Source organism: Mercenaria mercenaria, chromosome 16, assembly GCF_021730395.1.
Source record: "Mercenaria mercenaria strain notata chromosome 16, MADL_Memer_1, whole genome shotgun sequence".
NCBI classification, from domain to species: domain Eukaryota; kingdom Metazoa; phylum Mollusca; class Bivalvia; order Venerida; family Veneridae; genus Mercenaria; species Mercenaria mercenaria.
Genome location: NC_069376.1, coordinates 63,384,768 through 63,456,856, shown reverse-complemented (window position 1 = coordinate 63,456,856; position 72,089 = coordinate 63,384,768). Strand labels below are relative to the sequence as shown.

At 35.9% G+C, this 72,089-nt stretch overlaps 2 protein-coding genes and 2 long non-coding RNA genes across 4 annotated transcripts; 1 reads left to right on the top strand and 3 right to left on the bottom strand.

Annotated features, from left to right (window-relative positions):
* Nucleotides 1–15,375: 15,375 nt before the first annotated feature.
* Nucleotides 15,376–20,375, top strand: LOC128549760 (uncharacterized). The gene is made up of 5 exons (XM_053527257.1): nt 15,376–16,414; nt 17,137–17,279; nt 18,703–19,002; nt 19,918–20,001; nt 20,262–20,375. Exons 1-3 carry the CDS (start codon nt 15,782–15,784, stop codon nt 18,935–18,937), a joined length of 1,011 nt encoding a protein of 336 aa, XP_053383232.1. The 5' UTR covers nt 15,376–15,781; the 3' UTR covers nt 18,938–19,002; nt 19,918–20,001; nt 20,262–20,375.
* Nucleotides 19,147–20,484, bottom strand: LOC123543535 (uncharacterized). The gene is made up of 4 exons (XM_045329601.2): nt 20,366–20,484; nt 20,016–20,168; nt 19,616–19,715; nt 19,147–19,382 (listed from the first exon to the last, which is right to left on the bottom strand). The coding sequence occupies exons 1-4, from the start codon at nt 20,366–20,368 to the stop codon at nt 19,162–19,164; spliced, it is 477 nt and encodes a 158-aa protein (XP_045185536.2). The 5' UTR covers nt 20,369–20,484; the 3' UTR covers nt 19,147–19,161.
* A 14,580-nt stretch (nt 20,485–35,064) lies between these two features.
* On the bottom strand, nt 35,065–45,873 carry LOC123540615 (uncharacterized). Its single transcript, XR_008367919.1, has 3 exons — nt 45,063–45,873; nt 41,848–42,188; nt 35,065–35,825 (listed from the first exon to the last, which is right to left on the bottom strand). It is a non-coding gene; the product is annotated as an uncharacterized LOC123540615 (long non-coding RNA).
* A 9,734-nt stretch (nt 45,874–55,607) lies between these two features.
* On the bottom strand, nt 55,608–68,181 carry LOC123541265 (uncharacterized). The gene is made up of 4 exons (XR_008367531.1): nt 68,033–68,181; nt 63,278–63,396; nt 62,028–62,144; nt 55,608–57,085 (listed from the first exon to the last, which is right to left on the bottom strand). It is a non-coding gene; the product is annotated as an uncharacterized LOC123541265 (long non-coding RNA).
* Between the last annotated feature and the right edge of the window lie 3,908 nt (nt 68,182–72,089).

Sequence of the window (72,089 nt, the reverse complement as noted above, 5' to 3'; positions counted from 1 at the left end):
CCCTACAGATGGAAATCATGATGATAAACAAGTGTTCAAAGTTTAAAAGCCATATGTCAAATAGTTTTGACAAAACGTGGACTTGTATAAAATCAGAACCAATTTTACAAGTCCAAAAAGGGCAATAATTAAGCCAAAATATATGACAGAGTTATGTACTCTTTCCTACAGATAGAGACTATTATACTGAATAAGTGATAAAAGTTTCAAAGCCATATGTCAAACACTTTCACAAAATATAAACTGGTACGAAAAACTTAACCAAAATTTCTAAGTCAAAAGGGGCCATAATTCAGCCAAAATCCTTGATGAAGTTATGTACTCTTGCCTATAACTGGACATGGTGATGGTAAACAGGTGTTGAAAGTTTCAAAGCTTTATCTTCAAAGACTTTGTCAAAATATGAACTGGTACGAAAAACTTAACCCAGATTTCTAAGTCAAAAAGGGCCATAATTCAGCCAAAATCCTTGATGGAGTAATGTGCTCTTGCCTATAACTGGACATGGCTATGGTAAACAAGTGTTGAAAGTTTCAAAGCTTTATCTCAAAAGACTTTGTCAAAATATGAACTGGTACGAAAATTTCTAAGTCGAAAGGGGCCATAATTCAGCCAAAATCCTTGATTGAGTTATGTACTCTTGCCTATAACTGGACATGGTGATGATAAACAAGTGTTGAAAGTTTCAAAGCATTATCTCAAAAGACTTTGTCAAAATATGAACTGGTACGAAAAACTTAACCATGATTTCCAAGTCAAAAGGGGCCATAATTCAGCCAAAATCCCTGATGGAGTTATGTACTCTTGCCTATAACTGGCCATGGTGATGGTAAACAAGTGTTGAAAGTTTCAAAGCTTTATCTCAAAAGACTTTGTCAAAATGTGGACTGGTACGAAAAACTTAACCAAGGTGTGACGCCGACGCCGACACCGACGCCGACGCCGTGGTGAGTAGGATAGCTCTACTTATTCTTCGAATAGTCGAGCTAAAAAGGATTCATTATTCTAGGCCTTTTACTTTTTGAGCTATGAGCATCACAAACAAAAAATCCACTATTTTGGTTATTTCACGGGCCATAACTCTGTAATAAGAGCTAAAATTTTCAAGAGGAATGCCAAGTGTGCAAGTTCACATCACGATAAAGACTACAGCAAGGTTTCCTGAATTTACATCTGATACTTTTTGAACAGTTATTTTCTCCACACGTAAGAAATTTTCACCGCTAGGTTTGGGTTTAAATGCTGATTGTGTTGCGAATATGAGTACATTCAAATAAAACATACATGTATCTATTTAAAGGTAGTCAAAATAATTGTTGAATATCGTTATATTTTTTTGACTGGTCAATATCCCCTTTAAGTAGACAACGTAAAATATCAAAATGTAAAATCGGTCTACCCGATGTGCGCAGGTATCATACTATATATTAATATAGTATATAGTAATTCCCAATATAATTTATTTTCTGACTGGGAGAAGGAAAGACTTAAATAAACTAGAGCTATCACTAAAGGTGATGAATGTACCCCCCGCATGCACTGACACAGTACATTGCAATTTGACACACACAAGACTGCATAATTATGTGGACTGTATGTATATAGACTGTATGTATACAGTATAGTAACAAAAAACAAAGTCCCATAACTATGCAGAATATTTATCTAAAAGAATGTAACATGCCCTATGCACAACTAGGGTTGGTACTGATCACTTGTGTGAAGTTTTCATTAAAGTGTCCCGCAAGGGTTTTTGGTAGATTCGGCACGCACAAGATTTGCATATGAAGACTGTTGTACATAGTTTGTTAACAAGAACAAAGTCCATAACTCTGCAATTTTTTCGCTGAAAGACCTAACATTGCCCCATGCACAACTACTGTTGTTACTGATCATTGTGTGTAAGTTTCATTAAATTGTGTCAGGGATGAGGGAGATGGTGCGCACAAGATTGTGTCATGTCTAAGTATAGTAACAAAAAAACAAAGTCCCTAACTCTGCAAATTTTTTTTTTTTGAAGAACGTAACATGCCCCATGCACAACTCTGTTGTTATGATAACTTGTGTGAAGTTTCATTAAATTATGTCAAGGGAATGAGGAGATGGTGCGCACAAGACTGTGTCTATGTATATAGTATAGTAACAAAAAAACAAAGTCCATAACTCGCAAATTTTTTTTCTAAGAACCTAACATGCCCCATGCACAACTACTGTTTGGTACTGATCATTGTGTGAAGTGTCTTAAATTGTGTCCGGGAATAGGAGAGATGTGCGCACAAGATTGTGTCTATGTATATAGTATAGTAACAAAAAAACAAAGTCCCATACTCTGCATAAATTTTTTTCTAAAAGAACCTAACATGCTCCATGCACAATTACTGTTGTACTGATCACTTGTGTGAAGTTTCATTAAATTCTGTCAAGGGGATAAGGAGAGATGGTGCGCACAAGATTGCGTCTACGGACAGATGACCAGACGGACAGACAGACAACCTGAAACCAGTATACCCCCCCTTAAAACTTTGTTGTCGGGGGGTACAATAAATGAATAAATAACTAAAAACTAACAAATTAAAATGACGTTGTGTAAGTCAGTTACTTACCTCTTAGATCGGTGTTCATGAAATGAAAATACCCGCGCTCGTGCAGTAACACGAGCGCGGGTATTTTCATTTCATGAACACCTCCTACTCATTTTGTAACCTACACATACAGGTAACTCCGCTTTTCCGATACGAGTAAAATACACTGAATGAACTTGTTTACATGGCTGTATGACCGAGAAATGCTATTTAAATACTGTTGGAACGGGTGTTTAACCGGAATATAACAGACGTACTAGATCTAATCTTCATTTAAAATTTTGCCACAATGCACTCTACATTAAGGTAGCGTGAATGTGAAAAAAAGACACCCTCTTATACATTACAGGCCATTTCTGCCCAAATTTCAGTACCCATTTTGCTGCATACTTTTCTTTTAAATAATGTATCTCCTGTTTAGTTGTTTTCACAATAATTATAAAACGCAACTGACTTGAGTTGCTGGATTCACTCATCATTGATTGAAGGGCATAAGTTAAGATTCCCTGAACCGACCATGTCTCTTTAGTTGAAAAAAAGTCGGCAATTTCTTACGAAATATGTGAGTCTTAGTCTAACTAATTTTACGCGATCCTACAGAACAGTTACGAGTTATTTTCTCCACTCGTAAGAAATTTTCACCGCTAGGTTTGGGTTTAAATGCTGATTTTGTTGCGAATATGAGTACATTCAAATAAAACATACATGTATCTATTTAAAGGTAGTCAAAATAATTGTTGAATATCGTTATATTTTTTGACTGGTCAATATCCCCTTTAAGTAGACAACGTAAAATATCAAAATGTAAAATCGGTCTACCCGATGTCTCATTATTTAGACTAATCAAAAGGGGGATTCAATTTCTCATTAATTTATGTAAAATTTATCATAATTCCCCTTAACACGATTAACGTTATACATATGTGCAAGCTATAAAACAAATAACTTTACATGATGGTGTACTGTGATTTATCCTCAATTATTTTGGTCCTTTAAGAGTGACCGTCAAAAATATAAAACAAACTAAACGTCGAATTATTTTGACTTATGTCAGTCCATAATTGGTTCTTTCAAAAAAAACACGAACACATCCGAAGATAAGGCCTATCAACTGCCTGTATGTAAATAACTGAAACAGTGTTTAAACGACTTCAAATAAATAGTAGAACACGTTATACACGTAAACCCCACCAAAAAAAAACAAACAAAAAAACAGATATATAATGGAGTTAGATTTGTGATAGTTAAGCTACGGAAGACTGCAAAAGTTTGAATATCAAATAAACCAGTTTTTTTTTTTATGGATATGACAATTAGATCTACAAGTGTTGCGCAGCTTGAAGGTTCAATGTTACCTTTCTATAAAACCTTGTATACCTTGTATGGTTGCAAATTTCGTTGATAATAATTATTGTCATAACAAACGAAAAAACGCAGTTTTCATTTGAACATTCAGTTGAAATATTCTATATTCTACTTTTAAAACAACATATCTAATATCACCTTATTGCACTTTACAATGTATGCAAGTACAGCGATAACTTCAAAGACAGAGACAGAGTGCGCGCTTTGTGTGACGTCAAGATAAAGAAAAAAAGTTTCACAACAAGGTGAATGAATAATTTATTGTGGATGAGGCGGGGTTAACCTGTCAGGATTACTCCAAAAATAGCTTCAGCTTCACCGTTTTTGTGACGTAAACGTGCAACTCTATCGATTTCAAAAATAATGAAAAGGCAATTTGATCTGCAAACAGTAGTAAAGGTAAAGATATGTCAAAATACACCGAAAAATTGGAGGTACCATCCATGTTGTACCACAGAAAAGTGGTCTCGGTTTTTCCCTACAGCCAATAATAAAGAAGTTACTAAGATTTGAAAAAAAATTGTAGAGGTCCACTAAGCAATGCTACATATGAAATATCTAAGCTCTAGGCTTTCCAGTTTATTTTTAGAAAATTTTGAAGATTTTTTCTATGTACAATCAAGTAACCCCATGGGATGGGGTCAATTTGACCCCGGGGGTCATAATTTGAACAAATTTTGTAGAAGTCTACTAGGCAATGCTACACGTCAAATATCTTAAGGTCTAGGCCTTCTGGTTTATTTTTAGAAATATTTTAAAGATTTTCCTATGTAAAATCAAGTGACCCCTATGCAGGGTCAATTTTGACCCCGGCGGTCATAATTTGAAAATTTTTGGTAGAGGTCCACTAGGCAATGCTACATGTCAAATATCTAAGATCTAGGCATTCTGGTTTATTTTTAGAAGATTTTCCTATGTAAAATCAAGTGACCCTGGGGCTGGGTCAATTTTGGCCCCGGGGGTCATGATTTGAAGAATTTTGAAGAGGTCCACTACTAAGGAATGAAATAGAAATGTGTATCAGTACCTTTCTGAATTCCGAGTTAGATTGGATGTAGAGGATGAAATATACATATATTCTCTGCACAAATAACATCCAAATATCAAATTAATTGGTAAAATAAGGATAAAATGAAAGCATAAAAAGAGTATTGAATATGTTCAATTTTCTTACAAGTTTCTTAACACAAACACATTTATCATATATTACAATGCCATTCAAGCCAATATTCAAAATTTGATGAACATACCTTGTGTGGTTTTTGAGATTTGATGTGAAGAATTGTTATTATTTTTGGTTCAAACGGCGAGTGTTGGGACAACAATACATCAGTTATTTGCGAAATTAAGTAGAATTCTTGTTTTTTAATGCATTTGCACAATGTCTGTGAGAATAATCTAGTATCTCACTCAATGAAAAAAATTTAAAAATGCAGTATTCTGTTGGATTGCGTATTTAATATGTGCACATTTTATAGTATTTAATCAAATGTACTTAGTGTTAAAATTTACCATTTTTATGAAAGCTGAAAACAAAAGTAGTAAGAAAAATAATTGTATTTGAAACTTTTTACTTTTGACAAAAATATGCAAAAATAGCCCTTGGGTCTGCTGAACAAGTATTCCTTTCTTTACAAAATCATGTTCTTTTGATTTCTCTGAGCATGTTTCAAATAGATATATTGTTTTCCGTTATAAAAATGCTTAGATAATCAAATTTATGCTGATTATTGTACTTTACTGAAATATATTTTAGGATTACAGAAATTTTGAAAAATGTTTAAAACAGCACCATATCTAGGGGCAAATTAAATTGAAACAAAGCTGATGACCTAGTATTATTATTTCATTTTTCAATACATCAAAACATGATTTCTTAATACAAAACATTTCATCAAAATCTATTATTGAGAAAAAAATATGAAACTGTAGCGAGTGTCCAAGGTTTTTCTATGATTTAATCTAGTGATCTAGTTTGCCCTTTCATGGTAACCCTTTTAATTTTGACCCAGATTACACTGGGAGACAAACAGTCTGACAAAGTTTTAGGAGAAACATAAAATGTGGCCTCTAGGGTGTTATTAAACAAGGATTTTACATGATTTTATACAGAGTGTTGCCACAGTTTTTCTATGACTTGAACTAGCGAACTAGTTTTTGACCCCAGGTTATCCAAATTCAGAACTGACCCTAGGGTGTCAACAGTCAGATTGTTGAGAAGCACAGTGACAGACTTCGGGTGATCAAAATAGCTCACCTTGTGCTAAGGTGAGCTAAAGACCAGACAAACAGAAGTTACTAAATGGCAACTCACTACAAACAAGATTGTAACAGACAGACACATGATTGTGTGCAAATCTGTTTGTATCCCGGCTGTTTACCTTTAGACAATCTGACTAAAGTACATATCCTATTACGCTACGCATAGGATCTGAAAACGACCTATTCATTGCCTCGTTCTGACGGCCCTTTCAATAGCCAATCAGAGCCTAGCTTACAACATCTTGCAAATCTACCTGTAGCATTGACTTTTGATATTTACAATTCTTATGTCGTAATGTATCAGATAGCCGGTTAGCTCAGTCGGTAGGCCACTTGCTTTGTAAGCGAGGGGTCCCGGGTTCGAGTCCTGGAATAACTGCATATTTTTCTTACTCTTTCACAATCGAACAAGTCGTCTGATTGGATAACATAAAAATAGCAATAATGGAAATCCGAAATATACAGAAGACGAATGTGAATGGGTCGTTCTCAGATCTTCGTTTAGAAGATCAAGTACTTTAGTCAGATTGACCTTTAGACTGCTGGCGGCAAGTGATTCTGCCTTTGCCACCAGTGCAGACCAAGATCAGCCTGCACATCCGTGCAGTCTGATCATGGTCTGCACTGTTCGCTATTCGGTTAGTAAATTTTCAGTGAACACCCCTTGGAATAATAAATGGTATTGCCCAAACTGAATGATGGAACAGTCCATTTTAGAAATTTAGCAGGCTAAGGGTTAAGAGCTTAGACTTGTGAGACATTTTAGCCTCTTGTGCAGGCTTAATTTTTCTATTTGTCTTTATTACTCACTCTTTAGTACCATGCTTGGTAAAACAAAATAATCCTAATTTTGCTTTTATATAGACATATAACAATTATTCATTGAATAAGCTGTCCACTTGTTTAAGTTTTATCTATATACACATGTATGTATTATGATGACAGATCACTTAATTTGTAAATATCCATTCATGAAATAAAGCTGATTTGTGAATAAAAACTTTTACTAAACAGTACTGGATGCTTTTGTCAGGCTTGAAATAAGTATGTATGGCCTTGAGCAAAATAATGAAGCCAGTGTTTGAAAGCAAGGGTGTTTTTTTTTTCAATTACATTTCTTGTATAATATTTTCATTTCAAGAGGTTTGATCCTTTCTGTATTGAAAATTTCAGAGGAATCTTGCAACCTGTTTCGAAGATATCACACTGGAATGTTGAAGAAGATTGTGAAAAATTGTCATTTTAGAGCAATATGCATTTTTTTAATTCATTAGAAATGTGTGTCCAAAACAAATTTTAGTATATATAGATCTTTGTTAGATCTACATCTTTGTGTCTCTGCAGCTGTCTTGTTTTCAGACTTATTTCAATTTCACACCCAATTTCTGAATTCTTCGCTTTCCGAGGTTTATCCGTTTTATTCTAGAAATTTAATTTTGTTACAACATACAGTTCTAGGTATAAAGTCAGTGTTTTTTTTTTCGGCTGTTTTTATAGCCGTTATTTGGCTATACAGTCAAACTTGTGCTAGTGACCACCCGTGAATAGCGACCACCTGTCGACAACGACCGGTCTCTGGTCCCTCAGTAGAAAAATGCTCATAAAAAGGCCCTGAATAGCGACCACCTGGCGACCGCAACCAGCGACCGGCCTGATTCATTCCCAAGGGTCATATTTTCCCCCCAATAACGACCAAGCTGGTCCGTTCCGGCATGAAAATATTTGAAATATGCCGGATTTTCATAACTTTTGCATTACAGCAAACAATAATTACTGCTTGATTGAAAATTTGCAAGTTTGCACCGGCCGAATTAATACATAGAACATATAGAAAGCAAGAAGGTGTAAAAATACTTTTTATCAGCATGATAACGACTGACTGAGAAGTGACCCTTCCCCCCGAATAAAGACCATCTGTGAACAAAGACCACTTTTGCTTGTTCCGAAGAGTGGTCTTTGTTCACAGGTTTGACTGTATTCCCAATGCCAAAAAGTATGTTTTTTTCCAAAATGAGTGCAAAAATTCCCAATCTAAATTCTGAAAAAAAAATTCATCAAAATTGCACAAAAATTGACCAATTTATTGACAATTTTGTATTTGGAAGTATGTTAAAAATGTTCTAAAATGTGAAACAAGTGTATGAGAAGGTGCTTAAACACATCCTTACTTTATCCTTTGGAACTTGGAGCATTTAAGCGTCAATATTCCCAATTTTGGGGGTATAGGCTAATTGTTCCCAAATCAGCTAGAAAAAACCCTGAGTGTCCCAACAGTCACAGTTTCTACTGCCAGGACAATGAGTTATCCTCAACACTTTAGTAAGTATTTTAAACTTGCAGGTTTCAACAAGTTAATACTACTTCTTGCTGGAAAACATGAAAGTTCTGGAAATCTGTTATCCATGTACAATTTTTTGGAATTTTTAAACTTCTTAAAGTAGTAACAAAAACATTTCTGAGAATTGCTTTAAACATGTTAAAGATATAAATTTTATGTTAGTCTTGTTAGAAAATGTCCATAGATAAGAAATGAACATAAAAATATGCATGATTGTATTTTAATAGAGAAATATTGGAACAGGAATATAATTATGCAGTTAATACAGCTGTGACTGCTGGGACAGAAACTGTGACTGTTGGGACAAGGATTCAATACTGGTATGATGTATGGGTGATCTGTATCAGCACATTTGCTGGCCGGAAATACATATATATACATAAGGGTTAAGGAACATTTTAAGACAGATTTATCTTAGAAATCTTATATTGTTGTAAAACAGTGAGCAAAAGAAGAGGTACACAGTCAAACCGTGACTGTTGGGACAAATTTGGTGCATCTAAGGATACGAGGCACTTGCATACATGCAGTATTATAAAGAAGGTTAAAATATGGTATTAAAGTGGTGTCTATTGACTAATGAAAAAGTCAGGTTACATATATTTAAAGCTTCCTGTATTGTTTATTGAAGACAGCATATAATAAAGGTATAACAAGAGCACCGCCTTGCGGGTGCTGACGCTCATCTGATTTTTTTTGTGTAATAGAAATATTGTCCTACCCATGATTTTCTAAGTCTAAAAAGGGCCATCATTCTTGCAAAAAGCAGGATAGAGTTATGTTTCTTGATGTACAGTGTCCACTTATGATGGTGAAAAACTGTTGCAAGTTTTAAAGCAATAGCTTTGATAGTTTATGAGAAAAGTTGACTTAAACATAAAACTCAACCAAGAAAATGATTATCTAAGTCCAAAAGGGGCAATAATTATTGCAAAAAGCAGGATGGAGTTATGTTGCTTGCTTCACAGGGTCAGCTTATGATGGTGAACAAGTGTTGCAAGTTTCAAAGCAATAGCTTTGATAGTTTAAGAGAAAAAGTTGACCTAAACATAAAACTTAACCAAGAAATCTGATATTTTCTAAGTCCAAAAGGGGCCCTAAATCTTGCAAAAAGCAGGACGGAGTTATGTTTCTTTCTGTACAGGGTCAACTTATGATGGTGAACAAGTGTTGCAAGTTTTAAAGCAATAGCTTTGATAGTTTAGGATAAAAGCTGACCTAAACATAAAACTTAACCAAGAAAACTGATTTTCTAAGTCCAAAAGGGGCAATAAATCTGGCAAAAAGCAAGATGGAGTTATGTTTCTTGATGTACATGGTCTGCTTATGATGGTGAACAAGTATTCCAATTTTCAAAGCAATAGCTTTGATAGTTTAGGAGAAAAGTTGACCTAAACATAAAACTTAACCAAGAAATCTGATATTTTCTAAGTACAAAAGGGGCCATAAATCTTGCAAAAAGCAAGGTGGAGTTATGTGTCTTGCTATACAGGGTCAGCTTATGATGGTGAACAAGTATTCCAAATTTCAAAGCAATAGCTTTGATAGTTTAGGAGAAAAGCTGACCTAAACATAAAACTTAACCAGGCAACGCCGACGCCGACGCCGACGCCGACAACCGCTCAAGTGATGACAATAACTCATCATTTTTTTTCAAAAAATCAGATGAGCTAAAAATGCTATTTTGGCTTCAGTTTGGAGTATATTTTTTGAAAAACTATCAAACCAGGAAATGCTGTTTTTCTTTAAAGTGAACTGTTTCCTGATGAAAGTAGATGGCTGTGCTATAGTATAAACACCCAAAACAGATCCATATAATCTAAAATTTGTTTTAAATAGGTACGCATTTCTAATAAATTAAAAAATGCATGTCATGCTAAAATGGTAATTTTTAACAATCTTCTTCAACTTTAGAGTGTCATATCTTCTGAACCAGTTGCCCAGTTCTTCTGAAATCTTCAACACAGAAAGGGTCAAACTTTTTGAAATGAAAATATTAATACAGAAAATGTAACTGGAGAAAGAAACCTTGCTTTTTAATGCTTTCAAACTTTGGCTTCATATAAAAAAGCTTATTTTGCTGTAGGCCTTAACAACAATTTCCTAATTTAATCCTAAATAATACCATTATTTTAGTCCTGGCTTCCAAAAATCTAAACGCCGCTTTTTCTTATTTTTTGTTTATAGTTGCTGCTCCCGTCCAAATCAAGCATAAACGGGTGTGCTGAATTTTTTATCTTAAGCTACCATTATTTATGAAAATAACATTGCCTTAGAATATCTTCATTTTCACGACAAAACATATTTTTCCACAATTTTTCATATCATATATAAAAAGTGGGAAAGAGGGCATGGCACTCACTGTATACATAGTTAGATAGATAGATACAAATAGAAATTTGACAGTCAAACTACTCCGTACAGTTTGTTTTATATTGTGACAGTCAAACTGCAGCAGCAGCAAAAGTCAGAAATTAAAAAGCAGCCACTAAGCCATGGTAAGCCTGTCTAAAATTTGACATGGATATAGTCACACTGGCCATAGCTTTTACAGAAGTGGTGGTTCCAAAGCCGTAGCAGTGTAGGATTCATCGCAGAAGCGGAGGAGAAATATGGCCCACAAACTATATACATTTATGCTATCATCGGTACATTTTCTAATGGCCTTTTCACATTTGACTGAAAACAATCAGTGAGGCAGGAGCCCACATGTGTACTCTTCCAACCAGAAACACTTGTTCAAGTGCAATTCTTTGTCATTAATGTAAACACTTCTGTTCAGTTTGACAAAGGACTGCCATTTTTCTAGAATTCCCATTAAAAATGGTAAAATATTGTACAAAACGACCCCAGAGCATGTTTGCAGCAAATCACAAGTACGGCCCTGTCAAGCAAAAACTATTTCTTCGTAATAGGTGAATTTTTTCATTACAGCGTACCCACCGCACACTGCGTTGGAATGATTTTTGGTCGATCATTTTGTATGCTTGCAATGAAAAATCATCGATTATGGAGAAAAAGTTTTTGCTCGGCAGCGTCGGACTGCAAATGTGCTCAGGGGTCGTTTTGTAAAAGCTCTTACCATTTTTAATGGGAATTCTACAGAAACCGCAGTCCTTTGTCGAACTGTACAGAAGTGTTTACATTAATGACAAAAAATGCACTGAACAAGAGTTTGTGGCAGCAGAAGAATACACATGTGGGCTCCCGTCTCATTGGTTGTTTTCAGTCAAACGTGAAACGCTTGTTAGAAAAAGTACCGATGAAAGCGTAAATATAGTTCACGGCCATATTTCTCCACTACTTCTGCGATGAATCCTCCACTGCCACAGTGTTGGAACCACCACTTCTGCGAAAGCTATGGCCATCCAGTGTGATAGTTTAGGTATGATTTCACACATTCAAAACTAATACTTTTCAAATCTTCAGTAAAATAAATATACAGTTTAGTACATGTATATAAATCACTGGAGTACAGTATTGCTCACACGAACTGTTGGTAGCCGAATACCCAGTTCGAGTTCAGCAGCACAATTTTCTTAACTTGAGCACATGCATGAACATTCAAATATTTCCAAACTGTCAGTAAACGTATCTTTAAGTCTATAACTGAATTCGTAAAAAGAAAAAGACAGCCAGAAAATTGACTGAAAATGAAATATTGAAAATATACTTACAAGTCCCACCCTCGCCCTGCGACTGGCCAAGCCGCAGGGCAAAAGACCTCACCCTCTGGAACAGGGAAGAACAAAAACGGTGAACAGAAATCCAGCAACTGCTAAGACAAGCCATCTTGATAACTTTGTTAGTCAATGTGTAATACTTGGCAAATGCTATATTTCTGAAGGTCAAAATTTGAATTTCCATATATATAGTAGGTCAAACCAAGCAGACGATTTCATTGGATAATGGACAGTAGTTGCAATAAGGGTTTATTTACAATTGTTTGCAGTTTGCAGGTCATTTTTTCAGTAATTGCATATCACTGTATTGATCGAATCCTAAAAATGTTACATTTCTTCCTTAATATTTCGACTTCTTTTCGATGTTTACGTTTCATTCCAGTTTTTCATTCATATTTCAAATCTGCCATCTACCCTTTCTTTCATAAATGGTATCTTCCAATCGCTCGTGCGGCAGCGGAAAATAACGGTTAGTAACATCGGGTATTTCCGTGCCAAAAAGAGAAAGGGGCTGGATGTCCTTTTCACAATAAAAAATATTAATTTCTACAGAAAAAAATGGTGCGTTTTAAAGCAAAGTCATGAATACAAAAAAAAAATTATGAACCAATAATCGCCGTAACCAATATCGCCTTAAGCTAATTTGAGTCTTTCAAACTTTCGAACAAGTGACAGAATTTAGATTGAACAGGTCTGGTTTCATTGCCCGAAGGAGCTATATAGCTAGAACGAGCTAAAATAGCTCGTTCTAGCTATATATCGAACAAAAGAAGGGTACAAAACCGTCTTTTTTTCATATTTATCCGAATTATCGAAAGTAGACGGAACGTATGTCACTCGCTTTTCACTTGTACTTGGCAATATGAAATGTTTTGTCAACATCAAACCTCCACTTTTTTTAGAAAATTTGGCGTAAAAAACAAGGGCCTTTGAATAACACCTACAATATGCGCCTGTTTTAACATTAATCGATGGTTTTCAACGCTGTTTTCTTCTGTGAACTCCTACTGTGTCAATCGGAGTTGTTCGCCTTGGTCGGTTATGTAAACAAATAAGCAGTTTAAACGAAATCTATTGTTTTAGTTAATTAGTAAGGGGTGTAAGCAAATGTATGTGCTATTGTTGTAATTTTTTTATGTATTGAAAAAAAAAAATGAAAATCATAGAAAATTCTGTAATAAATAATTGCATAATAAATTCCGCTTACTTTTGTTTGTACTATTACATGCACGGGGTGCACTTGTAAACAAAGCAGTGTACAATGTCACATAGAGGTGAAACTTATTCATCATAAATATGCCTTGCTCATGTGCCTGTAGACATCACGACCAGTTTAGTAATGGTAATGCCAGTTATATCCACCAAATTCGTCACAAAAAAATAAAAGTAGATGTCCTTAACTATATGAAAAAAAGTGATCTTATTCCCAGAAATGCCAGTGCTATTTGTCAGATTTGTATAGACTATGTTAATGCTAATTTTCTGAGTCTTTCTACCTCAAAACGGAAAAACAGTTGGAAAAAAGAGGAAATTATTGATGACATATTGCATAATGTTGATTCGAATGAACTGGTTGATATTGCTGAAGCTATAGGTAAAAGAATATCAAGTGATATTGAGAAAGACAGTGTTTTAAGTAGTGTAGATTATAGAGATCCAGGTAATTTGTCAAATTTCAAAATCACTCAGTGGTTAAATGATAGAAATGATGTTTTAGTTAGGTTTGTGAAGTCTGCTGCAGGTAATGGTAACAATCCTAAAAAAGAAGTATGTATTGTTACTGCAGTTGACAGTATATACAAAGCCAGACGCCTAACACACGTAGCCCCCTTGCAATTTTGCAAGAATCTTGTAAATTACTATTTAAGTGGAAGTAAGGTTGTTGCACAATTAAACAATCGACAAACAGCTTGTGGTAGTTATAGCAGCTTACAACGCTGGCTGAAAGCAAATGCCCAACAACCAGTGCAAAATGAGCGTAACAGTGATCAAATAACATTTTTTGATAATAATCAGGTGATTGCTAGAAACTGGAGAGTTACCTTTGGACACAAAACAACTGCATCTGTTATCACTATGCTTCTGCACATTACACCAGCATTATATAGTAATTTACAGGAAAGTCCACATCTTACTCCTAGACAGTGGTTGTTCCAGGAAAATAATAGTACCACAGTTGCCAGTATTAGGCATTATATAAAGGAAGCTGAAAGCAAGTTTGATACTATAAGAAATTGTTTCCTTGCAAGTAGGCTTAAGGCAATCGTTACAGAAAATAAAGGAACAGACAACGTACAGCAAAGGATAGATGGTAAGTTAATGTAACAGTTAACACTAACAAATAATATGAAAGAGGTGTTCTTATGTCCCCATGTAGAGGTACAAACACTTAACCCTTTACTTTCGTCTGTGTATAATTATCTATATTAAATTCTAACTGACAATGCAATTGCAAAATATTAGTATATTACTATAAGCGGTATTAATTTATAGTCCGTAAATCGGAATTACACAGTCGCGTAATACCACACACTATAAGGTGGTAGGACTTCCGGTACATAAGTAACACAAGGAAGAAACAAGAACAATACCAAAAGTTAACGCATGCGCAAGGGTTAAGATGTTTTTTTCCACATGTCAAGGTTTAACACGATTAACTTAAACACCATCGTATATGTAAATTGATAAAAGTTTTATTTTAACACCATGTTTAGAAAATAATAAAAAATTGTTACATTTACATTAAGTGTGTACTATAAATCATCCATACTTTTTAACCGGATGGTTCTTTCAGTACATAATTTATTTAATAATTATAAAACTTAACTATAATTAAGAAGGAACATATTTATTTATCTTAACAACATGTATATATATATACCACGATTAGTTCACTGGAACGCTTCTAAGTTGTTATTTGTTATTTTTTTAAAGGGTTCATTGGTCCAATAAACAAAATAGACTTTGCGGATCCCTATGCATGGGCGACCAGTTGCCACCCGGATGATAAACAACATGTTAAAGTAGGAGAACCTGCGTTGTTTAACCCTTGCTCATATGACTCTGTAAAAAAAGTACTCAAGGTAATGCTGTACTATCTTTGAAAATATACAATGTACAAAGAATATATGTAAATGTTTTGGAGTAATTCTAGTCATTTAAAGTACATCTGTGGCAAAATTTATAATTCTGCTTCATCTAATTCATATTAAAAAATTTATTACCCGTAAATTCAACTTATACCTGTAAATGTGACATTACACATAATTATACATTTTAAAGTTACGTAAAGCACAAAGTATGAAATTTGTTAATTTTTTATTTTAATTTATATGATAACCCCTATATCGCTTTAGGAAATATGAACAATATCGAAACTGTATTTATATTTACATGGACAGCATGTACAAGACCAGTGTCATGTAGGAGATAACAGAACATGGACATGTGTAGGATGTGATGGCCTTCCCTATGTTCTAGGATCACGTTTGATCGAAAAAAATGATGATCTACGTGATATATTGCTTGTTCCCGGGCTAGGACACATAGAAATGACTGCCGTAAAGGCCTGTTTCAAACTTCTTTGGGACGTTTGCCTGCAAGATCTTGCAAAGATGCTTGGTTATCGCACACCACGTGCACTTATGTGCTGTAAGGCATGCACAAACCATCATAAGTCATGGATGATCTTAACAATATTCTTTTACGGTACTATTGATGAAATATTAACTACTTACATTTCACAAGATGAAGCTCCAACTGTAGCTGGTCTATATACATACATAGGCAGCTGTAAGGATAGAAATTTCCGTTTCATGTGCGATGTCGTCTTAAACTACGTGCTGGCAATATTTGCATTTCGTTGTGGTACAAGGCGAAATAATACCGATTACATTATGGCTGGTAAAAGTAAATTTATGAAATTGTTCTATGGCTTAAATAATACAAATTATCAGGAGATCATGTACAGAGATTTTAAAACTCGCGTGTTAGCTCCAACAGCAGTAAAGGATTTCATATGTAAGAATGAGTCGTTTTCTGTTTCTGGCAATATCAGCAAAGGAGAAGGGGGTGATTTTGTCTTAGAGGCATACAATCGTAGGGCAAAGAGATGGCTACCTCCAGGCATTCCAAAGCAACATCACTGGGTCAATGTTTGCAGAAATTTGAATTTGCTAGAAAAGGTTAATTTCTATAATATTTATATTCTGATAAAAGATTATATACAATAATTAAAATCAAAAGTAGTATAGGGTTCGGTTTAACCACAAGTAGTACGCATGCGCGGTGGCCATCTTGTTTCTAAATATGCTATTACATTTGCATAAAATATGTTTCTTATCACATTAGTCTGCCATATTTGGTCATGTTCGGTCTATTTAAATCTAAATATCTCAGAATCGGTTAAAGATAAATTAATTATTTAAACGAAGTGACGACCACAAATATCACTCCTTGCTATTTATTTTAAAAGTACTATATCAAGGACGAATGAATTTCCCGTATATTTTATATAGTAGTTCATTGTACATAAATAGTAAAGTAAGATAAAATTTAAATTAAACATATCATGTCTTAATAAAAATATTTTAAAATGCCCGCCGCAAGTATATAATAATACACATTGTTTTTAGGCAAACGAGACGATTTATTTTTAAATAAGATGGCAGCCTTGAGTATGTTATAATTCGCATTGCCTATATATTAAATTGAAATAACTTATTTGAAAACACCATGACCACCACGCATTCTCAGTCACTGGGGTAAAAGCCAAATTTTAAATTAAAAAAAATATTAAAACATTTTTCTATTTTTTAAATCAACCCTCTTTTTAAAAATATTATAATGTAATAAATGAAATAGTGGTTATTACTTCCTTCAACATGTATTATTTTAATGTATTCAGATAAGAGAAAACACATTTAAAGAGATGTGCATGCCAGAAGAGTTAGATACTCTGTACCATCGAGATTTTTCCACGGAAATCTTTGAATGGAGGGTGAAAATGAGAAGCCTTAGATATTTAAGCAATGCAAGAGAAGAATATAGGTTTGTTCAAAATGTATTGCTAATTGCCTTTTCGTGCTTTACATTTTTCCCATAATTTGTATATATAAAAGAAATATGTTATTTACAATAAACACTTTCACAGCCAGCATGACTATATCGGCCCGATATACGTATAATGTCGGAATGTCGGCAAAATGTGCCGATGTAGGGCCGACATCCGGCAGTTGTAGTGCCGCAAAATATTTAAATCGGTAGATCGACATCAATCAGTGTAACTATTTTGTACGTCAGATTGACACCTGGCATGTATTGGATTCTGTAATATAACTATATTTTTATATATATTATGATAAATCTGAAAAAGTTATATAGTTGTTTATATGTGCTAATTTATTAAGCAAATATGATGAATGCCAGAATTAATAAAACTAGGTTCCAAACAAAATTGTAGACGGTATTTATCAGAATTTTACATATAATAAAGGGAGGTAATAATTAATATGCATTTTTATTTATATGTAAAATGCCGCCATAGAAATATTTGTAATTAAAAATAAATATTGAAAATATAAATAGGTTTAAAATTTTAATTTAACAATTTTAATAGTGTTAAGAATATACATAAAGCTTACGTAACTGTATAAATAGTATATCAATAAAAATTAATAAGAGTCATACAAATGATGCGAGACACATCAGTTCTCAAGAAAATTACTCCGAGATTTTATAAAGTGTTTATTTTAACACAACTTTGATAAAGCAATCATCTGCCAATATCGAGCCGATATCATTTTGATGATGGACAAATATCGTTTGCCATTATCGGACCAATGTCATTATGATGTCGGCCCGATAACGTCTGCCGATGTCGGGCCGACATCATTCTTATTTCCAACCAATATTGAAGCCGATATCGAGCCGTTATAGACAACGACGTCGGTTTGATATTGGGCCGATATAGAATGCTGGATGGATTAATGACAACGTTTTATATGAAATTTGTCTTTAAGATACGTAGGACTATATTTCAAAATTATCTCTAATGATACTTATATTTACTGTTCAAAATAACTTAATAACATATGGTGTCACGTTAGAGTCAGATCAGAATACAATAGAATGAAAACCAAAAATAAGATTTTTTCTCCATAGCCAAATTGTCACCTATGCTACTTTCAATTTGTTATTATCCATCGTCGTTTACACATACTCCATCGCTTGCTGTTTAGACATTTGAAACTTTAGTAGCGTGTTGTTTTTATTCTGTTTATGATATGGCAGTAATGGGACACCATATGTCGTAAACATATTGTGATGACTATATAATAACCGTTTTAAGTTACTGAACCAAATTCCATTTACATAATGTAATAAATGCAAGCTAACGTTTTACATTTTATGCTAAAATGTTTATTGAGATAAAAAGTAAGTCTTTAAAAGGACACATATTTACTTTATTTAGTGACCACACATCAGTTTCTGGCGAAAGACTGGATGTGGGTTTAATCAGATTTGAAAGAACCTGTGAAGAAAATTTAAATGCATACCTGGCATCCATTGAAAGAGGAATGGTGCCTGGTAAGGGGTTGTCTTTAACGCCAGTATTTACAACACCCCTTGATCGTACAAAGTTTCATGCTATTGAAAAAAAAGACCAAACAACAGATAACGAGCATTATAGAGGAAGGCATCAGTGACATTCACAAACATGGCAACACTGACGAGGCGTTTGTTTTAGAGACTCAGTGGCAAAAAATAAGAGGTAAAATGATTAAACCAGTACAAAATTATTTTATTTTATCATAATATTAGAAATTTATTTCATGTACGATTTAATGTGTGTAGGGCAGAAAATTTGATGTCTTCCAAATCACTTTCAGTCTTAGCAACAATACCAACACACAGCGTATGGACCCAAAAATCACATTTCTTCCTGTACTCGCAATTGAGCCACAGGTCTTTTTTTTTTATTAGAAGCGGACATTCTGTGACAAATGTCACATTTTGTTTTTTCCCCTTCGTGAATAGCTTCCTCTTCTGGTACTTCTGGCGGGTCTGGGTATACCAAAGAGGATGAAGGCTGCAACTCCTCAAGTGCCACTGCCGCTGTTTCGACTGGTGTATGCGGTGTACTAGTATTCCCTACAGTTGTTAATATAATAGCTCTATTTGTATGAAATTTTACACGTTGATTTTTCAATGTAAGTTAATAATATTTAAATATTAAAAACTGAAATGCGTATATCTGACGTATATAGAGAACATACAGAAAATACCCAAAGAAATGGAACACATTTTTAAAAACTAACCTTTTTATTACTCTAATTATAAACGTCATTATTATTATTATTATTATTTTCACTGTAAAAACATACCTATTGAACATCCCTTACTTTTCCAATTGCCACAGACACCTGATTCAGTCTTCCAGTCTAGACTAAATTCTTCTTTTGTCATAGTAGACAACTCTTGAATCTATAATATTATCACAACCCTATAAGGTGCAATGTATTCTCGCGCGCATGTGTGTCTCTTTTTTTACTACATATGAATCAAGAATAATACGTCTAGGTTGTTATGTTATTATGAAAATGTATAAAGTATACTTCAGAACTTAAAAGGTGTTGTATGAAAAATTTTTTAATTGAAGCCACGTTATTATATATACATATTGCAGGGAAAACTAAAAATGAAATGCTGATGTTTTATAAGGAAGTGGTAGTTGCTTTAGAGAATGCTACAGCTGTTGAAAGTGACACAGGTAATGAATTTTACCTTTTTAAGAATTGTAGGCTTCCTATTATACGTAGTCTGTGCCCTTTTCTCAGCATCAGTTATGTATTCCACTACCACTGATCCTTTATGGTGGTTTTTTGCTCTTGATTTTTGACCCTTTACATTCTTTCCAGGGTTTTTGCCATTTGTTTTCTAATAGATGATGTCACATTAAATATATTGTAATATACACTATTATTATTATAAAAAATTGAGATGATCTAAGTATCTTTATTAACATTTCAGAGGATGAAGACGAATGTACGGAGGACGAGTAACAGAAATAATTATGTGAATATGTTTATGGTAATTCTTAACTATTACAATTATCATTATTAAAAAAAACTCACCATAGTGCACTGAAAAACGCTTAAGACAGACACTGGAAAATTGATATGAATCGTCTGAAGGTCACAAAACCCGTGTACAGGAAGTCCAAAACCCGTGTACAGGAAGTCATATGATGGAATAAAATAAACATTTTGAGAAAAAAACAAACAATAAAAAAATAAATAAAAAACCAATTTAATTACGGGAACACCCTGTAGTTAATTAATAAAAAACAAAGAATTCGTTTAAATTAGCTGCTGAATCCGTATGATCAACGGTCACCAGGATGCGGAAGTTGAACAGAAATCGTGTAACAGCTTAATTTTCAGTGACATTTATCTATTTATATGTTTTTCACCCCATATTGTAGGTGTTATTCAAAAGCCCTTGTTTTTTACGCCAGATTTCCTAAAAAAAGTGGAGGTTTGATGTTGACAAAACATTTCATATTGCCAAGTACAAGTGAAAAGCGAGTGACATACGTTCCGTCTACTTTCGATAATTCGGATAAATATGAAAAAAGACGGTTTTGTACCCTTCTTTTGTTCGATATATAGCTAGAACGAGCTATTTTAGCTCGTTCTAGCTATATAGCTCCTTCGGGCAATGAAACCAGACCTGTTGAACGAATGCCTTCTTAATCCAAAAGTCTTTGGCCTGTAAAACACAGTCAGCAAGATCTGCTGGCATAGACAGGTCGGAGACTTCCCCTGGATTGAGAGACAGTCTCTAGATCTAAACACTGTCTCTCGTTTGAAAGACAAAATGTCTTTCGATCGAAAGACTGTATTTAGCTTAAGTGTTGAAAAAACATGAAATCATTATTAAAACAATCATTTCATTACAGTCGCATTATTTATTCATTGAAACAACTTGTTATTTCAAGTAAACTTTACACGAAACACATTGTCATAGAAGTTTGCTTAAGCATTACAATGCTTAAACAAAATTCCCAAAATAATTTTGATTTTGAAAATTGATAAAAGAAAGATAAGTTTCTATATTTGAAATACATTTGCGCATTCTAAAAAGAGAGTTTTAATTACTCCTTCAATGATTTTCATTGCTTAAGCTAATTTGAGTCTTTCGATCGAATGACATTTTGTCTTTCGAACGAGAGACAATGTTTAGATCGAGAGAATGTCTCTCAATCCAGGGGATGTCTCCGACCTGATAGATGCAGCTGTGTGTGTGTTTGGCGGGGATTCAGCTAGAATGCTGAAACGGGCATTAGAGACGGCCAGTAAGGATGTTATACTAAACAGCTAAACTCTGTGTAATCACACTGTTTCACTGGAATAACAGAATAACACACTGCACAGACTGCAATACTTTCTTTTTTTTAACAATGGAAGAAAATATTTTTTCAAGCTCAGCATATATCAGTATATAATCTAAATATGAAAGCGTCGAATATTATTATTATATATATGAAATATCTAAGATCCACATAATAATAAAAACATCTTACCTTTACTTTTCATATATTTTCAGAGCACATGTAACAAAAAACAGAGATTTCCCGTGATACTCGTGATACCCGTGCAAAATAGATACACTTGAATACATATTGAACAAGCGGCTGGGAAAGGGGAAATAAGCAAGTTTGCTGCATTTTATTTCAGATTTAATTATCTCCCATCTCACCAGTACAAACCACCACCGCTGCTGCATATTATAAGGGTTCAGTGGGCCTGCAATTACTCACTACAGCTACTGTTTCCTTTCCGTTCTAGCTCGCTGGAAATGTTCTATATGGCTACAATTACCCGCAATGACTCGCTGTAGACATTAGCTGCAACGTATCATTTAGACAGAGTGAACATAACATGTCAGCTGGTAGGCAGGGATAGCAGGCGTGTCAGTTGACATCGGGTATAGAAGGCGTGTCAGTTGCACATCGGGGATAGAAGGCGTGCCAGTTGCACATCGGGGATAGAAGGCGCAGTTGCACATCGGGGATAGAAGGCGTGCCAGTTGCACATCGGGGATAGAAGGCGTGTAATTTGCACATCGGGGATAGAAGGCGTGTCAGCTGGACGGCGGAGATAGTGTGCGTGACAGCTGGACTTCAGGATAGAACTCGTATCATAAAATATGTGACAGCAAGAAGGCGAGGATAGAACGCGTGACAGTTAGAAGGTGGGGCTAGAACGCGTGACAGCTAAAAGGTGGTGATAGAACCGTTACGCGTGACAGCTAGAAGGCGGGGATAGAACGCGTGACAGCTAGTAGGAGGGGCTAGAAAGCGTGACAGCTAGAAGGCGGTGATAGAACCGTTACGCGTGACAGCTAGAAGGCGGGGGTAGAAGGCATGATAACTGAACGGCGGGAATAGAATGTGTGCCGGTTGGATGGCAGGGATAGAATGCATGACAGCTGAACGGCGGGTATCGAACGCATGACATCTGAACGGCAGAATAGAACGTGTGACAGCTGCATAGTGGAGACTGAACGCGTGACAGCTGAACAGCAGGGATAGAACGTGTGACTTTGTTGTTGTTGTTTTTTTGTTTGTTTTGGGTTTAACGCCGTTTTTCAACAGTATTCCAGTCATGTAACGGCGGGCAGTTAACCTAACCAGTGTTCCTGGATTCTGTATCAAAACAAACCTGTTCTCAGCAAGTAACTACCAACTTTTCCACATAAATTTTCAGAGGTGGGGGACGAATTATTTCAGACACAATGTCTTTCATCAAATCGTCAAGGAGAACATACGCCCCGACCGCTGATCGAACTCGTGACCCCGCGATCCGTAGACCAACGTTCTCCCTACTGGAAGGCGGGGATAGGACTCGTGTTTGGTGGAAGTCGGCCGGCAACTGAGATAGAATGTGTGACAACTGGACGGTGGGGATAGAACGCATGTCAACTGGACAAAAGAGATAGAACGCGCGTCAGCTACACGGCGGGGAGAGAACACGTGTCAGGTAGAGTAAAGCAATGATACACGTAGATACACAAAACGCACAATCCAGCATTTTCCAACGGACTATTTTGAAATTTTAATGGTGATGTTATTTCTGACAGATGTTCCTTTTTTTATTCAATTCTCTATTATTCTCCATTTTGCTGTTGTATGTCTTCAAATTTTACCAGTTAAGTCGTATTTTCAACAGAGCGCAAAAGGAAGTACTTAATACATTTTCAGCAACCTTTCATTTATAACTAAAACACAGCAACAAAAAAAAACAAAACAAAAAAAACAACAACAAAAAAACAACAACAACAAAAAAAACAACAAAAAACAACCAAACTCTCCAGGTAAATATAATTTGTCAAGTTTATTTTGACGTCACAAGCGATTTAGCTATGAACTCAAAACGCGTAAAATTGACGCCGACCGAATTTCACCAGAAATTCGCATAAAAGTCCTGTATTTTAGTACATGTATTTTTTTGAACAAATGTTCAAAGTTCTAATCGCTGTCTATGTCTTAACAGAACATTGGCAGTTACCGTTTTAGATTTTCCATTATTTACCGTGGCGCTTCCCCTATCTCCAGGAAAATAACGTCATTTAATATTTTTTTTTCATAAATTTGATTAATTTTGTTTCAAAATCAAATACAATGAATATTTCACACGCGATACATGATCGCTTTTTTTCTTTTTTTTTTCTTTGTAATAAAACGACATACTGCTTCTAACATCAAAGCAAGTTATTATTTCGTTCTTAACTTTTTAAGTCTTTTTTTCTCCATCGTCTGTTTGCCGACATTAAGCGAACATTTTTAATCTACATGTTAGTTGTAATATTGATGCTACAGAAAATATACTGTTGCAAAATGTGTTTGAGGTATTTTCGTAAAAGCGCAATTACTGAAGAAGAATTGTTCGACACCAAAATGTCGAAACAGCAAAAGCTACAGCCAAAAGCACAATGCTTTATATGGGAGATAATTCTTGAGACCTTGTTAGTACTTTTGAAGACCTATAATGTAAGGGAGGCAAATCTTATAACTTGTTCACACTATTTAGATCAACTGCCCCTAATTACTCAGTTCGAAAACAGAAAAGAATGGGAAATTTTGAAAAAAGTACAAGATCAGAAAGAGCATACTACATTATGTAAATAGCAGTGCAGTTGGCGAAGGAAGTTTTGACCTAAAAATAAACAGCAGGGTGGTATAATTACAATAAAGTATTTCTATTTTTAGCTATACTGATCTCTAAAAGGGCCAGGTGAAGTTTGATGAATATCTGACAAGTAGTTAATGAGAAAAGTTGTTTAAACGTACTTCTATTTTTATCTCTACTGGCCCCAAATTAGAGCCCTAACTCCTCCGTATAGTTTAAATAAAATTGGGAAAGGAACGATGCTACAAACTAAATTTTTGAAGATATATCAAACGGTTTTTAACACGCTCTACTCGAGGGCTCAGCGCAAAACTATACTAACTACATTTTGCACTTCTTTTCAGGAGAAGGAAAAACTTTTTCTTTTATTCTTTATTCAATATTTTAAATTTAGTTTTGGAATCAAAATACATAGTGATTCAATATATACATATATGTTGTTGTTTTATATATTCTTATGCTTTAAAGTGATTTATGAGGCAGAATTTGACTTGGAATAGTTTTGCGTTGAAAATAGACTTTACAGAGTATATCACCCCTATTGTTTTTCTTTTCATTTTATCAAAGGTCAAGGTCACAGGGGTCTGAATATGGAAAACCGTATACGATCAATGACTCGAGAACCACTTTACCTAGAACGTTGAAACTTCATAGGATGATTGGACACGCAGAGTAGGTGACCCCTATTGAGTTGAGGTCGCTCCATCAAAGGTCAAGGTCACAAGTGCTTGAAGATGGAAAAATGTTTCCGATCAATTACTTGACAACCATTTGATCAAGAACTTTCATACTTCATAGGATGATAGAAGGGTGAATGTAGAAAATTGTATTAAAATAATTGTCTTTCAAGTCAGTGTAATTCTACAGTAATTTAACTTCTTAAATCGGATGTTTGTTGTTGTTTGTTTTTTTTTGTCTAAAATTGGTGTTTTAGTGTTTTCATCTGTTGCAAGAAATGTAGCTACTAAGTTCAAATGCACCCCACACACTCACCTGGAATGATTTTTTTTGTAATTATTATCAGCGTTCTTGGATTCTGTAACAGTACAAAACATATCTCCGCAAGTAACCGCCAACTTTTCCATATGGAAAAGTGGTGAAAGACAAATGATCAACAATCTCCCTGTAAAGCTGTGCGGGTGGGCTTTGGAGGTAACAGTATATTATGGAATGTGGGGCTCCATACACCTTCACATGATTGTATCATTTGTGTAGTTTTGTCAGAATCATTTTAATTGTTATCATTCATAGCCAAAAGTATGTCACCCTTACGGAGCAGAAACACATTTTTGTTGTGATTGTTGACAGTGTGCTCTGTTTTCTTGTGTAAGAAGTTTTATTTGTTCCTTTTAGAGAAGAAACGCCCAGGTAGCTGAGACTAAAGTCTAGGGCGCTCCGTGGCCGGGTGTTTAAGGTTGCCGACTTCAAATCACATGCCTCTCACCGACGTGCGTTCCAGCCTCACCTGCAGCGTTGAATTCTTCATGTGAGGAAGCTATTCAGCTGGCTAACAGGATGCCAGTGGTTCTACCCAGGTGCCAGCTCGTAATGAAATAATGCACAGAGCGACACCTGGGGTCGTCCTCCACTGTCATCGTTGGAAAGTCGCCATGTGACCTATAATTGTGTCCGTGCGACGTTAAACCCAACAAAAACAAGAGCTCGTTCAACACGAAATGCCACCCTTCCCCACCTCTGATGCATTCAGTAATTGCAACAGGAACAGAAAACACATGGTGACTGTACAAGAAAGTTCTATTGTTCCGGATCAACGTGACCTTGACCTTTTACCTATTGGCCTCAAAATCAATATAAGTCATCTGCCGGATATGACCAACCTCCCTGTCAACTTTCATGATCCTAGGCCCAAGCGTTCTTGAGTTACCATCCGGAAACCATTTTACTGTTCTGGGTCACTGTGACCTTGACCTTTGACCTCAAAATCAAGAGAGGTCATTTGCTAGTCAAGACCAACCTCCCTATCAAGTTTCATGACCCTAGGCCAAAGCATTTTTGAGCTATCATCTGGAAACCGTTTCACTTTCCTGGGTCGCTGGGACCTTAACCTTTGATCTATTGACCTCAAAATCAATAGGAGTCATCTGCTGGTCATGACAAACCTCCCTATCTAGTTTTCTGCTCCTAGGCCCAAGCGTTGAGTTATCTTCCGGAAACGGCTTGGTCTACACACCGAAAGACATCTGCAAAACAATATATAGAAGGGACATAATAGATAAATGAGACTGAAGTCTAGTCTCCCATCAATATGAAGTCTACAACGTCCTCTTGCCAATCTCTGACAAAGAAAACATACCAAAATTCCAGAAGAGAACTGTCCTGTTTTTGCAATTCTTTCAGAAGGTAAACATGCCAAAAGTGGCCATAAAAACAATAAAACAAGGCAACTGTGTTTGAGACATCATTTATTGAAAAACAACAAACTATTGCAGACTGTGAAATGGTCATTCCCAATTTAGACATACATTCAAACAAACACAAAAAATATTAAAGACTAGAGGGCCGAGGTGCCCTAGGTCGCTCACCTGTGTAACATACCATAACAGTGTATACATGTTTTACCTAGTGAATATTCTGACCAATTTTCATAAAGACTGGACCAAACAATGTGGCCTCTTGAGTGTAAACAAGCATTTTCCTTGATTTGACCTAGTTACCTATTTTTTCATCCCACATGACCCAGATTCGAATTTGTCCAACAATGTGGCCTCTTGAGTGTAAACAAGCTTTTCCTATGATTTGACCTAGTGACCTAGTTTTGACCCCATGTGAACCAGATTTATAACCGTTCCAGAAGTCTTGATAACAAACATTTGACCAAATTTTATGTAGATAGAATAAACAATGTGCCCCCAGGGTGTAAACAAGCTTATTCTCTGGTTTGACTTGGTGACCTAATTTTTTACCATACATGACCCAGATAAAAATTCATATGATATTTCATGCAGACAAACATTCTGACCAAGTTTCATGCACATCAAATGGACAAGAGTGTTAACAACCTTTTCTTTTGATTTGACTGGGTGACCTAGCTAATTTCTGACCCCAGCTTCGAAGTTGGCCTAGAAACCATAAAGATAAACATTCTGACCAAGTTTCATGAAGATAAGGTCATAAATGTGGCCTCTAGGTTTTTAACAAGCTTTTCCTATAATTTGACCTGATGACCTAGTTTTTTACCAGACATGACCTAGTTTCGGTCCAGGCCTAGCGATTATCAAGATAATCATTCTGTGCAAGTTTATATCAAATCAAAGCATAAATGAAACCTCTATAATTATGGCTGAAAGGACCAAAATGGAAAATTCTGCCACTTTCAGGGGCAGTAACTCTAGAACCCAAATCTCTCTTAAAAAAAATGCCCTGTTGAGACAAATCTCCCTTATTGACCATCTGAAAATATGGCATGTATGGGAAATTGTGGACTGACTAACAGACAGACGAAGGGCGATCACAAAAGCTCACCCTGTCATGATGTGACAGGTGAGCTAATAAAATCTGTCATGTTTAAAGGTCCATTACTAAGGGAAAGTGAGTTGGCAATTTTTTTCATAGCCAGTGCATAGACTTCTGCAAGACACTAAATAATGAAGATTGGCAGGTCAAAATTTACAGAAGGTCTTTGGAACTCAAAGAAATGTATGTGTATTATGTTGAAATTTCAATGAATCGACAGAATGACCCCCCATGTCTTTTTAACTTTCTTCATACTTCATAGAAAAATAATTGTACATATACTGCGATTTATTTCGAATTTCTACATACCAACTTTCATTTTCCAATAAAATGAAATAGTTTCTGTGCTTTTTAAAAGAAATTAAAATGTTCACTTTCCTTAGTATTGGACCTTTAAACAAATGTCTATAAACATATATTTGATTTACATGAAACTTCATCAAAAAATAAATGTATTAATATTTAAAGAAGACAGGTATGGCGGATCAATAGTTGACATCCTTCACAACAAAGAACAAACAGATTATCGTTTATCAATTGTAAATTATTTCTATTCTATGTACAATGTAATATAAATGTTTATTTCATGTTTGATGTCACGGGAGTGTAATAAAGCCATTACATAAAAATGATAATACACTAGTGAAATAAACCTTTGACGTCAACATGATTTCAAGTATAGAAGATGTTGGTCAAATTAACATGTTTTTATAGCTAAAGAAAGAAGAATTTTCAATGTTTCAGCACCAAAACTAACACGTGGTAAAAAGAATATTACATTTGTGATTTTCCACATTGAATTTATTAAACTCGTTAAATAAAACTGATAATATGCTCAGCAAAGCCTCACATTTTATTATTTTATTCAACTTGTTTATTAAATTAAATATGAATAGACACTCGTGTAATATCCTCTATAAAACATATGAAACTAGAATGTGTCTGTAGAACACAGGGTGTGCTCCCCACTGGTACATTTGTCATAAATAAGGGGCAATAATTCAATGGGATTTACAGAAATAAGTCGTAGCAAGTACGGTTGTTTATTTAGTATTCTAACACGACCAGCAAATAACCTACATACATGTAGAGCAAAATCTATCTCGGGTTATTCTGCAATATACCACTCGCGTGCAATGAGGTCATCCGATCCAGGTGCATAGCGCGGTCATAAAAAGTAGTTACCATTTATTTCTAACACTGCTGATACTAGTACGTATGTCATGTTAGAATCGAAATATTAAGTTCCCAAGTGTGTCTTATGCGAAACAATATATCACTCAGGCCTACAGCCTTCGTGATATATTCTTATGCATGAGAACTCAAAACTCGGGTTATTCTACGATAAACCACGTTTGGGAATTAACTTATTATTTCTTAAATAGCTTAAGGTAATTTCTGCATGTTTGATAAACTGGAAAACATATTATACAGCCTGGATTCAGCTTACAGAAAGGAAAATAATTATATAAATTAATGGCAACCCATAAGTAAATTTACTACTATGGCACTGTTACTACCTTTCTAAAGTAAAAAATGTAATATTAATACATCTAACATGTTGAATAATTTCAAAACAATGTCTTAAAATTAGCTTTTTACTTTTCACTTTAATAATGGTCATATAGAGATGGTATCTTAAATTTCAAATTGCACCTGATATTAATTTCTGTTGAAAACTTTAATACCGGAGTACCTCAATTATATTATGGTTTAACCCTTAGCCTGCTAAATTTCCTAAATGGACTGGTCCATCATTCAATTTGAGCAATACCATTTATTATTTGAAGGGGTGTTCACTGAAAATTTACTGACGTAATAGCAAACAGTACAGGCCATGATCAGACTGCACGGATGTGCAGGCTGATCTTGGTCTGCACTGGTCGCAAAGGCTGAAATATTCGCCGCCAGCAGGCTAAAGGTTAACTTTCATACTTCATATTTCATGCTGAAAGGCAATATTTAATCCGAAAAAAAAAGATTCTACATGGAAAAGTGAAGCCAGTGACAAATAACTCTTCCAGGACTATTTAGCTATGTGAACAAAGTGTGCATAGATTCGGATGTGTTTCCCAAAAATATAGTTTACTTCAAGATCTGTGAATAATCATTCAAACAAACAAGAGGGTCATGATGACCCTGGATCACTCACCTGAGTAATATGAGCTACATGTTTCAAATGTCAAACTGATGATTTTTAGAAATTGTTTGGAAGATTTTCCGATGTACAATCAAGTAACCCCTGCGGCGGGGCCAATTTTACCCCGGGGTTCATGATTTGAACAAAGTTTGTAGAAGCCTACTAGGCAATGTTTCATATCAAATATCTAAGATCTTGGCCTTCTGATTTATTTTTAGCAAATTTATGAAAATTTTCTTATGTACAATCAAGTAACCCCTGGGGCTGGGTCAATTTGACCCTGGGGATCAAGATTTGAACAAATTTTGTAGAGGTCCACTAGGCAATGCTACATGTTAAACATCTAAGATCTAGGCCTTCTGGTTTATTTTTAGAAAATTTTTGAAGATTTTCCTATATAAAATCAAGTGACTCCTGGGGTGGGGTCAATTTTGACCCCGGGGGTCATGATTTGAACAAATTTTGTAGAGGTCCACTAGGCAATGTTACATGTCAAATATCTAAGCTCTAGGCTTCCTGGTTTATTTTTAGAAAATTTTGAAGAGTTTTCTATGTACAATCAAGTAACCCAATGGGGCGACCCCGGGGGGGTCATGATTTGAACAAATTTTGTAGAAGTGTACTAGACAATGTTACTTGTCAAATATCTAAGATCTAGGCCTTCTGGTTTAGTTTTAGAAAATTTTTGAAGATTTTCCTATATAAAATCAAGTGACCCCTGGAGCGAGGTCAATATTGACCCCGGGGTCATGATTTGAAAATTTTTTGTAGAGGTCCACTAGGCAATGCTACATGTCAAATATCTAAGCTCAAGGCCTTCTGGTTTATTTTTTAATTTTTTTTTGAAGATTTTCCTATAGAAATCTATGTAAAATCAAGTGACCCCTACAGCAGGGTCAATTTTGACCCTGGGGTCATGATTTGAACAATTTTAGTAGAGGTCCACTAGGCAATGCTACATGTCAAATATCTAAGCTCTAGGGCAGAAATTACCTTAATCTATTTTAGAAATTGTTTGGAAGATTTTCCGATGTACAATCAAGTAACCCCTGCGGCGGGGCCAATTTTACCCCGGGGTTCATGATTTGAACAAAGTTTGTAGAAGTCTACTAGGCAATGTTTCATATCAAATATCTAAGATCTTGGCCTTCTGATTTATTTTTAGCAAATTTATGAAAATGTCCTTATGTACAATCAAGTAACCCCTGGGGCTGGGTCAATTTGACCTGGGGATCAAGATTTGAACAATTTTTGTAGATGTCCACTAGGCAATGCTACATGTCAAATATCTAAGATCTAGGCCTTCTGGTTTGTTTTTAGAAAATTTTTGAAGATTTTCCTTTATAAAATCAAGTGACCCCTGGGGCGGGGTCAATTTTGACCCCGGGGTCACGATTTGAAAAAACTTAGAGGTCCTCTAGGAAATGCTTCACACCAAATATCTAAGCTCTAGAGCTTCTGGTTTTTGAGAAAATTTTTAAAGTTTTTCCTTTCGGTTGCCATCTGCATGGAATTCAATTCTTTGAACAACTTTTGTAGAGCTTCAACCAAGGAACATTCCTGTGAAGTTTGGATGAAATTAGCCTAGTGGTTTAGGAGATGTTGTTTTAAGGAAAGTGTGGACGGACGGACAGATGGACGCCGGTCGGTGAGCGATCACAATAGCTCACCCAAAGCACTTTGTGCTCAGGTGAGCTAAAAAGTTGAGCATTATCTTTTATTGTTAAACAAAATTATTCAAAAACAATTTTATTCTTTACTGCCGATAATTTATAGGTATTGTATGATCACAGGAAAGAAAACATTTTTCGTGAGAAAAAATATAAATAGACTATAAAATTTTTACGACATCGAATCCCTCAACATTTTACAAAATTCGTTTGCCAAGAATAATCAAGGCCTCAAAATGTACGAGTTAAAAACAGAGCGATATAAAAATGTATATTCTAACTGACAGTCACACCAAACCATACCAAAAACTGTGCAGAAAGAAGTTATTTCACTTTTTATGACACGCACCTTGTGTTTACAAATGTACCTAATTTGCATATTGAGCGAGGCGTGCGGAATCGCATTTATCTTGTGGAATCTAACATTACAATAACTTTTGTTAATATAAAGCAGATGTTCTTTAGTATAAATAAAATGGTTGTGTTAGTTAAAAAGAAATTACAATCATTTTTCTTTAGCTAATCCATCAAAATAACAAAGGCGGTTTCGCTGTAAAAAGTTCCAGTGTTTACTGTACGGTGATATGTTAAAATATTGTTAGCGCGAGATAAGAGATATGTGCTTCAGTTTTGCACCTGATTTGTTGTTGTCGTCGTTGAATATGTAGCCTTAGGTACCATCTCTAGGTCATATATCGCAAAAATAAGCACACAGACCTATACATTTAATTTCACCACATTAAAAACTGTATGTTCATTAATGATTCTGAGAAGTGTCATTAAAATCTACATTGAAAAATAAAGACCTATTTGCAAAAATGTTATGAAAGTTATGATTTTCCCATAGACTCCCTTTATGAAAAATTGTGTAAGGTCCAATTTTTTCGAAGCAGTCTAGCAAAAAAAAAACAACAAAAAAAAACAAGAAATAAATAAATAAAAAAAATAATAATAACAACACACACCTATTTTTTATTTGCTGAATTTTCCAAGTATATTTTCAAGATTTGAGGAATTGGGGTTTAATCAAATTCTACATTGTAGAAATATTTTGATTCAAACATGTAGAACTACCTTCATGGAGTAAAGTTCAGCAATGAAAACCACTGAATAATATCACAATCTATGGGAAGGGAAAAAGAAAGATAGAATGTGTGTTTGTGTAAGTAGAGAGTTAGGTTTCTTCTATGTTAGCCTATATTATGTACATGTCACACACACTAATGAACCTAGAGCAAATAATTTTAACAATTATGGTAAATATTACAAATCTGATATCACCAGCCAAATATCAAGGCTCTAGGCTATTACTGATTCAGAGATTCAGAGAAGAAAATGACCACGCAAGCTTTTTGATGAATAGAATATGAATAGAATGATGAATAGGAATATGTGTAATTTGAACAATCTTAGTAGAGGGTCACACGAGGCCCATTTGTGTAAAATTACTTTAAAATCGGGCTTGCAGTTTTAAACAAGAAGATATTTTAAATTTCCACTATATACATAATTATAGGGAAAAGTGGCTATGTTTTTGATGAATCTAAATAATTTGAACAATCTTGGAAGAGGGTCACACAAGGATCATTTTTAGAACACGAAGTTTGACTGTAACTGTAAGCTGCAAGAAACCTGTAGAACACAAAGTTTGACTGTAACTGTAAGCTGCAAGAAACCTGTAGAACACAAAGTTTGACTGTAACTGTAAGTTGTAAGACACTTGCAGAACACAAGGTTTGACTGTAACTATAAGTTGCAGGACACTTGTAGAACACAAGGTTTGACTGTAACTGTAAGATACTTGTAGAACACAAAGTAACTGTAAGTTGTAAGACACTTGTAGAACACAAGGTTTGACTGTAACTATAAGTTGCAGGACACTTGTAGAACACAAGGTTTGACTGTAACTGTAAGATACTTGTAGAACACAAAGTAACTGTAAGTTGTAAGACACTTGTAGAACACAAGGTTTGACTGTAACTGTAAGTTGCAGGACACTTGTAGAACACAAAGTTTGACTGTAACTGTAAGACACTTGTAGAACACAAAGTAACTGTAAGTTGTAAGACAATTGTAAAACACAAAGTATAACTGTAAGTTGCAGGACACTTGTAGAACACAACGTTTGACTGTAACTGTAAGACACTTGTAGAACACAAAGTAACTGTAAGTTGTCCATTATTGAAAGACTGCTAACATTTAACAAAATATGAGCCGTGCCATGAGAAAACCAACACAGTGGCTTTGCAACCAGCATGGATCAAGACCAGCCTGCGCATCCACACAGTCTGGTCAGGATCCATGCTGTTCGCTTTCAAAGCCTATTGCAATGAGAGAAGCCAATCGCAAACAGCATGGATCCTAACCAGACTGCATGGATGCGCAGGCTGATATGGATCCATGCTGGTTGCAAAGCCACTATGGTGGTTTTCTCATGGTGTGGCTCAATTATTATCTTTTTTTTCTAAATAGGTGTCTTGTAGACAAACAAAAACAGGATTTTTGTGTGTGTTTAAGTGTAAGATCAAATCAATTTCAAGATTTTTAGTGAATCATTGAAATACATCTGGTATTTTCACAGTAAAAATATTTGTATTTTTCACTGGTAAGAAATTATAAAAAATGGGTAATTTTTTTCAAAACATATACAGAAAAATTGTTTTACATGTAAAATCTGAATATCTTTCACACATGAACACTATGTCTTACATTTTCACACGCAGCTGTGCCATTCATGAAAATACTGCCTCTTGTATTTCACTTGTGAAAGATATTTATATCTTACAATGAAACAAACAAAATAGCCTCTATATTCAAATAATGTCTATTGCAACATAAAGACCTCAAAATGAGTATGTTTAAAGCAGGTCAATGAAATTATATATTTTGCTTCATATTTTAATATGAAGGGATGTATATTTCTACTTTACTGGAAAAACAATTACGGCTGAAAAACATTTATAACTAGAGCTATCACTAAAGGTGATGAATGTACCCCCCTGCATGCACCGACACAGTACATTGCAATTTGACGCACACAAGATTGCATAATTATGTGGACTGTATGTATATAGACTGTATGTATACAGTATAGTAACAAAAAACAAAGTCCCATAACTATGCAGAATATTTATCTAAAAGAATGTAACATGCACCATGCACAACTAGGGTTGGTACTGATCACTTGTGTGAAGTTTCATTAAATTGTGTGCAACGGTTTGGTAGATTAGGCATGCACAAGATTGCATATGCAGACTGTATGTACATAGTATGTTAACAAGAAACAAAGTCCCATAACTCTGCAATTTTTGTTGCTGAAAGAACCTAACATGCCCCATGCACAACTACTGTTGTTACTGATCACTTGTGTGAAGTTTCATTAAATTGTGTCAAGAGGATGAGGAGAGATGGTGCGCACAAGATTGTGTCTATGTATATAGTATAGTAACAAAAAAACAAAGTCCCATAACTCTGCAAATTGTTTTTCTAAAAGAACCTAACATGCCCCATGCACAACTACTGTTTGTACTGATCACTTGTGTGAAGTTTCATTAAATTCTGTCAAGGGGATAAGGAGAGATGGTGCGCACAAGATTGCGTCTACGGATAGACGGCCAGACAACCTGAAACCAGTATACTCCCCCTTACAATGTGTACAAAAAATGTACTTAAACAATTCAATATTATACAACCATTTAATTTATTACATACAACATATATATAGGACAATTTTGTGTCGACTCACTCATATATCCAAATTGTATTGTAATTCAACAATACAATATAATTACAGGGAAAAAAAGAAGAAAGTGAGGGAGATCCACTAATAAACTCTTTGACATAGGATTCTTACTGACCCATTATTAAATCATTTAAATCACACTCTTTTGAATGAACATGTGCATATTCAAATACATTGAACTCATAATGTAAACAAAATATGGATAAGCATCAGTATGAGACCATAGTTCTTTGTTAGCGGCAAGCCCTTCATGTGTTTGGATACATGCTGGAAAACAACTTTGCAGGAGTGTAAAGGTCGCCGCAAGGGGTGTCAAGGTTGCAGCAAAGAGTGTCAAGGTTGCAGCAAGGCGTGTCAAGGTCATATACAGCACACCTGAAAAAAAAAAGGACTATTACTGATCTTAAAAAACTCATGCACTGGGATGCCAGATGATCTTCAGTAATAGATTTCTGAGAGAAGTGTCATGGTTTCCTGGATTAATTCTTCAATATAAATTTTGCCATCATTTAAAATGGAAGTAAGTTGTCATTCACAAAAATCAATAATGTCTGTCTAATTGTTAAGTTATTTCTTAATCTGGCTGAATCTTACACGGTCCAAAAACAATTGCTTTGGTAAGATAGTGTTGAGTTCAGATCTGTAGTTCAGATTTGTAGTAATTTTACCATGATGGCCAAAGGCCTGAGTGTTTAATCATGACACATCTGAACGAATCATGAATTTTTCAAACATTGTGACAAAAAATCATTCATATGAATTTTTCACAAATGTTTTGTTTTGATGTCAGGTTCCAATATTCTGCTTGTACAGTAGATATAACTTTGAAAAAAAGAAGTTTTGGGGTCCAAATTAACAGGGGTTGAATTTTGGAAAAGCAAACATTGCTCTTCTCCCCTTTCACATAATTATATTGCATCCATGCTTTTAAGATTCAGAGTTTTACACTTAAAAAAACTGTTGGCTATACAAATGAGAATGAACATTAAAATGGAGCTAAAAGATTAACTTTAACAAGAGGGCCAAGATGGCCCTTGGTTGCTCACCTGTGTAACACACCATAACAGTGTAAACATGTTTTACCTAGTGATTTCATGGAGATAAATATTCTGACCAATTTTCATTAAGACTTGACCAAATAAACCTGGCCTCATAAGTGTAAACAAGCATTCTCTTTGATTTGACTTAGTTACCTAGTTTTTTACACCACATGACCCAGATTCAAACAAAAACCAAAAATAAAATGTCACTTCTATCATGTTCTAAAGGTAAAAAGTACCAAATTTTGGCTCTTTCAGGGGTCAATCAGGGGCAGTAACTCCAGAACCTTCGACTGTATTTGACAGATTCATCGTGGAATCTAAGATTTATTGTTGTTGAAGATATTTGTAAATTTATATCAAATTAAACCGTAAATGAAGTCTCCATATGGCTGCAAAAGCCAAAATAGAAAATTTAGGCCGAGATAAAGGGCCATAACTCTGGAACACATGATGGGATCTGGGCAATTTTCGAAAGGAACCGAGATATTATGCCAATACAAGTTATGTGCAAGTTTGATTATAGTCAACTGCAAAATGTTGTCTCCACCATGTACACAAGCCAAAAATAGCAGATTTGGGCCCTTTAAGAGGCCATAACTCTGCAACCCATAATGGGATATGGCCAGTTTTTAAAAAGGAACCGTGATATTATGCCAATACAAGTTGTGTGCAAGTTTTATTAAAGTTGATTGCAAAATGAAGTCTTTATATGGCTGGCTGCAAAAGCCAAAATAGCAAATTTGGGCCCTTTAATGGGCCATAACTCTGGAACCTATGATGGGATCTGGTCAGTTTTCGAAAGGAACTGAGATACTATACCTACACAAGTTGTGTGTAAGTTTGATAAAACTCAAATATAAAACGTGGTCTCTTATTGTGTTCACATGGAAACTGTGGATGGACGGACGATGACGACAGACGGTGATCACAAAAGCTATCCCTGTCTCACCCTGTCACTATGTGACAGGTGAGCTAAAAACAAGAAAGTAGGTCAGGATGGGGCCTCTATTCACCCCAGAGGCATAATTCAAACACTCTTGTTAGAAATCAACCAGGCAATGATACATATCAAATATCAAAGGCCTAGGCCTTGAACTTTCAGAAAAGATTTTTATTTTTTTTCCTATACGAGTCTATCTAAAACTTAGGACACCCTGAGTGGGGCCTCTTTCAACTAAACAACATTATTTGAATAATCTTGGTAGAGCACTAGGCAATGCAACATAGCAAATATCAAAAGCTTAGGCCTTCCGGTTTCAGACAAGATTTTTAAAGTTTTTCCTATATAAGTATATGTAAAACTATGGCCCCCAGGAAAGGGCCTCTTTTCAATCAAGAGCAATAATTTTAATAATCTTGGTAGAGGACCATAAGGCAATGCTACATACAAAACATGAAAGTCCTAGGGCTTGTGGTTCCAGACAAGAAGATTTTTTGAAGTTTATTCCTATTCAAGTCTATAACTAAGCCCTAGGCCCTGCGATTTTGGACAAGAAGATTTTCAATGTTTTCCCTATATAAGTCTATGTTAACCATATGACCGCCAGGGCGGGGCCATATTTGACCCTAGGGGGATAATTTGAACAATCTTAGTAGAGGACATCTAGATGGTGTTGCATACAAAATATCAAAGCCCTAAGCCCTGTGGTTTCGGAAAAGAAGATTTTCAAAGTTTTCGCTATATAAGTCTATGTTAACGTACCATAGGATCCCCAGGGCGGGAAATATCAAAGCCCTAGCTACTGTGGTTTTGGACAAGAAGATTTTTCCTTTCGGTTGCCATGGCAACCAGAGTTCTGAATAGATTTCAATTCTTTGGGCAGTTTTGATAGAGGGACATCCAAGGATAATTTCTGTGAAGTTTAGTGAAAATCTGCCCAGTGGTTTTGAAGAAGATTTTTGAAATTTACAATATAGCCAGATAGGGAAAACAAGAGCCATGTTACACATGGTTAATCCCCCCACCGGGCATATTATAACTGAAGGCTAAAGTTCCTGGCAAGTTAGTGTCTGAAAGTATTAATTTTAGGGACGCCGGGCATATTATAATTGAAGGCTAAAGTTCCTGGCAAGTTAGTGTCTGAAAGTATTAATTTTAGGGAAAGATTTGAAGAACCGTTTAGTTGTGGTCCACATCAGGGGTTTTAAAGATGTGGAAGAAAGACTTTTACTGCTAAATTTTATTAATTTGAAATTCATGAACAGTATAGCTATGATGTTTTTCTATATGGCTACTGTAAAAAGAAGGAATGAAAAACTTACAGGGAACAAGAGTGCCAGAATGTCACAATATATGCCCGTCGCAGCAAATTTCTTTACTCTAGCAGCTGTATTTGCAAATAGAATGTTAATTTTGTGGTTGTTTAGTAATCATTGTAAGTCTTTTGTTTTTTTAAGTTCACAAAAAAACTCCTTACTCCTTAGAGATACCTTAAAATACACCTAAAATTGGAGAGTAACATCTATGTTGTACCACAGAAAAGTGGTCTTGTTTTTTCCCTACGGTCAATTATAAAAATGTTACAATATAAGTTATTTATAGTAACAACTAAGGGAAGTTAACCTTTAAAAAAAAAAAAAAAAAAAAAAAAATGAGAGCTGTCTCCATAGGATGACACATGCCCCCGATGGCACTTTGAATGAATAGTTATGGCCGATGTTAGAGTTTAGGACCTTTGACCTACAGAGCTGGGTCTTGCGTGCGACACCTCGTCTTACTGTGCCACACATTCATACGTAGTTATTTTAAAATCCATGCATGAATGACAAAGATATGGACCGGACACGCCCATCAATGCACTATCATAAGATATGACCTTAAAAGTCTAAGTGTGACCTTGACCTTTGAGCTACGGACCTGGGTCTTGCGCGCGACACGTCGTCTTACTGTGGTACACATTCATGCCAAGTTATTTGAAAATCCATCCATGGATGACAAAGATATGGACTGGACACGCCCATCAATGCACTATCCTTTAACGTCTAAGTGTGACCTTGACCTTTGAGCTACGGACCTGGGTCTTGCGTGCGACATGTCGTCTTACTGTGGTACACATTCATGCCAAGTTATTTGAAAATCCATCCATGGGTGACAAAGATATGGACCGGACACGCCCATCAATGCACTATCCTTTAACGTCTAAGTGTGACCTTGACCTTTGAGCTACGGATCTGGGTCTTGCGCGCGACACGTCGTCTTACTGTGGTACACATTCATGCCAAGTTATTTGAAAGTCCATCCATGGGTGACAAAGATATGGACCGGACACGCCCATCAATGCACTATCCTTTAACGTCTAAGTGTGACCTTGACCTTTGAGCTTCGGACCTGGGTCTTGCGCAAGACACGTCGTCTTACTGTGGTACACATTCATGCCAAGTTATTTGAAAATCCATCCATGGGTGACAAAGATATGGACCGGACACGCCCATCAATGCACTATCCTTGAACGTCTAAGTGTGACCTTGACCTTTGAGCTACGGATCTGGGTCTTGCGCGCGACATGTCATCTTACTGTGGTACACATTCATGCCAAATTATTTGAAAATCCATCCATGGATGACAAAGATATGGACCGGACATGCCCATCAATGCACTATCCTTTAACGTCTAAGTGTGACCTTGACCTTTGAGCTACGGACCTGGGTCTTGGGTGCGACATGTCGTCTTGCTGTGGTACACATTCATGCCAAGTTATTTGAAAATCCATCCATGGGTGACAAAGATATGGACCGGACACACCCATCAATGCACTATCCTTTAACGTCTAAGTGTGACCTTGACCTTTGAGCTACGGACCTGGGTCTTGCGCGCGACACGTCGTCTTACTGTGATACACATTCATGCCAAGTTATTTGAAAATCCATCCATGGGTGACAAAGATATGGACCAGACACGCCCATCAATGCACTACCCTTTAACGTCTAAGTGTGACCTTGACCTTTGAGCTACGGACCTGGGTCTTGCGCGCGACACGTCGTCTTACTGTGATACACATTCATGCCAAGTTATTTGAAAATCCATCCATGGGTGACAAAGATATGGACCGGACAAGCCCATCAATGCACTATCCTTTAACGTCTAAGTGTGACCTTGACCTTTGAGCTACGGACCTGGGTCTTGCGCAAGACACGTCGTCTTACTGTGGTACACATTCATGCCAAGTTATTTGAAAATCCATCCATGGATGACAAAGATAGGGACCGGACACGAAAATTGCGGACAGACTGACAGACGGTTCAAAAACTATATGCCTCCCTTTGGGGGGCATAAAAATTGCAAGTCCACACAAAAATCTTTATCAGGTAGAGATTGGTCAAAATACACCTCAAAATTGGATATAGCATGCATGTTGTACTACAGAAAAGTGGTCTAGATTTTTCCCTACGAGTAGTAATGAAAAAGTTACAATAAAAGCTATTTAAAGTAACAACAAAGGGAAGTATTCTAAAGAAGCGAACTGCGCATAACACTTCGTCTCATGATGGTGTATAATTGTGCCAAGTTACATCAAAATCCCTCCATGCATGAAGAAGAAATGCTTCAGACATGAAATATGACCTTTAATGTCTAAGTGTGACCTTGACCTTTGAGCTACAGATCTGGGTCTTGCGCGCGACACATCGTCTTACTGTGGTACACATTCATGCCCAATAATTTTAAAATCCATGCATGAATTACAAAGATATGGACTGGACACGCCCATCAATGCACTATCATGAAAAATGACCTTTGATGTCTAAGTGTGACCTTGACCTTTGAGCTACGGACCTGGGTCTTGCGCAAGACACGTCGTCTTACTGTGGTACACATTCATGCCAAGTTATTTGAAAATCCATCCATGGATGACAAAGATATGGACCGACACGCCAATCAATGCACTATCATGAAAAATGACCAAGTTATTTGAAAATCCATCCATGGATGACAAAGATATGGACCGGACACGAAAATTGCGGACAGACCGACAGACTGTCAGACCGACAGATGGTTCAAAAACTATATGCCTCCCTTCGGGGGCATAAAAACTAGTTTCTAAAAGTTTGGTTGGCTATGCAACACTTTTAACCATGGGGCTAAATTGTAGCAGCATGTGATCCGAATGACGAATTACACTGAAAATATAGTACTGCAAAATGCAAATAATTTGAGTTGTTAGAATCGAAATGATAAGCATATTCCAATAATTTTATCAGTTAATAAAATATGGAGTCGTTTGGATGCAAATAATGAAATCATTTGTGCTACGCACTTGTGATTTAATTATGATGCATCCAAACTCCTGCCAATATTTTATTAACTGATAAAATATAGGAACACATTTATTATTTCTTAAGTAAAAAGTAATATTTACCTATGTTTGCAGACATGGCTTCAATATTGGGTCCAACAACAGGCTTTCCACACTGTAGTTGCTGGGCTTCAAGATGGTCTTGCTGTTGAACCAGGTGTTTAGCTGGAATATCTAGGAATTGGGCTGGAATAGCTATTTGGTATTGAGCCCAAAAACCCTGATGGTGTCAGGCTGGAATATCTATCTGGTGTTTGGCCCGAATACTCTTTGGTGTCTGGGATACCAGTGGAGAAAATGGTGTTGGTGTTTTACTGAAGACACAGACAGGACTGAGGCAACATATATCTGACACATTTCTCTGCATGGTACACTGGATTAGAACAATCTAGAATGCTGCACACCTGAAATATGATGATAGTACAGTCAAACCTGTGTTAAGCAGTCAACAAAGGGTACAACACAATCTGGCTGCTTAATTGATACTAGAACAGAAAGTCAACTTAGAAAGTAAGCTGACTGACTTCTTAAGTCAAGTGACTTCTTAATACAGGTTGCTGGTACAACTGTAAACATGTATCTTTAGCAATCAGGGCTGCAGAACAGATTTTTCTTCATAATGAATAACTTTGTATCAAATAACCCAAGTGGTGATTAATATAGTAGTCGCAACTTGACCGCGATGGTTGACATTAGGCTGATTATTCATATCAATTACAGTCAAAATTCGATATCTCGAATTTCAAGGGACCATGCTTTTTATTTTTCAAGATAACCGAAATTCAAGTTATGAGAAGGGACGTATGGACGAAATGATGAAAAAAGTTGGTTTAGTTAAGAGAAGTATTAATAAAACAAGAGGGCCATGAAGGCCCTGTATCGCTCACCTGACCTACTGACCTTAAGATCATCAAGATAGTTTCATTAAGATATGGTCATAAATGTGGCCTCTAAAGTGTTCACTATTTTTTCCTTTGATTTGACCTGGTGACCTAATTTTTGACCCCATATGACCCAGATTCAAACTTGACCTAAAGATCATCAAGATAAACATTCTGACTAAGTTTCATAAAGATAAGTCATAAATGTGGCCTCTAGAGTGTTAACAAGCTTTTCCTTTGATTTGACCTGGTGACCTAGTTTTTGACCCCACATGACCCAGATTCGAACTTGGCCTATAAATCATCAAGATTAACATTCTGACCAAGTTTCATTAAGATATGTCATAAATGTGGCCTCTGGAGCTTTTCCTGATGACCTAGTTTTTGACCCTACATGACCCAGATTCAAACTCTACTTTGAGATCATCATAAGTAACATTCTGACTAAGTTTTGTGAAGATACAGTCATAGATGTGGCCTCTACAGTGTTAACAAGCTTTTCCTTTGATTTCACCTGGTGACCTAGTTTTTGACCCTAGATGACCCAATATCAAACTCATCCAAGATTTTATTGAGGGTCACATTCTGACCAAGTTTCATTAAGAATTGGACAAAATTGTGAACTCTAGAGTGTTAACAAGCTTTTTCTTTGATTTGACCTGGTGACCTAGTTTTTAACCCCAGATAACCCAATATCAAACTTGTCCAATATTTTATTTAGGGTAACATTCTGACCAAGTTTCATTAAGATTGGGCCAAAATTGTGACCTCTAGATTGTTAACAAGCTTTTCCTTTGATCTGACCTGGTGACCTAGTTTTTGACCCTAGATGACCTAATATCGAACTCATCCAAGATTTTATTGAGGATAACATTCTGACCAAGTTTCATTAAGATTTGGCCAAAATTGTGACCTCTAGACTCTTAACAGTCAAATTGTTAACAACGCCCACACCGCCGACAGACGACGGACACAGGGTGATCACAAAAGCTCACCTTGAGCACTTTGTGCTCAGGTGAGCTAAAAAGCTGTTTCCGTGACACTGTGTATATGCTGTCGGCACTATACACGTACACAATTCCGTACAGTTTGTCTTTATTAAAGTTTTCATTTTTTTGATGAATGAAAATGACACTAACCTCAAATGTTTTTGAGCAAAGTTCCTTTTTGTACCATGTTTCTCTCCCGGGGAATGACAGCATTTTGATCTGACATTTTGAACGAATGATGCTTTCCCCCAAGAAGTTAATTTTCTATAATTCTCACCACGATTACCTCTAATTAATCCTTATCAAAGATCCCAGCTGTTCAAACTGAATTAATTTATAAGATTAATTAAAAATAATTTTCATAACGTCTCAAAAAAATGACCACTGATTAAGAAATCTAATGTCAATTATCATTATGACATGTGCAAACAAGTATGACATCATCTTACTTTGATTATCGCCGCACCTTTGATATGTCAGCATCATGGCTCTCTGGTTAGGCAATAAGCATGGACAGGTGTTAAAAACCAATCTCATTCACAATGAGATGTGTGAAATTTTATCGCATATTTTCCTCACTTCGTATTACCGAGTTTACAATGCACTTGAATTTTACTGACGGGACTGAAAATCCCTTCCACCACATCTTGAGTCTTGTTAAGTCAAATTTTGACGTAACCGGAGTTGAATTACATATAGGAAGAAGGAAATTTGACGGGACTTGAAAATTTCTTCGACTTAAGCAGAATTTCGAGATAAGAGAGTTTGAGATACCAAGTTTCAACTGTATTTCATCGCAGAAATAAGGGTTGCTTAGGGTGACTGAGTTTATATTGTCGGCATCTCACAACTCTCTGACCAGTTCACATCTAGGTGTGAAGGAAACCTTGAAAAGAATATGACAATTTTTCTTTTAGGTGTGCATGATGCAGTGGAGAAGTGGTGTAGAAAATGTAGTGTATGTGCACCTCGAAAAATGCCAAAAACTAAATTTAAGGCCCCTATGAAACAGTTCTCCTCTGGTGCTAAATGGGAAAGAGTAGCTATAGATTTTGTAGGCCCACTTGGTAAAACTGCAAACAATAATCAGTATTGAATGGTAGTATCAGATTATTTTACGAAATGGACAGAAGCAGTGCCATTACCAAATTTAGAAACAGTTACAGTCGCTAACATGTTAACTGAAAATGTATTTTCAAGGTTTGGCATACCCCTTTCTATTTATACCGATCAAGAAGCGCAATTTGAGTCAAAGTTGTTTCAAGAGTTATGTAAACTTCTAGGTATTCTAGAAATACCCCATTTCACCTGCAGAGTTTAGGTTTTATTGAGCGTGTAAACGAAAGTATTCTTGACATGCTAACAACATTTGTGTCCGAGCACATAAATGACTGGGACAAGTATGTACCTTTATGTTTAATTGCCCATCCTAGTTCTGTACATGAAGCCATTGGTGACACACCCGCATCTATGCTCTATGGCATTGAAATAAGGCTCCCAACTGATCTTGTCTTTGGACAACCTGAATTAGAAAATGCTGAAACGAGACTAAAATATGGTTCTGATTATGTAAATGCCTCGGAAAGTAGAATAGTAGAAATACATGAATATGCTAGGAACAAGCTTAAAGTCTCTAGTGAGGTCATGAAAAAGTAATATGACCTACTACTAACTTTCAACAGTATGATGTAGGTGATCAGGTGTGGTATTATAACCAACAAAGGAAAGTCAGTTAAGCAGTAAATTCACGAGACCATGGAAAGGTCCCTATACAGTTTTAACAAAAAAAAATTTGTACCGTATTCAAGGGTTAGGTCAGAAACCTCGTGTAGTACATCATGACAAACTAAAACCATATGTATGCAGAGCATAGCAAGGTTGTGTTGTACAGATAATGTAACAAACTGATTTACAATTACATCTTGTCCTTTTTTTTTTAGGTTTCATAAATCTATTTGAAGTTGCAACATTATGCAGAAAAATATAAAGTATGTGCAAAATTACCATTCAATCTACAGCCATCCTGTGTTATCGACCAGTCTGTAGTTCACAAGTCTTTTCTGTGTTCGCACCTATAAAAAGAGAATGACATTGCTATAAGTAAAATACATACGATTATACACTGTAATGCAGAATGGGTTAGAATACTAAGAAATTGTACTTCATCATTCTTTTTTTTTTATTCCAGAAAAGATATACTTGCAAAATCTGTGGGGAAATCCACTTTACAACAAGAGGAAAATGTCGGTCACATCTGATTAAACAGCATAGTCAAATTAGCTACAAATGTCTGAACTGTAAATAAGATCTTTTTATGAAATACACCAGCAGGGTTTCCGCTACAATTCGCCAAAGTCACCAATGGCGAAAAAAAATAAACAAGAGGGTCATGATGACCCTGGATCGCTCACCTGAGTAATATGAGCTACATGTTTCAAAGATCAAACTGATGATAAAATATTAAGAAAGTCAGTAGGTACATTCATGGTCAATGAAATTCAGTTTTACGATTGGTGTGCAAAACTGTGTAGGTCATCAAATTTCAAGGCTGTATCTTAAACAAGAGGACCATGATGGTCCTGAATCGCTCACCTGTCTCCAAATGACCCATTTTTGAACTGAGTATGACGTTGTTTTTTCTATTATCTGACATAGTGACCTAGTTTTTGAGCTCATGTGACCAATTTTCATTAAGATCCATTGAAAAACAAGGCCTCTAGAGAGGTCACAAGGTTTTTCTATTATATGACCTAATGATCTAGTTTTTGAAGGCACGTGACCCAGTTTCAAACTTGACCTAGGTATCATCGAGGTGAACAGTCTGACCAATTTTCATGAAGATCCATTCAAAAGTATGGCCTCTAGAGAAGTCACAAGGTTTTTCTATTTTTAGACCTACTGACCTAGTTTTTGACCGCAGTTGACCCAGTTTCGAAAATGACCTAGATATCATCAAGATGAACATTCAGACCAACTTTCATACAGATCCCATGAAAAATATGGCCTGTAGAGAGGTCACAAGGTTTTCCTATTTTTTGACCTACTGACCTAGTTTTTGTCATCATGTGACCCAGTTTCCAACTTGATCTAGGTATCATCAAGGTGAACATTCTGACCAATTTTCATGAAGATCCAATCAAAAGTATGGCCTCTAGAGAGGTCACAAGGTTTTTCTATTTTTAGACCTACTGACCTAGTTTTTGACCGCAGTTGACCCAGTTTCGAAAATGACCTAGATATCATCAAGATGAACATTCAGACTAACTTTCATACAAATCCCATGAAAAACATGGCCTCTAGAGAGGTCACAAGGTTTTTTTTTATTATTTGACCTACTGACCTAGTTTTGTTGGCATGTGACCTACTTTCAAACTTGAACTAGACATCATCAAGGTGAACATTCTGACCAATTTTCATACAGATCCATTCAGAAGTATGGCCTCTAGAGAGGTCACAAGGTTTTCCTATTTTTAGACCTACTGACCTAGTTTTTGACCGCAGTTGACCCAGTTTCAAAAGTGATCTAGATATCATCCCAGATATCATTCAGACCAAACTTTCATACAGATCCCATGAAAAATATAGCCTGTAGAGAGGTCACAAGGTTTTCTATTTTTTGACCTACTGACCTAGTTTTTGTCACATGTGACCCAGTTTCGAACTTGATCTAGATATCATCAAGGTGAACATTCTGACCAATTTTCATGAAGATCCAATCAAAGTATGGCCTCTAGAGAGGTCACAAGGTTTTTCTATTTTTAGATCCTACTGACCTAGTTTTTGACCGCAGTTTCGAAAATGACCTAGCTATCATCAAGATGAACATTCAGACCAACTTTCATACAGATCCCTTGAAAAATATGGCACGTAGAGAGGTCACAAGGTTTTTTTTATTATTTGACCTACTGACCTAGTTTTGTTGGCATGTGACCTACTTTCGAACTTGACCTAGACATCATCAAGGTGAACATTCTGACCAATTTTCATACAGATCCATTCAGAAGTATGGCCTCTAGAGAGGTCACAAGGTTTTCCTATTTTTAGACCTACTGACCTAGTTTTTGACCACAGTTGACCCAGTTTCAAAAGTGATCTAGATATCATCCCCCAGATAATCATTCAGACCAAACTTCATACAGATCCCTTGAAAAATATAGCCTCTAGAGAGGTCACAAGGTTTTTCTATTATTTGACCTACTGACCTAGTTTTTGTCAGCATGTGACCCAGTTTCGAACTTGACCTAGATATCATCAAGGTGAACATTCTGACCAATTTTCATGAAGATCCAATCATAAGTATGGCCTCTAGAGAGGCCACAAGGTTTTTCTATTTTTAGACCTACAGATCTAGTTTTTGACCTGCAGTTTCGAAAATGACCTAGCTATCATCAAGATGAACATTCAGACCAACTTTCATACAGATCCCTTGAAAAATATGGCCTGTAGAGAGGTCACAAGGTTTTCCTATTTTTTGACCTACTGACCTAGTTTTTGTCAGCATGTGACCCAGTTTCGAACTTGACCTAGATATCATCAAGGTGAACATTCTGACCAATTTTCATGAAGATCCAATCAAAAGTATGGCCTCTAGAGAGGTCACAAGGTTTTTCTACTTTTAGACCTACTGACCTAGTTTTTGACCGCAGTTGACCCAGTTTCGAAAATGACCTAGATATCATCAAGATGAACATTCAGACCAATTTACATACAGATCCCTTGAAAAATATGGCCTCTAGAAAGGTCAGAAGGTTTTCCTATTTTTTGACCTAGATGACATGGTGATGGTAAACAGGTGTTGAAAGTTTCAAAGCTTTATCTCAAAAGACTTTGTCAAAATATGAACTGGTACGAAAAACTTAAGCAAGATCTCTAAGTCAAAAAAGGCCATAATTCAGCCAAAATCCTTGATGGAGTTATATACTCATGCCTATAACTGAACATGGTGATGGTCAACAAGAGTTGAAAGTTTCAAAACTTTATCTCAAAAGACTTTGTCAAAATATGAACAGGTACGAAAAATTTAACCATGATTTTTAAGTCAAAAAGGGCCATAATTCAGCCAAAATCCTTGATGGAGTTATGTGCCCTTGCCTATAACTGGTCATGGTGATTGTTAACAAGTGTTAAAAGTTTCAAAGCTTTATCTCAAAAGACTTTGTCAAAAAACTTAACCAAGGTGTGATGCAGACGCAGTGGTGAGTAGGATAGCTTTACTTATTCTTCAAATAGTCGATCTAAAAATGAACAGAAAAAGAAAGAAGAAATGAAACAAGAGGGCCATAAAGGCCCTGTATCGCTCACCTGACCTACTGATCTAGTTTTTGATCCTACATGACCAAGATTCTGACTGGACCTATCTATCAAGATTAACATTCTGATAAAGATTCATGAAAATACAGTCATAAATGTGGCCTCTACAGTTTTAACAAGCTTTTCTTTTGATTTTACCCGGTGACCTAGTTTTTAACCCCAGATGACCCAATATTTAACTCGTCAAAGATTTTATTGAAGGCAACAAACTGACCAAGTTTCATTAAGACTGGACCAAAATTGTGACCTCTGGAGTGTAAACAAGCTTTTCCTTTGATCTGACCTGGTGACCTAGTTTTTGACCTCAGATTACCAAATATCAAAACTGTCCAAGATATTACTGAAGGCAACATTCTGACTAAGAATGAACCAAAATTGTGACCTCTAGAGTGTTAACAAGCTTTTCCTTTGATTGGACCTGGTGACCTAGATTTTGACCCAGGATGACACAATATCAAAATCGTCCAAGAATTTATTGAGGGTCACATTCTGAACAAGTTTCATTAAGATTGGCAAAAATTGTGACCTCTAGAGTGTTAACAAGCTTTTCCTTTAATTTGACCTTGTGACCTAGTTTTTGACCCCAGATGACCCAATACCAAACTCGTCCAAGGTTTTATTGAGGGTAACACTCTGAACAAGTTTCATTAAGATTGGGCCAAAATTGTGACCTCTAGAATGTTAACAGTCAAATTGTTGACAACAGATGGACAGATGGACAACGACACAGGGTGATCACAAAAGCTCACCTTTGAGCCCTCTGTGCTCAGGTCAGCTAAAAAAGAAGAGATAGAGGTGCAGAGAAAGGAGGAAGAAATGAAAAATAAAGATAGAAGAACAATGGAAAAAAGAGGAGGAAATGAACAAGATAGAAGAGGAGAAAGAAAGAAAGAGAGAAAGAAAGAAAGAAAGAAAGAAAGAGGAAAAAAGAAAGAAAGAAAGAAAGAAAGGAAGAAAGAGGAGGAAATGAAGAAGATAGAAGAGGAGAAAGAGAAGTAAAGACAGAAAGAGGAAATGAAGAAGACAGAAGCAGAGAAACAAAGAACAAAGAAAGAATGAGGAGATGAAGATAAAAGAAAGAAAGAAAGAGGAGGAAATGAAGGAAAAAGGAGAAAAAAGGAAGAACAAAGAAGGAATGAAAAAAGAAAGAACAAGAGAAGAAAAATGAAGAAGAAATGAATAAAACAGAAAAGAAATGATTACATGATAGACAAAGAGAGAACAAAAAGAAACTAAATAAAGTTGAAATCATAAGAAATTACCAACAAAAAAGAATTAGACTTAATGTATCTGGAAAGATCTATGAGACGACAACCTCTACACTGAAAGCGTCTGCAGGAGTTTGATGTGACCTAGCAAATCTTGACACTGAAAAAATATTTTTGGACAGAGATTATACTAAATTATTTAAAGACGCTTGCTACAGTTTCGTATTTTTTTTCTCAGTAATAGATTTTGATGAAATGTTTTGTATTAAAAGATCATTTTAAGAAGTATTGAAAAATGAAATAAAAATACTAGGTCACCAGCTTTGTTTCAATTTAATTTGCCCCTAGATATGGTGCTATTTTAAACATTTTTCGAAGTTTCTGTAATCCTAAAATATCTTTCAGTAAAGTACAATAATCAGCATAAATTTGATTATCTAAGCATTTTTATAATGGAAAACAATATATCTATTTGAAACATGCTCAGAGAAATCGAAAGAACATGATTTTGTAAAGAAATGAATACTTGTTCAGCAGACCCAAGGGCTATTTTTGCATATTTTTGTCAGTTTTAAATTGGTACTTCTGCTATTTTATTGAGTTTCACATAATTGAATTTAATCAAACTCTGCATATACTTTTGGTTATGTCTACCTAATCTAAAACAAAAAGAAAATTGATAGATCACCATATTAGATTTCGCTAAAATCAGATTACGAGGTGGGGTGTGGCGGGCATTTATACAACGCAGATTGGTACAAAATACTCTTTCAGTGTTTGAGCAAATGACTTAGAAATATATATATAAAATTATCAAATGGCAGATTTCTTAATAAGCGGATTTTAAGGTGTTTCTGAAGCATTTTGATGGCATAGAATGATGAAAGTTTCCGCCTTTTTTTTTTTTTTTAACAAAACCTGTAGCTTACGAATGTACGGTATGGGTATGGTACGCGATTAGAAACAGCTGTGACTCAATGCAGAGTTTGAACGCTGGTAATAAATAACAGACTCCAGTATATGTCGGATTGAAGCAATTTGAACTAAAAGTACTTTAAATGTATATATTTTGTAACCATGGTTATACTTACCCTAACTTTTAGTCAGTATATTAAACATATTGTACATTAAATGCATGCAAATATACAATAATTTGCCGTACGCGACATTAGATAATCACTTCTGGGCATGAGCAGAAGACTGCACCAAGTCTGCAGTGAGCTACATCGAAACCAAATTGGCACGGTGTTGGGGTAAATATCGACCCGTCTGGAAAAACTGTAGCGAGTGCCTTTAAGAAGTGAAGGACAGTTGTCCTTTAAACATTCTGCCCAGCAGTAGAAGTGAACAAGAGCTCGTCGAACACGAAATGCCCCCTTGATGCATTCAGTAATTGCACAAGGAACAGAAATTATATGCTCACTGTAAACAAAAGTTCTACCATTCTGGTTTAATCTGACCTTGACCTTTAACCTATTAACCTAACAAGAGATTACAGAGTGATCTTGGCGCCATTCACTGAGCCATTTTTGAATGTTCCAAATTTCAAGACTAGCTCAAGGTCAAAATCAAGGTCAAATTTCATTTTGGTATAAAACAATGTGTATGCGGTCCAAATTTGAAAGCTGTGGCTTGAGAAATGTGAAAGCAGGTCACTAGATCAATTTCAAAGTCAAAGTTCATTTCAGTAGACAGAACTGCGCATGTGCTTCAAATTTGGAGGTTGTAGCTTAAAAAATGTGAAAGTAGGTAATAAGTAACAAGAGGACCATGATGGTCCTGAATCGCTCACCTATCTCCACATGACCCAGTGTTCAACTGAGTATGACATCCTTATTTCTATTATTTGACATAGTGACCTAGTTTTTGAGCACATGTGACCTAGATATCATCAAGATAAAAAATTCTGACCAATTTTCATGAAGATCCATTGAAAAACATGGCCTCTAGAGAGGTCACAAGGTTTTTCTATTATTTGACCTAATGACCTAGTTTTTGAAGGCACGTGACCCACTTTTAAACTTGACCTAGATATCATCAAGGTGAACATTCTCACCAATTTTCATGAAGATCTCGTGAAAAATATGGCCTCTAGAGAGGTCACAAGGTTTTTCTATTTTTCGACCTACTGACCTAGTTTTTGACCGCACATGACCCAGTTACGAACCTGACCTAGATATCATCAAGGTGAACATTCTCACCAATTTTCATGAAGATCCATTGAGAAATACGGCCTCTAGAGAGGTCACAAGGTTTTTTCTATTTTTAGACCTACTGACCTAGTTTTTGACCCCACGTGACCCAGTTTTGTATCTGACTTAGATATCATCAAGATGAACATTCTGACCAATATTCATGAAGATCTCATGAAAAATATGGCCTCTTGAGAGGTCACAAGGTTTTTCTATTTTTAGATCTACTGACCTAGTTTTTAACCCCACGTGACCCAGTTTCAAACTTGACCTAGATATCTTCAAGGTAAACATTCTGACCAATTTTCATGAAGATCCATTGAAAAATATCGCCTCTAGAGAGGTCACAAGGTTTTCCTATTTTTAGACCTACTGACCTAGTTTTAGACCGCACATGACCCAGTTTCGAACTCGACCTAGATATCATCAAGGTGAACATTCTGACCAACTTTCATGAAGATCCATTGAGAAATATGGCCACTAGAGAGGTCACAAGGTTTTTCTATTTTTAGATCTACTGACCTAGTTTTTGACCCCACATGACCCAGTTTCGAACTTGACCTAGATATCATCAAGGTGAACATTCTGACCAATATTCATGAAGATCTCATGAAAAATATGGCCTCTAGAGAGGTCACAAGGTTTTTCTATTTTTTGATCTACTGACCTAGTTTTTAACCCCACGTGACCCAGTTTCAAACTTCACCTAGATATAATCAAGATGAACATTCTGACCAATTTTCATGAAGATGCATTGAGAAATATGGCCTCTAGAGAGGTCACAAGGTTTTTCTATTTTTAGACCTAATGACCTAGTTTTTGACCCTACGTGACCCAGTTTCGAACTTGACCTAGATATCATCAAGATGAACATTCTGACCAATTTTCATGAAGATCTTGTGAAATATTTGACCTCTAGAGAGGTCACAAGGTTTTTCTATTTTTAGACCTACTGACCTAGTTTTTGACCGCACGTGACCCAGTTTCGAACTTGACCTAGATATCATCAAGATGAACATTCTGACCAATATTAATGAAGATCTCATGAAAAATATGGCCTCTAGAGAGGTCACAAGGTTTTTCTATTTTTAGATCTACTGACCTAGTTTTTAACCCCACGTGACCCAGTTTCGAACTTGACCTAGATATCATCAAGATGAACATTCTGACCAATTTTCATGAAGATGCATTGAGAAATATGGCCTCTAGAGAGGTCACAAGGTTTTTCTATTTTTAGACCTAATGACCTAGTTTTTGGCCCTACGTGACCCAGTTTCGAACTTGACCTAGATATCATCAAGATAAACATTCTGACCAATATTCATGAAGATCTCATGAAAAATATGGCCTCTAGAGAGGTCACAAGGTTTTTCTATTTTTAGATCTACTGACCTAGTTTTTGATCCCACGTGACCCAGTTTCGAACTTGACCTAGATATCATCAAGGTGAACATTCTGACCAATTTTCATGAAGATCTTGTGAAATATATGGCCTCTAGAGAGGTCACAAGGTTTTTCTATTTTTAGACCGACTGACCTAGTTTTTGATGGCACGTGACCCAGTTTCGAACTTGACCTAGATATCATCAAGATGAACATTCTGACCAACTTTCATAAAGATCCCATGAAAAATGTGACCTCTAGAGTGGTCACAAGCAAAAGTTTACGGACGCACGGACGCACTGACGCACGGACGGACGACGGACGACGGACACCGCGCGATCACAAAAGCTCACCTTGTCACTTTGTGACAGGTGAGCTAAAAATCAATGTCAAATTTCAATTCAGAACACAAAAATATGCATGCTGTCCAAATTTGAAGCCTGCAGCTTGAGAAATGTGAAAGTAGGTCACTAGGTCAATCTTAAGATCAAAATTCATTTCAGTACACAAAACTATGCTTGTGGTTCAAATTTGAAGGCTGTAGCTTGAGAAATGTGAAAGTAGGTCACTAGGTCAAAATCAAGGTCAAATTTTATTTTTGAACAAAAAACTATTCATGTGGTCCAAATTTGAAGCCTGTACCTTCAAAAATGTAAAAGTAGGTCACTAGGTCAATAACAAGGTCAAAGTTTTTTCGGTACACAAACCTTTGCATGTGGTCCAAATTTGAAGGCTGCAGCTACAGAAATGTGAAAGTAGGTCACTAGGTCAAGATCAAGGTCAAGTCATGTCAAGGTTCATCTTGCCATTCAAAACTATACATGTGGTCCAAATTTGAATGATGTAAGTTATGGACATGAAGATTCTAAGTTTTTCCCTATATAAGTCTATATGAACCATATGACCCCTGGGGCGGGGCCATATTTGACCCTAGAGGGATAATTTGAACAAAGTTGGTAGAGAACCACTAAATGATGCTACATTACAATATATCAAAGCCATAGTCTTTGTGGTTTGGACAAGATTTTCAAAGTTTTTCCCTATATAAGTCTATGTAAACCATGTGACCCCCAGGGCGGAGCCATATTTGACCCTTGGGGAATAATTTGAACAATCTTAGTAGAGGACCACTAGATGATGTCATATACAAAATATCAAAGCGCTAGGCCCTGTGGTTTTGGACAAGAGGTTGTTTGAAAGTTTTTTCCTATATAAGTCTATATAAACCATGTGACCCCCGGTGTGGGGCCATATTTGACCCCAGGGAAATAATCTGAATAATCTTAGTAGAGGACCACTCATTTAACTGTTCCTTGACCTATGACCTAATGACCTCAGAATCAATAGGGGTCATCTGCTGGTCATGGCCAACCTATCAATTTTCCTGATACTAGACCTAAGCATTCTTGAGTTATTGCCTGGAAACCATTTTACTGTCCCTGGTCATTGTGACCTTGACCTTTGACATACTGACCTCAGAATCAATAGGGGTCATCTGTTGGTCATGACCAACCTCCCTATCAACTTTCATGATCCTAGGCCCAAGCGTTCTTGAGTTATCATCCGGAAACCGTTTTACTATTCAGGGTCACTGTGACCTTGACCTTTGACATACAGACCTCAAAATCAATAGGGGTCATCTGCTGGTGATGACCAACCTCTCTATCAACTTCCATGATCCTAAGCCCAAGTGTTCTCTCTGTAATCTCTTGTTAGGTTAATAGGTTAAAGGTCAAGGTCAGATTAAACCAGAATGGTAGAACTTTTGTTTACAGTGAGCATATAATTTGAGTTATCATCCGGAAACGGATTGGTCTACATTCCAACCGACCGACCGACCGACCGACCGACCGACATCTGCAAAACAATATACCCCTCCTTCTTCGAAGGGGGGCATAATTAAGGGAGTTGCTGTTTGAAAAAAAATTTTATGCCCTCCCAATTTTGGAGAAGCTTGTGTAAGAAAAGAAAGATAAAGATTGCTGTATTAATTAATGAAAATGAAGATGCAATCAAACTGAAGAAGAAATTTAACATCTGAAATGTAATGAAAATGAAAAAGAAATACAATGAAAAGGATTCCAGAAACCACCATCCAAAGTCAAACAGATGTATATTGTAATAACTAAAAAGACTGTATTAGATTAGATAAAACTTAAGAACATTGTAATTTCAAATTTGTTAACTTTTACCATTACATTACCTTAGGCCTAAAAAAAATTTCTTTGTTTCCGGTAACATGCTAAAAAAAAATTGGGGTAGGTAGGTCAGAAATTTTTTTTTGGAATTATTTTTTTATTGAGGCTACTTTTCGGAAATTATTATTTTTGTGTCAAAAAATGCATACAAGTAAGGGGGTTATGCCTTAGAGCATCAGTAAGTTGATTTCTAACATCACTGGCCATGTTTAAAGCATAAAAACTGCAGTTTTGCAACTTTTTGTGACAAAGTTGAAAAAAATATTCTCCAAGGCCATAAAAACATTAAGGGTCAAGCCAAAAATTTAGAGTAGGTCGGGATACCGGAAACAAACAATTTCTTTTTACGCCTTAACTTACTTTATAAAGTTTACTCTCTAGTCATCACTTCTCTGCATTTTCACATAATAGCAGGACTGGTACTGCTCCTGTAAAATGTTGAAAGTTTCAAGTAAAATGATATTTATTTTTTAATATACATGTATATTCTTGTTTCTTAATTTTTTTAAAAAAAATAAATAAAAATTAGTTTAAACACAAGCATTTAAATGTCAAGACTCGAACTGTTAGTGTAGTACTTAGGCAGAAATAATTTCAGGTAGACAATTTTTGCTACCTTTTTCCCACATATTTACAGAATTAGCCACTGTATTATTAACAGATGTTTGTAACTAAATATATTATTGTTATTACATACACGTTTCTATTCCCCGTTACGTTAAACTGGTACCTGAAATGTCAATATTTTTCCATACACTAACGCCTGAATTTCATATCAGGTGTGTGACGTAATTCAGTGTTTATTCTTGCACTATTTTTTTCTATTTAGTTCAGTATTGTCATTCCTATTCAGGCTACTGAACAAATTTAATATGATATTTACATTATATTTATACGTGTAGATGTGTATGTAATAAAAAGGTTATTATCTTTGCATCGGGAAATCTGCACTCGTTCTTCAGCCACACCTCATTTTTGCATACTTTGCACTTTATATCTTTCTGTGTACTTACACACATAGTAAGAGATGGTTACATATCACAAGTTGTAAATTTCAGTATTATAGGATTGTTTATACCTAAAAGTCTCTGCAATGTTTCTCTGCATTCGTCATTATGATTGCTGTATTAGGACTTCTGCCTGGAATATTCAATGTTATATGTACATTAAAGAAATAAGATGTCACGAATATGTAAATATTGTAGTTATTGGACTGACAAAACATCTTGGCAAGAGACGTCTCTCTTTATATTGAGTAATATTTGTATGATACTCGAGTATGTTTCATAATTTATGCCGCATAATATTCCTATATATTCATATTTCATTTCGTTAATGTTATAGGCTATACATGTATTGTTGTTCATGATTTTGCTTAGATATTAATGTTGAAGACTAAGCTACAGCTGATATTTTCACTTTGTTGTTTTTATCGTCAGCTATAGTTGTTCTTATGCTCAATATCAATATGTAATTGTGCCATGTATTACTATGATATAAAATATTCTTACATATTTTGTCATTCAATTTAAAAATGCTACACTAGTAAGTAAAACAAGTCTTCCCGAATGTTGGTAGCTTTCAGTCTACACCATATCTGGTAGCATATAGGCTGTATGTTTTGGTAGCATTCAGTCTATACCGTATCTGGTAGCATATAGGCTATATGTTTTGGTAGCATTCAGTCTATACCCTATCTGGTAGCATATAGGCAATATGTTTTGGTAGCATTCAGTCTATACCGTATCTGGTAGCATATAGGCTATATGTTTTGGTAGCATTCAGTCTAAACCGTATCTGGTAGCATATAGGCTATATGTTTTGGTAGCATTCAGTCTAAACCGTATCTGGTAGCAATAGGCTATATGTTTTGGTAGCATTCAGTCTACACCGTATCTGGTAGCATATAGGCTATATGTATTGGTAGCATTCAGTCTACACCATATCTGGTAGCATATAGGCTATATGTATTGGTAGCATTCAGTCTACACCATATCTGGTAGCATATAGGCTATATGTATTGGTAGCATTCAGTCTACACCATATCTGGTAGCATATAGGCTATATGTTTTGGTAGCATTCAGGTTATACCATATCTGGTAGCATATAGGCTATATGCTTTGGTAGCATTCAATCTACATCGTATCTGGTAGCATAATTATAGGCTATATGTATTGGTAGCATTCAGTCTATACCATATCTGGTAGCATATAGGCTATATGTTTTGATAGCATTCAGTCTACACCGTTTCTGGTAGCATAATTATAGGCTATATGTTTTGGTAGCATTTAGTCTACACCGTATCTGGTAGCATATAGGCTATATGTTTTGATAGCATTCAGTGTACACCGTATCTGGTAGCATATAGGCTATATGTTTTGGTAGTATTCAGGCTATACCGTATCTGGTAGCATATAGGCTATATGTTTTGGTAGCATTCAGTCTACACCGTATCTGGTAGCATAATTATAGGCTATATGTATTGGTAGCATTCAGTCTATACCGTATCTGGTAGCATATAAGCTATATGTTTTGATAGCATTCAGTCTACACCATATTTGGTAGCATAATTATAGACTATATGTTTTGACAGCATTCAGTGTACACCGTATCTGGTAGCATTGATATAGGCTATATGTTTTGGTAGTATTCAGGCTATACCATATCTGGTAGCATATAGGCTATATGTTTTGGCAGCATTCAGTCTACACCGTATCTGGTAGCATAATTATAGGCTATATGTTTTGGTAGCATTCAGTCTACACCGTATCTGCTAGCATATAGGCTATATGTTTTGGTAGCATTCAGTCTACACCGTATCTGGTAGCATATAGGCTATATGTTTTGGTAGCATTCAGTCTACACCATATCTGGTAGCATATAGGCTATATGTTTTGGTAGCATTCAGTCTACACCGTATCTGGTAGCAAATAGGCTACATGTTTTGGTAGCATTCAGTCTACACCATATCTGGTAGCAAATAGGCTACATGTTTTGGTAGCATTCAGTCTACACAGTCTGTATCTGGAAGCATATAGGCTATATGTTTTGGTAGCATTCAGGCTACACCGTATCTGGTAGCATATAGGCTATATGTTTTGGTAGCATTCAGTCTACACCGTATCTGGTAGCAAATAGGCTACATGTTTTGGTAGCATTCAGTCTACACAGTCTGTATCTGGAAGCATATAGGCTATATGTTTTGGTAGCATTCAGGCTACACCGTATCTGGTAGCAAATAGGCTACATGTTTTGGTAGCATTCAGGCTACACCGCATCTGGTAGCATAATATTATTAAATATATCTGAAGCCTTAAATTAGATCTATTATAAAAATATTGTATACTCCTGTTATGCCGAGTTAAAATTCCATTATGTCTGTTTATCCGTATAAGTGTGACACAGTATGTCTGTTTATCCGTATAAGTGTGACACAGTATGTCTGTTTATCCGTATAAGTGTGACACAGTATGTCTGTTTATCCGTATAAGTGTGACACAGTATGTCTGTTTATACGTATAAGTGTGACACAGTATGTCTGTTTATCCATATAAGTGTGACACAGTATGTCTGTTTATCTGTATAAATGTGACACAGTACGTCTGTTTATCCGTATAAGTGTGACACAGTATGTCTGTTTATCAGTACAAGGGTGACACAATACCTCTGCAAATGATGCTCTTGTACTTTAATACTCCGAAAGAATAAATATGTATGTGTATTATGCATAAATAAAAGATTTATCATGCAACTACTATGCAAAGTACCTGATATCATTTGCTTATATTTTATTTTGTTATCAGGTCACAATGTCTACATGGATCGATTCTTGGAAAGGTTTACAATACACTTGACAATGTATGATATACTTATTCTTGAATTACGCCTAATTTAAGGCATGCACATTTTATTAAGTATTAGCAAAAGTATTTGTGTTAATAATTATTCTTGGATCAGTTAATTGTAATTCTTGGATCAGTGTAAATTTAATGATTTTAAAAACTTTAAAGTATCTCAGAGACTGACAGGAGTCTGGAACTGGAAGTGAAATTTTCAGTGCTATGGACATGTAGTTGTCTGAATCAAAAGTTTCATAATATGGAAATAAAGCATGTTCTGGTTTATTCAAGAGGTTGATTTTTTATTTTTAATGCAGGTAAGAGTGTATTTCATTGTTATTTTTTTTACAAGAATATCAGAAAGTTAAACAAGAGCACCGCCAAGTGAGGCAATATACGCCCGAAGGCTTACATCATAGGATGGGGGCAAAATTATAAGAACTTGACTGTTGTAGCCCAAAGGACTGGAACAACAAAAGGAAAACTTCAAAAATCAATTTTAAGTCCACAAAAAAATCAAAGTATACAAAAAAATCCTTATCAGGTACAGGTATGTAAAAATGCACCTAAAAATTGCAGGTACCATCCATGTTGTAACACAGAAAAGTGGTCTCAGTTTTTCCCTACGGCCAATAATAAAAAAAGTTTCAAAATAAGCTATTTATAGTAACATAAAAGGGAAGTAATTAAAAAAATATATTGTAAGTATAAACAAGAGCACCGCCTTGCGGGTGCTGATGCTCATCTAATTTTTTTGTTTATACTAGAAAAATGTCCAACCCATGATTTTCTAAGTCCAAAAGGGGCCATTATTCTTGCAAAAAGCAGGATGGAGTTATGTTTCTTGATGTACATAGTCAGCTTATGATGGTGAACAACTGTTGCAAGTTTCAAAGCAATAGCTTGAATAGTTTAGGAGAAAAGCCCACCTGGACATAAAACTTAACCAATAAATCTTATATTTACTATGAACAAAAGGGGCAATAAATCTTGCAAAAAGCAGGATGGAGTTATGTTTCTTGCTGTACAGGGTCAGCTTATGATGGTGAACAAGTGTTACAAGTTTCAAAGCAATAGCTTAAATAGTTTAGGAGAAAAGCTGACCTAAACACAGAACTTAACCAATAAATCTGATATTTTCTATGTACAAAAGGGGCAATAAATCCTGTAAAAAGCAAGATGGAGTTGTGTTCCTTGCTGTACAGGGTCAGCTTATGATGGTAAACAAGTGTTGGAAGTTTTAAAGCAATAGCTTTGATAGTTTAGGAGAAAAGCTGACCTTAACATAAAACTTAACCAAGAAAACTAATTTTCTAAGTCCAACAGCGGCAATAATTCTTGCAAAAAGCAGGATGGAGTTATGTTTCTTAATGTACAGGGTCAGCTTGTGATGGTGAACAAGTGTTGCAAGTTTCAAAGCAATAGCTTTGATAGTTTAGGAGAAAAGTTGACCTAAACATAAAACTTAACCAAGAACTCTGATATTTTCTAAGTACAAAAGGGGCCATAAATCTTGCAAAAAGCAGGATGGAGTTATGTTTCTTGCTGTACAGGGTCAGCTTATGATGGTGAACAAGCGTTGCAAGTTTCAAAGCAATAGCCAATCAAGTGATGACATTAACTCATCATCTTTTTAAAAAAAAATCAGATAAGCTGAAAAGAGATCTGCCAAAAAAAACAAGAACACTGCAATGCGCTCTGCACATCTTCTCAGTCAGGTGAACATTTGTGTCAAGTTTCCTTGAAATTCTTCAAGGAGTTCAAGAGTTACAGAGCGGACATGAAATTGCTAACGGACAGAGTCGAACACCAGCGTCATAACATAATACATCCCTTCGGGCATATAAAAACATTGTTGGAGTTGAATTCAACATGGCTGCCGTATTGTTTCGTTCAGAAGGTTTAGGGGCGGATGAATTTTCAAATCCGTAAAATATTCATTTAAATTTTTGTTTCAGTAGACATTTTTGACTAAATAGAGATAAAGACATATGTTGTTCTAAGCAGTTTGTGTGAGTTTCATGACAAATAGAATAACAGGCTAATGTCTTTTGATATCACCGTTATCAGCTCGCGGCCGATATGGGCGGAAGGGTTTCAGTTCCCTCACCCCTTCCAGCCTATATCAGCCTGGACCTGATAACATTAATATCAAAAGACAGTAGCCATGTTATTCTCTATTTGTCTTTACCAATTCATATCTGAATTTCATTTATATTGAATGCATAAATCAATATATCTACCTTTTGTCTACCTTTTATCTTCTGGGGACACTCCATAGTCCTTTAGCTAAAATAAGTCCCCTTGAACTACATCATAAAAACTGTTCTCCGCCTCCAGTCTAGTCTAAACCTAAAATACTTGAGAAATATCATATCGTTTAGATATCCAGAATTTGTCCAGTTTTGATTTGAATGAAGTTACAGTGTCACTGTTGACTAATTCCTCTGGTAAGTTATTACATACTGTTAAAGTGTGATGTCTAAAGGAGTTGAACCATAATGATTTTTTGGCTTTTGGTTTGTAGAGTTTCAAATTATGAAATTATGACTATGACATAGTTTAATTAAGATTGGGCCAAAATTGTGACCTCAAGAGTGTTAACAGGCTTTTCCTTTGACTTGACCTGGTGACCTAGTTTTTGTCCCCAGATGACACAACATCGAACTCGTCCAAGATTTTATTGAGGCTAACATTCTGACCAAGTTTCATTAATATTGGGTCAAAATTGTGACCTCTGGAGTGTTGTCAAATTGTGGATGACGGACTTTGAAAATATTTGGGGTGGTATGAAAACTTTAACATTTATTCCGAGTCAAAAAGGGGCCATAATTCAGTCTAAATGCTTGACAGAGTTGCCTCCTCCTTTTCACAGACTGGGTTCATGATGGTAAACAAGTTTGCAAAACATGAAAGCAATATCTCAATGGACTTTGAAAATATTTGGGGTAGTAAGCAAACTTTAACATTTATACTAAGTAGAAAAAGGGCCATAATTCAGTCAAAATGCTTCATAGAGTTGCCTCCTCCTTTTTACAGACTGGGGTCATGATGGTAAACAAGTATGCAACATATGAAAGCAATATTTCAATGGACTTTTAAAATATTTCGGATGGTACCAAACTTTAATATTTGTGCGACGCTCACGCCGACGCTTCCCTATTCTTTCAATAGTAGAGCTAAAAACTGAGATAGAGTAAAAGTGCACAATAACTTTAACCTGAAATTCTAAATAAAAAGGCAGAGGTAATTCATCAAATATTGGTCAAGAGTTATGGCCCTTGTGCCAGATGATGTGGGTGATGATGAGGATTAATTTTTAAGTTTGAAGCAAATCCATCATGTGCATCAATACTTTAACTAAGGAATAAAGGTGGAAGGACGGCAATGTCGGCAAAAGGGTGATTTGGATAGCTGTCTATATACTTTGTATAGTAAAGCTAAAAATGTCACTGAAAATGTTGCCTATATAGAACACATTTACAAAACTTACATTCTTGTGTTGATGATACAGTTGACAGTGATGGTGGGAAGAATGTGGATCCTGAATGTGTTGAAACCCTTACTGCATACCAACAGTGGAACCAGGCGGTGTTGGGGAAATTGTCATTTCTGATGGTTGTAAAGATAAAGGAAATACTGTTAATCCTGTAGGCAGAGATGGTCACCCACCAGTAACAACACCTGTTGGTAAAGTTGGTGGTGTAAAGAAGGCAGCAGTATCATTAGCTGTATGAGTAACACTGGTAACAAGAGCTGTTTGTAAGACAGCACACTCCACTATTTGGCAATAAAACTAACCTAAGTACAACACCATGGTGGCCTTGGCTAGGGCTGTGGATCATCAGACAAGTGGCGATTCGATCCGATCTGCGAATCGGGGCTGACGATTCACAGATCGAACCACGGATCACCAACAACTTATTATGATACAAAAATGCAAGCTTGTTATTTTTGTACTGTTTTCTTTATGGAATCAAAGCTTTGCAGTTCTCATAGTGCTCAGTTTAATAGTTTTGACCTATGTTTAATGTTTTGCTCATTAATTAAAGTCAGGTTTCTCCGGTGGACTTCTGTAATGTTCGGCCATTCTTGCAGATGAACGATATGACGCCGGTCATTAATAATTACAATATTTAGTAACAGTTTTGCATTTTTTGATAAGAAAATTTTCTTTGGGCAGAAATTTCGGATCTAAATTTTTACTGAATTTAATTACTTAAATGATAAATGTTTATTCACTGTTTTGACATATTCCATATTAACTTTAGTTCAAAAATAGGACTGATGCTAACTCTACCTAAGACATTTATTTACATCTGGTTTAGAATCTAAAAACTTGTAATCGTTTTAGATGTGCAAGAAAATTCATTGAAGAAGTTTAATGTGGCTTTAATATAGTTTTATTGATAGAATTTTACAAATTGCATGAATTAATGAAAAAGATCGCGATCCAACGATCCTGACAATGACGAATATCCGTACTCGAACTTCTGGTCAAACTCGTGGATATCCGAGTACTCGGATACTCGTTACAGCCCTAGCCTTGGCCTTGAAGATAATGGGCCCAGCCCCTGCAACGATTTTGTTTGTATGCTGGACAATGTTTATGTTAACTTACAGTAAGATAAAACAATAGTAACAAAGATATGACAGAAAAACAAAGGTTGCCAAAAAACATAAACCTTAAAAATAACCGAAGTATAACAACTTGGTGACTTTGACTTTGGGTATAATGGGCCCAGCCCCTGCACATACTTTGTTTGCATGCTATTAATTGTAATATGACATTTCAGTAATATATAAGCAATAGTAACAAAGAACAAGAGGACCATGATGGTCCTGAATTGCTCACCTGTCTCCACATGACCCAATTTTCATGAAGATCCATTGAAAAATATGGCTTCTAGAGAGGTCAAAAGGTTTTTCTATTATTTGACCTACTGACCTAGTTTTTGATGGCACGTGACCAGTTTTGAACTTGACCTAGATATCATCAAGGTGAACATTCTGACCAATTTTCACGAAGATCTCATGAAGAGTACGGCCTCTAGACAGGTCACAATGTTTTTCTATTTTTATACCTACTGACCTAGTTTTGACCACATGTGACCAAGTTTCAAATTTTGTCTAGATATCATCAAGGTGAACATTCAGACAAATTTTCATGAAGATACATTGAAAAATATGGCCTCTAGAGTGGTCAAAAGGTTTTTCTATTTTCAGACCTACTGACCTAGTTTTCGATCACAGTTGACCCAGTTTCGAACTTGACCTAGATATCATCAAGACGAACATTCAGACCAACTTTCATACAGATCCCATGAAAAATATGGCCTCTAGAGAGGTCACAAGGTTTTTTTTATTATTTGATCTACTGACCTAGTTTTTGATGCATGTGACCCAGTTTCGAATTTTATCTAGAGAGGTCACAAGGTTTTTTTTTATTATTTGACCTACTGACCTAGTTTTTGATGACATGTGACTCAGTTTCGAATTTTATCTAGATATCATCAAGGTGAACATTCTGATTAATTTTCATGAAGATCTATTGAAAAGTACGGCCTCTAGAGAGGTCACAAGGTTTTTCTAATTTTAGACCTACTGACCTAGATTCTGACCGCAGTTGACCCAGTTTCGAAATTAACCTAGATATCATCAAGACGAATATTCAGACCAACTTTCATACAGATCCCATGAAAAATATGGCCTCTAGAGAGGTCACAAGGTTTTTCTATTATTTGACCTACTGACCTAGTTTTTGATGGCACATGACCAGTTTCGAACTTGACCTAGATATCATCAAGGTGAACATTCTGACCAATTTTCTTGAAGATCCATTGAAAAGTATGGCCTCTAGAGAGGTCACAAGGTTTTTCTATTTTTAGACCTACTGACCTAGTTTTTAATCACAGTTGACCCAGTTTTGAACTTGACCTAGATATCATCAAGTCGAACACTCAGACCAACTTTCATACAGATCCCATGAAAAATATGGCCTCTAGAGAGGTCACAAGGTTTTTCTATTATTTGGCCTACAGACCTAGTTTTTGACAGCACATGACCCAGTTTCGAACTTGATCTAGATATCATTATGATGAACATTCTGACTAACTTTCATACAGATCCCATGAAAAATATGGCCTCTAGAGAGGTCACAAGGTTTTTCTATTATTTGACCTACTGACCTAGTTTTTGACTGCAAGCGACCCAATTTTGAACTTGACCTAGATATCATTAAGCTGAATGTTCTGACCAATTTTCATGAAGATCCATTGAAAAGTACGGCCTCTAGAGAGGTCACAAGGTTTTTCTATTTTTAGACCTACTGACCTAGTTTCTGACCTCAGTTGACCCAGTTTCGAATATGACCTAGATATCATTAAGATGAACATTCAAACCAACTTTCATACAGATCCCATGAAAAATATGGCCTCCAGAGAGGTCACAAAGTTTTTCTATTATTTGACCTACTGACCTAGTTTTCAACCGCACGTGACCCAGTTTCGAACTTGACCTAGATATCATCAAGATGAACATTCTGACCAACTTTCATAAAGATCCCTGAAAAATGTGACCTCTAGAGTGGTCACAAGCAAAAGTTTATGGACGCAAGCACGCACTGACGACGGACGCCACATGATCACAAAAGCTCACCTTGTCACTTTGTGACAGGTGAGCTAAAAACAAAGGGTGCTGAAAAACTTTCACCAAGAAAGCTCAAGCTGGGACGAGTAGAAAAGCACCCATATTCTCCAAACAGTGGAGCTAAAAATACAGTTTGGTTCCTTGCAGCATAATGTGCTACTTAGGCTAGGTACCAAAGTACATTCTGCAGGCAGAGCTGGAAAACTGGTACAACTGATAAACAAACTGATCATAGATATTATTAAATATCATAACTGCGTATGTCTGTCAACTAATGTCACATACTACACCATCTCAAATTTTCATATATATTGCATAAGTCCCTGACATTTTATTACATACAAGGCAGTCTGAAAAACAGTTAAGTCCCCTGCCACTGTTATGGATAGAGAAAGGGTAAACCTTTGACCTTCAGCTATGACCTTGACCATGAACTGACATGGCTGACTCATGAATTCTGCACATTGTCTTTTTTGACCCAAAATTCATGAAAATCCTTCAAGGGGTTTAGGAGACATAGAGCTCAAACCTTTGACCTTGAGTTGTGACCTTGACCTTGAGTTGACATAGCTGAATCATGTGTACTTGATAAGGTGATCATATGACCCCTTCAAGGGGTTTAGTAGATACAGAGTGAACACAAAATGGAAGGCTCAAACCATTGATCCGAAGCTGTGACCTTGACCTTGAGCCAACATGACTGACTCATGTGTTATGCATATCATCTTGATAACTTAATCATTTGACCCAAGTTTCATGAAAATCCTTCAAGGGGTTTAGAAGATACAGAGCATACACAAAATGGAAAGCTTAAACCTTTGACCCCAAGTTGTGACCTTGACCCACCACAGCTGAGAGTTTTGCACATCATCTTGATAAGGTAATCATCTGACCTAAATTTCATGAAATCCTTCAAGGTGTTAAGGAGATACAGAGTAAAATGAAGGCTCAAACCTTTGACCCTAAGTTGTGACCTTGACCTTGGGCCACCACAGCTGACTCATAAGCTCTGCACATTGTCATGATGAGGCAATCATTTGACCCAAGTTTTATAAAATTCCTTCTAGGGCTTTAGGAGATACAGAGCGGACACAAAATGGAGGGCTAAAACCTATGACCTTGAGCTGTGACCTTGACCCAACATGGCTGACTTGTGAATTCTGCACATCCTTTGAGGTGATCATTTGACCCAAATTTCATGAAAATCCTTCAAGGGGTTTAGGAGATATGGAGCGGACATGAAAGTGTTACGGACAAATGGACAGACAGCAGGATGGATGGAGACCATTCCTATAATCCCCCAAATACTTGTGGCAGGGGATGAAAAAAGGCCGATATTTCTTACATCATATTATGTCAATCTTGACTATATGTTCAATTGACTAAATGAGAAACATGCTCTTGTCATTATGCATGTAAACACACTTCTGGAACAACTGAAGATACTATTTTGTAAGTAAACATGACTTTTATAATAATATTATCTCATTGCCAATTCAAAAAGTTTTACTAAGTTTGTAATTACAATTAATGTTTATAAGAAAGTAGTTCTGGATTGATTTAAATTACAATATCATAGGAATTTTTGCCGATTCATTACTTTCTGGTCTCTGTGTTGGTACTGTAGTCATAGGCAGAAGTCCTGGTCACTTTTTCGTCAGGGGAGATGGTGTGGGGCTACAGGTCAGGATTTTACAGCAGGGTTTGGCAACATCTCTTACCAGCCGACAGTTTGATGGCAAGTTCACATGTGGCGGGCATCTGAAATGAAACATAAAATTACATACAGTACAGAAGATAAGACCTTGCAACATTATGGGAGTTACTTCCCTTGGTCCAAATTAGTTAATGTTCATTTCTCTGTGGCCAAACACTGCATACAATTTGCCAACAACATATTATGTCAAAGAAAAGTGAGGGGTTCATTCTGTTTTTTGTGTGTCTACTAAAACATATTAAAAAAGATTTTTTTCCAAACTTACATACCAATTCAACATGGGCTAAAAGGATGAACTTTAAGAATTCCTATTAGTTACTGAGACTGCAACTTTAAGTTCAGATATTTGTAAATTTAGGAATATTCCAAGGATTTTATTTACTCTCCTAGTTTCCATTGAACACACCTCAAACTTATTACAGCAATTTGTTTATTCAGATGACTACAAGATTTCAAACAGATTCAAAACAAAAATACGCAATATAAATGTAAGTCACTTACAAAATTTAATGAAACATGTAATAAAAACAGAGTGAAAGTTGTGTTGTGCAAGTATATTTCGCTAAAAAGATCTTGTTTAAAGGAAAGAGTCAGCCAGTTTGGCTTATGAGACACCTTTATTGTGTGTACCAATGAACTCCCAACTCCTACCACTATGCCAGGCAGATAGAAGTTAGTAACAAGAGCTATCACAGGAGACAGCGTGCTCGACTACTTTGATGCTGGATAGTGAAACTGGGCACATCTGAGGAAACTGGGGTTGTCACTGAAGTGTTTATTAACTCCAACAGTGGATGAAGATATTGCACAGTAGCCTGAATCTGTATCGAAAATATTAAGTAATAAGCGAGGTACAGATAAAGTGTATCAAACACTGTGTAAGGGTGATGATGTGGAACAAGTACTTCAAGTCTGAATCAAATGCATTTCATAATAATTGAGATATAGTGAAAATGCATCAAAATGAACTTTTAATTCTAAGAAAAAGGGGACATAATTCATGAAAAATTGGTGCCAGAGTTATGCACCTTGTGTTAAATGGTGTGGGTGATGATGTTGAACAACTATTTTAAGTTTGAATCAAATCCATTCAGTAATAACAGAGATAGAGTGAAAGTGCATCAAAACTTTAACCTGCTAAGTAAAAAGGGGGAAAATTCATAAAATATTTGTGCCAGAGTTATGCATTTTGTGTTACATGACGTGGGTGATGATGTTGAACAAGTATTTTAAGTTTGAATCAAAGCCATTTAGTAATAACAGAGATAGAGTGAAAGTGCATCAAAACTTAAACCTTAAGAACTAAGTGAAAAAGGGAGAGAAATCATAAAATATTGGTGCCTTATGCCAGATGATGTGGGTGATGATGAGGAATAACAAGTTTGAATCAAATCCATCAAGTAATTACAGAGGTAAGTTGAAAAAAGAGAAAGTGTAAAAAAAACTTTAACAATGGTGGGGACGCGGAAAAATGCCGTTGCCAGGTCGAGTAGGATAGCTCACCTTTTACTTTGTATAGTCAAGCTAAAAATTCATTTAACTAGCTTGCGGCTCACAAACTGGCCTTTTCAGAATGAGTCCCATGACAAACATCCCCCTGACGAACGCTCCCCATGGGGCTCAAACCTTCAACCTCCCGATCCCGAACTCCCAAAATTCTAACAAGAGGGCCATAATGGCCCTATATCGCTCACCTGTTATCATTGCACTTAAGGACAAGAAGCTATTTATAGAAACATAAAAGGGAAGTAATTAAAAATATATTTTTAGAAAATTTTGAAGATTTTTCTATGTGCAATCAAGTAACCCCATGGGGTGGGGTCAATTTGACCCCGGAAGTCATGATTTGAACACATTTTGTAGAAGTCTACTAGGCAATGCTACAGGTCAAATATCTAAGATCTAGGCCTTCTGGTTTATTTTTAGAAAATTTTTGAAGATTTTCCTATGTAAAATCAAGTGACCCCTGGGGCAGGGTCAATTTTGACCCCGGGGGTCACGACTTATATAAATTTCTAGAGGTCCACTAGGCAATGCTACATGTGAAATATCTAAGCCCTAGGCCTTCTGGTTTTTGAGAAGAAGATTTTTTAAGATTTTCCTATATAAAATCAAGTGACCCCTGGGGCTGAGTCAATTTTGACCCCGGAGGTCATGATCTGAACAAATTTCTAGAGTTCCACTAGGCAATGCTACATGTCAAATATCTAAGCTCTAGGCCTGTAAAATCAAGTGACCCCTGGGGCGGGGTCAATATTGACCCCGGGGTCATGATTTGAACAAATTTGGTAGAGGTCCACTAGGCAATGCTTCACACCAAATATCTAAGCTCTAGGCTTCTGGTTTTTGAGAAGAAGATTTTTAAAGTTTTTCCTTTTGGTTGCCATGGCAACCAGAGTTCTGCATGGAATTCAATTCTTTGAATAATTTTGAAAGGGGGCCACCCAAGGATCATTCCTGTGAAGTTTAGTGTAATTCTACCCAGTGGTTTTCAAGAAGAAGATTTTCTTACAAATTGTTGACGGACGGCGGACGACTGACGACGGACATCAAGCGGTCACAAAAGCTCACCTTGTCACTTTGTGACAGGTGAGCTAAAAATAAAATGCATTATTATACAATATGCCATAAATACAATTTTGAGACTTTGGTTATGTATAAATTGTAATGCTATAAACAAACAGTGTTGGAATAAAAGGACTTTGTTGTTTTAGAGGTTTCATGTTTATTAACGCTTATATAAATTACAAGACAACAGTTTACTCTGGGAGGGGTTTCTACTTCTTAAAATCCATAAATAATAATAAAGCAACAGTTTATGTCACTTTCTGGTCTTCCAGTATGGCCTTGCAAAAACGTACGAGAAAAGTAGCAAGTCCCTACACAAAAAGTACAATGTAGTAAAAAAAAACCAACAGGTTTGTGGACAAAAAAGTAGGAAAAACAGGAGGTTATTAATCCTAAAAAATTCTTTGTTTCCAGTAACATGCTAAAAAATTATGGTACTACAGGTAGGTCGGTATTTTTCTTTATTTTAGTTTTTTTTTTTTAAGTGAAACTTTACAGAAATTACTTTTGTGTCAAAAAATAAATCAAGTATCAGAAAGTTGATTTCTAACATTACTGACCACCATTAAAACATAACAAGAGCTGTCGGAGGATAGCATCACTTGACTATTCAACAGCCTTGTCAATTGAATGAATACAAAAGTAAACAAGAGGGCCATAATGGCCCTATATCGCTCACCTGCCATCATTGCATTTAAGGACAAGAAGGTCAAAAAAATCAAAATCAAGATCAATCGAAAGAATCATGAGAAAATATAGTTGAAATTTTCTTAAAGGTACAGATATGTCAAAATACACTTATAAATTGGAGGTACCATTCATGTTGTACCACAGGAAAGTGGTCTCGGTTTTACCATACGGTCAATAATAAAAAAGTTACTAAATAAGCTATTTATAGTAACATAAAAGGGGAGTAATTAAAAAAAAATATTGTAAGTGAACAAAAGGATCTGCCGAATAAAAACAAGAGCACTGCAATGCAACGCAAATGCAGAGCAATATACACACAAAACAAAGTCATATGACCTTTGACCCCTAAGTGTAACCTTGACCTTGAAGTTAGCCATCCAAAACATGCGCTCTGCACATCGTTTTGATGAGGTGAACATTTGTGTCAGGTTTCTTTGAAATCCTTCAAGGGGTTCAAGAGTTACAGAGCAGAAGGGAAATTGCTAACCAACAGACAGACAAACAGACAGACGGACACCGAGGCGATAACATAATACGTCTCTTAGGGTGTATACAAAGGAATCGAGATCTTATGGTGATACAGTTGTATGCAAGTTTGGTTAAAATCAAATCATAATTGAAGCTGCTATTGTGCAGACAAGGTCAAAATAGCTAATTTAGGCCCTTTCAGGGGCCATAACTC

What these genes read in the sequence shown, in the direction of transcription:
- LOC123543535 (XM_045329601.2), bottom strand. An exon ending in AGCCTACAATTCTTAAAAAG is followed by an intron (nt 19,716 to 20,015) that starts GTAAAATTCATT and finishes ATAATATTATAG; the next exon opens with ATTCAAGAGTTGTCTACTAT. An exon ending in AAGTAAGGGATGTTCAATAG is followed by an intron (nt 19,383 to 19,615) that starts GTATGTTTTTAC and finishes TAACAACTGTAG; the next exon opens with GGAATACTAGTACACCGCAT.
- LOC128549760 (XM_053527257.1), top strand. Translation starts at nt 15,782, where the DNA reads ATGACTGCCGTAAAGGCCTGTTTCAAACTTCTTTGGGACGTTTGCCTG. An exon ending in ATTTGAATTTGCTAGAAAAG is followed by an intron (nt 16,415 to 17,136) that starts GTTAATTTCTAT and finishes TAATGTATTCAG; the next exon opens with ATAAGAGAAAACACATTTAA. An exon ending in AATGCAAGAGAAGAATATAG is followed by an intron (nt 17,280 to 18,702) that starts GTTTGTTCAAAA and finishes TACTTTATTTAG; the next exon opens with TGACCACACATCAGTTTCTG.